At 46.1% G+C, this 71,228-nt stretch overlaps 3 protein-coding genes and 3 long non-coding RNA genes across 8 annotated transcripts in view; 3 read left to right on the top strand and 3 right to left on the bottom strand.

Annotated features, from left to right (window-relative positions):
• LOC136530862 (L-type lectin-domain containing receptor kinase IX.2-like) overlaps nucleotides 1-5,149 on the top strand; it is a 9,471-nt gene extending 4,322 nt beyond the window's left edge. Inside the window, exon 2 of the mRNA XM_066523573.1 lies at nucleotides 4,007-5,149. Within this exon, the coding sequence (XP_066379670.1) occupies nucleotides 4,007-4,905 (899 nt within the window). The 3' untranslated portion in view covers nucleotides 4,906-5,149. The remainder of the gene's footprint in view (nucleotides 1-4,006) is intronic.
• A 3,505-nt stretch (nucleotides 5,150-8,654) lies between these two features.
• LOC136530859 (uncharacterized) lies at nucleotides 8,655-9,269 on the bottom strand. The gene is made up of 3 exons (XR_010777894.1): nucleotides 9,154-9,269; nucleotides 8,863-9,066; nucleotides 8,655-8,748 (listed from the first exon to the last, which is right to left on the bottom strand). It is a non-coding gene; the product is annotated as an uncharacterized lncRNA (long non-coding RNA).
• A 9,450-nt stretch (nucleotides 9,270-18,719) lies between these two features.
• Nucleotides 18,720-28,190, top strand: LOC136530861 (L-type lectin-domain containing receptor kinase IX.2-like). Its single transcript, XM_066523572.1, has 2 exons — nucleotides 18,720-20,052; nucleotides 27,048-28,190. Exons 1-2 carry the CDS (start codon nucleotides 19,089-19,091, stop codon nucleotides 27,944-27,946), a joined length of 1,863 nt encoding a protein of 620 aa, XP_066379669.1. The 5' UTR covers nucleotides 18,720-19,088; the 3' UTR covers nucleotides 27,947-28,190.
• Nucleotides 28,191-31,695: 3,505 nt separating this feature from the next.
• Nucleotides 31,696-32,310, bottom strand: LOC136530858 (uncharacterized). Its single transcript, XR_010777893.1, has 3 exons — nucleotides 32,195-32,310; nucleotides 31,904-32,107; nucleotides 31,696-31,789 (listed from the first exon to the last, which is right to left on the bottom strand). It is a non-coding gene; the product is annotated as an uncharacterized lncRNA (long non-coding RNA).
• A 136-nt stretch (nucleotides 32,311-32,446) lies between these two features.
• On the bottom strand, nucleotides 32,447-32,974 carry LOC136530860 (uncharacterized). The gene is made up of 3 exons (XR_010777895.1): nucleotides 32,922-32,974; nucleotides 32,659-32,832; nucleotides 32,447-32,584 (listed from the first exon to the last, which is right to left on the bottom strand). It is a non-coding gene; the product is annotated as an uncharacterized lncRNA (long non-coding RNA).
• A 4,855-nt stretch (nucleotides 32,975-37,829) lies between these two features.
• Nucleotides 37,830-42,755, top strand: LOC136530855 (uncharacterized). 3 transcript variants are annotated; one of them, XM_066523566.1, is made up of 6 exons: nucleotides 37,830-38,120; nucleotides 38,386-38,579; nucleotides 39,708-39,801; nucleotides 40,086-40,238; nucleotides 40,355-40,551; nucleotides 42,329-42,755. In XM_066523566.1, the coding sequence occupies exons 2-5, from the start codon at nucleotides 38,428-38,430 to the stop codon at nucleotides 40,541-40,543; spliced, it is 588 nt and encodes a 195-aa protein (XP_066379663.1). In that variant the 5' UTR covers nucleotides 37,830-38,120; nucleotides 38,386-38,427; the 3' UTR covers nucleotides 40,544-40,551; nucleotides 42,329-42,755. The 3 variants fall into 3 exon arrangements, with proteins under 3 accessions (XP_066379663.1, XP_066379662.1, XP_066379664.1); XM_066523565.1 differs by having other exon boundaries at nucleotides 38,374-38,579; XM_066523567.1 differs by having other exon boundaries at nucleotides 38,374-38,579; nucleotides 39,643-39,801.
• Nucleotides 42,756-71,228: the final 28,473 nt, after the last annotated feature.

The following is a 71,228-nucleotide window of genomic DNA, read 5'->3' as shown; positions in this document are numbered from 1 at the left end:
AAAGGAGGAGTGCCGATGAGACTCAGGACTTTGGGAGAGTGTCAACTGGGGAGAGAACTAGGTTTTGTGATGGGAACAGAATGCCCAATCTTCAGTCATGTGGATCCTCGACCATAATCTGGCATTCAAGTTGTTAGACAATAGCTGGTTCTTCATCCTCCTAATGATTTTTATGGAAATACACGTATAGCAATGATGGGGTGAGCTTCCATGAGGCATCGTTCAACACATCAACTTCAACTTCACTCCACCAGCTAGAGAACCTACTAGCCAAGAGCTGCCTAGTGTTTGTCGTCCACCAGTCACTCGATGATTATATAGGGTATCCCATTCCCATGTTGTCTGGCAACACATCATCGTCATCCAGTAGCACTGCAGCCAAGAACTATGTCTCTACTTAGATAACCACCAAGATATTTGACCCCTAATACGATCTAGATGGCTAGATCAGAGTGATTAGTATAACAAGAGATCCTAAAAACCACTACTTGCTCTAGCTCTAACAACACCCAAGCAAGCCCCTAAACACATTCTAGTAGATTTGACTTCTATACTAAAGCACAACACGACAAGCTACTAATAACACTAGCTACACTAGAGAGCTACGAAAGCAAGCAACTAAAACTTGTTAATACTACAACTATGACTAAGCTACTCTAGCTAGCAAGGAAAACAACTACCACACACAAGAAAGTATAGGAATGTAAAGTGCAAGTGTGTCGTGAGAAATCCAACGAGGGCAAGTGATTTGACACAAGAGTTATCACCAAGGTTTAGTTGCTTGCCAGCAACCTATGTCCTCATTGTGGTGAGTCCCCATATGATGATTCATGTACTAACTAGGGTGATAAGCTAGACCCACAACTTGGGTGCCGCAATTATCAATCAAATGGTCCACTCCAATTAGCCACGAGCATTCCACTAGAGTATCCCTTTGCACCCTGCGAGGAGAGTTCAAAACCTCCCACAATGTCACCGGTCGAAGGTGAAGAAAAATCACCAACTCTTCCTCAACAACCATAGTGCTCCTAGCCGTATATGTGGCGCAAACCACCAAGAGTAACAATAAATTTGTAGCCCATTCGATGAACTAGTGCCACTAGATGCAAAACTCCAAAGCAAATGCACTAGATCTCTCCCAGTCTCAATTTGGATGAAGCAGAAGTCAAAATATGAGTGGGAGGTGTTCTTGGATGCCCACAAGTGTGTTGGTTTTCTTAGAATGCCAAGAGAGCTCACCAAGAGCCGGCCAACACATCTATTTATAAACCCCCCAAGAACTAGCCACTAGGCTGGCTGGCTGGGCACACTGCATAGCCATCATATTGGTCAGATGCCCACTAGAACCCACCATCAGACTATATGCTATAGCAAAATAGAATGGTAGCTTAAAATCCAATGTCCATTGTTGACACCCATCGAACCAATCCAATGGTGTCGCATGTCATCTGTCATAAAACTAGTTGTTGGCTCTCCCAATCGCTATGGTACCTTATAGTCTAATGTCGTGCCCTAGCCTGACCATTAGATTATATTGTCGCAATTTGATGCTTACACAAAGAGTTCCATAAATCTATTTTGTCCATTGGATTGTGCCGATGCCCAACATCAGATTAATCCAATGAACTTTAGCGGTGCGCCGTCTCTGTAATGGCCAACTTTTAATGTAATGATGCCTAGAGTTTACCATCAGATCAATCTGATCCCAAACCCTAGACAGTTAAACTCCACTGCATGGCTATAGTATGATGGTCCTCCAAGGGACCCATCGGATCAATCCAATGGTCCACTAGAGGCACCAAATATCTTATTTTCCGCCCCTTTTTCAAATGTGCCAACTCCAATATGTGTTCAACATATGTGGAAGTGAGTTAGCATTTTCACAAACATTTTTCAAAGGTGGTTTTCACTTGCTTCTCACCATGTTACTAGGTCTAATGTATATGCAATGTATTTTCACACCTATGGCACTTAGATAACCGATTTGACTTTACAGATGGCTTAATAGTACGACCATCTTCCTAAACCCGATCATGCACTCTACGTCTTGACTAGAAAAACAAAATCCCTATTTATAACTTGCCTTCACATCTTAGACTTTGTTTTTCTCTTTATTCTTTTCCATGTGAGAGCTTGCTCCAATTGGACCTGTCACCCTTCATCCATCTCCAAGCCTTGCTCTCTGTCTTGATGTGGACCTAACCTAGATTAATCACACACTTAGCAAAAGGTTTGTCCACTAGTTGTCTCAATTACCAAAACCAAATATAGGGATCTCACTCCCGTAATGCTAGCTTGGTACAGATTGACATAGAGTCACTGCGCAATTCTTCTTCCTCCACCATGCGGAGCAGATACAACATGTGGATTGTTTGTGTCCACATGAAGCACATCATGTTAGTCTTCGTCGATGCTACCCAAGGAACACTGAGGACGGCCACAACTAAAGGGGTCCTAAAACTCAACACAACAACAATCATGCCATAGTTTGTGTCCTTGTGCTTCTATTCCACCATGGGGAAACTCCTAAAGCTTGATGCATGGAGCTTGATGGCCGAAAGGATCTACTATTCCTACTCATACCTCTTGAGCTCAAACTTGCAGGCGAAGGGAACGACGACTGTACCATCATATTGTCCTTGGTCCTTGGATCCATAGCTGTTGTTGTCATCACTACGACCATTGTATGTGTCTACTTCAACTCCAAGCTAGTACAAGAGGTGCAAGAAGTAGGACAAGCTCACCAAAACCATGCAGGACCTCCTTGGGGTGGCAACCCTGGCTGACTACGCTGACATCAGAAAACCACCAAAAACTTCCATGACATGCCATGAAGCTCGTGAAGTGCGGATTTAGGGCTATGCATCGATGCATGCTCCTTGCTGCTTACGTGAGAATGGGGCGAGGGATGGAGTTGGCCATCAAGAAGTTCAAGCACATTGTGGAGGACCGACTCTATGACGACTTCCTAGTTTAGGTCAGCATCCTCAACCGTCTATGCCACAAGAACGTAGTCACACTTGTCAGTGAGTACCAAGTCACTTGTCGGTGAGTACCAAATCACACCTAGGAATGAGAAGATGTGGAGAAAGGTGCCTAGGGGCATGAGCAGTGTCTAGGCATATGTACGTGAGGGCTTGGCACATGCATGGTGCATGCTTGTTTTCATTCATGGGACGAGACGAGATGGGTGACGTGAGCTGCGCGATGTAAAGACACAAAGAAGAGGACAAGTGAAGAAGAAATGGGTAGTTGATAGATAAAGGCTAAGCTACTTATTGTGCCGAGAGAGAGTTTAGTCTAGAGTTGACCGAGGGAGAAGGAGGGTGGTTGGTGAAGACACGGAGAAAATGGAAAAAAGTGTGGTCTATATTGTGGTTTGGTTAGTTTTTTGCCTAGTTGCTTTAGGATTTAAAAAAGGTCTTTTTTTCTTTTTTATTGTAACCAATTTTAAAAGGGTTTGATAATTTAATACAAGTTTGTATTGCGGCAAGTTCATAACAAACACAATAGAATACTTTTGCACAAGATTAATTTTTTAATTCAATTTTGACCCTATCTATACTTAATTTGATGTATCTTTATGTTAATTTGCTTTAGTTTGTACTTGATCCGTGAAATATAAGGAATTTGAATTTATCCCAAGTCAAACTTTGCTAAGTGTCCAAGTTTATAAACAAAATATTAACACGTGCTACACCAAAAATTAAATTTCAAAAATATATTTCATAAGCGATGCTAATTTGATGATGTAAATAATAGTGATGAGAATTTAAAATTTAAAGAAAAAAGAAATTTTAGTGATTTTTACTTCAGGCAATGCAAAACACGGGATGTCACACTAAATTAGCTGGTCTTGTAGCTATAGATGATGCATATCTTGTATGTAGGAATGAAGTCATTGGTCTAGTCCAGATAAGCTTACACCTTGTATATTCAACGAGATTTGTGTTTTGTACAATGAATATCAATGCGATCTCAGATTATGTTGTGTGCAAATTTTCAGGCTGGTCCTACAACAAAGGTGAGCCACTACTGATCTATGAGTACATGACCAATGGTAGCTTAGATCAGCATCTCTTCCGAAGGGGCAGCACCAGGCAGCAGCAAGAAGACAACACAAGTCTTTGGCAATGGCACACCCGGTACAGCATCGCCAGGGACATAGCTACGGGCCTGCACTACGTTCATCATGAGCACGAGCCCATGGTGCTGCACCGCGACATAAAGGCCAGCAACATCATGCTCGACTCGGCCTTCCGTGCTCGGCTCGGTGACTTTGGCATTGCCTGCACGGTGGCTGTCAACAGGAGTTCCGTCACCGGCGTCGCCGGCACGTTCGGCTACATAGGGCCAGACTACGCCATGAGGTACAAGGCCACGCGCCAGACTGACATCTACGCATTTGGGGTGCTCATTCTGGAGATCGTCACCGGCAAGAAGAACGGGGATGTCGTGCCTGACGACGACCACATCACGGACTGGGTGTGGCGCCTTCACCGGGAAGGGAAGCTGCTTGAGGCTGCGCACGGTGTGCTCACCGCGGAAGAGGGCCGTCAGCTGGACCTGGACGACGACGTTGTGGACGAGGCGAAACGTCTGCTGGTGCTTGGGTTGGCGTGCACGAACCCCAACCCATCCGATCGCCCGAGCATGGTGGAGGTGGTGCAGGTGCTCACCAAGTCGGCGCCGGCACCGGATGTGCCCCTTCAGAGGCCACCATTCGTGTGGCCGCCCATGGATTGGCGCTCACGAAACTCTGTGTATAGCACGGCGGTGAGCCGCTGGGACGGGAGCTCTGCTACTGCTAGCACGGTCGAGCTGGCGCAGATCATCGGCCAGGAATCTGGAATGGAGGAGACACCAAGTAGCATGTCGCTGCCGCGTGTTTCAGCAAGGTTTTAAATCTCCGGCTATAGCCTTCGCTATCTCCGGCTATAGCTGTTTGACAATGATTTAGCTAAGTTTTTCTATGTACAAGTTAACCCTTAGCTGCCGCTATAGCCCGATATAGCCGGCTATAGCCTTTTTTTGAACATAGAAAGCTAAATGGCTTAGCCGGCTATTTAAAACCTTGGTTTCAGCAAATTAGATTAGGTGCTCATTATATATGTATCAGTGTCACATGTGCAAATGGTTCATGTTTTCAACTCCGTCGATAAACAGAGTTTGTGATGCTTGCATCACATTGTTTTGCAGCTGTACATTTGTCAACGTTCCTCTTTCAGTAATTAGTAGGTAATAAAATAAAGTTGTACTGTTGTTGAAATTGAAACAGAATCAGTGAGAGTCAAGGCCATACTTGCACATGCATTGATGCACAGTCGTTCCAGCTCCCAAATGAAATCTAAGACCTCAGAACATACATACTAGAAGAACACAAGCAAATTCTAACATCTCTGCTATCTGGCATCTGCTTATCTAAATAAAACTTCACTAGCCTAGTGTAATCAGCTAGGCGATCAAAACTTGCTTTGCTAACCGAAGAATCAAGCGGCCGCAGCCCATTAGTGCGTGCGGTGCAGCTATATATGCAACGCCAACCAAGAACGCTGTTGGCAAGAAGCATGCTGGGTTGCGGCGCGGCGACGGCGAAGCCCGGTCCTGCGTACATGGCCCGCGGCTTCCATAATATCTCCTCCTCCGTGTCGATGTCGTTGCTGACAGTACTGCTGCTCTCGCCGTCGTCGAGCAGCTCGGCCTGCGGCGGGAGGCGCTTCTTGTGCACGTCCCAGCGATCGGCGGACGACCCACTACAGATCGGCCACTTGCTGCTGCTTGCGAGGGAAGACGTGGCTGATGAAGACGACGACGACGAATCTGGGCTCACCGCCTTCTTGTGCGCGTCCCACCTCTCCACGGAGTCGGCCCGGCCGGGCTTGGGCGCCGGCGAGCTCGCGCTCTTGCGCGGGGATCCATGGCCGGCGCTACTCCTGACGCTGTCGGCGGAACGAGGGCCTGATGATGATGAGGCTGGGGACGCTAGGCAGGCCGGCTTGGCCTTGTGCGCGTCCCACCTCTCGTCAGAGTCGGCGCGGCTGGGCTTGGCGGGCGCCGGCTTTGGGAGGATGGCAGCGACGCACGGCGTCGGGAGCAGCGGCAGCATCTTCCACTTGGGCGGGGTCGGGAGCAGCGCCGGGAGACCTGCCTGTGCCACCTTGAGGTGCACGCGGGCAACAGGGATCGCCATGGATCGAAGACGGAGACGAGCACCCCACACTCCAGAAGGCAGAAGCGCCGCCGCCGCCCAGGTGAGGCGTGGAGATGGAACAGAGAGGCGACGATCAGTGCCGGCCCTAGGGGAGGGCACGAGGTGCGACGGCCGAGGTCCCATGCCGGGGAAGGACCAAGTGTAGGTATACAAACCCCCAGACCCAATAGTTCATTAGGCATCATCAGCAAACTAATGAAAGACAGAAGATAGGCAGAGAATTGGCCAGGCCGCCCAAGAAGACAACGTTGGTCTTTCTTTGCAAGGCAGAGAGGAGGCGAGGAACCACGCCGCACACTCTGATCACGATTCATGAGTTCGCGACGCGCCGACGCGCGGAGAGCTGGACCGCCAGAGAACGGCGCACGACGGCGCCGACCGGGCAAGGCTCCATGACGACGACATCTTGGTTCCTGCCTCCTTGCGAATTGCATTCGCCGATCAGTTGTTTCAATTCATGTCCACGCCCTAGGTATTTTTTTCTTGTTTATTTTTAATCCAAATTAATTATTTGTATAGTATTCTAGATTTCTAGTATTTTGTACTCGTATAGTTATGGTTTCCTTCTAATTTAGGTGTTAGATTAAAAATATATTATGATATTATTTTCGCTTTGCAAGTAAAATTAGTGCCTATATATTATAAGATTTTAGAGGAGCTACGTTGATCAGTTCGCCAGAGCCTCAAGATCATAGGACCGGCACTGGCGACGATCGATGAGATGATTTCCGGTGGAGCAGCAGAAACCAGAAATATATAGGCACCAGGGCCTTGTTTAGATTGCAAGAGTTTGAAAAATTTGGCACTGTAGCACTTTCGTTTGTATTTGACAATTATTGTCCAATCATGGACTAACTAGGCTCAAAAGATTCGTCTCGTAATTTACGATCAAACTGTGTAATTAGTTATTTTTTTATCTATATTTACTGCTGCATGCATGTGTCTCTAGATTCGATGTGATGGAGAGAGGGTGAAAAAACTTGGAACTTTCAAGCAATCTGGAACCAGGACGCCTGGCGCGTCAGTCCAATCCTCAAGTTTTCGTCAGGGGTGAATCGGTGTCGGAGAATCCGGAATTCATTTGGGACGAGACACGTGGGGGCCACGCCATTTTCTCCCAATCGGATTCAGAGCTTTCTCCATTGACGCTCTGACGGCTCTGTCCCAGTGCACCGTAGCAAACCCACTTGCTTTTGCGGTGGAGAAGGCGGCCACCGGCGACGACGACGACGGCCGCGCGCTCGCGCCTGCTTTTCCTTTGCTGTCGCGTGAACACTTTTCACTACTGGATTCAGGTTCTTTGTCGAGTGCCTGAGGCTATATTGCACTTGGCAAAGGCTTTGCCGAGTGCGGCACTCGGCAAAGCACACATGGCAAAAAATTGATCGGCAAAGTACTCTTTGCCGAGTGTATTTTATCGGGCACTCGGCAAAGAAAAGCGACCGTCACGGCGCCGGTTCCGTTGACGGTCACTTTGCCGAGTGTTAACCGTGCAGGCACTCGGCAAAGATTTTTTTTATTTTTTTTAAAATTTCTTTGCCGAGTGCCAACCCGTGAGGCGCTCGGCAAATTTTTTTTTTAAAAAATTTCTTTGCCGAGTGCCAAACCGTGAGGCACTCGGCAAAGGGCTTTTATTTTTTTTTGAAAATTTTCTTTGCCGAGTGCCAACCCTCCAGGCGCTCGGCAAAGTTTTTTTATTTTTTTAAAAAAAAATTCTTTGCCGAGCGCCAACCCGGCAGGCACTCGACAAAGAGCTTTTATTTTTTTTTGAAAATTTTCTTTGCTGAGTGCCAACCCACCAGGCACTCGGCAAAGAGCTTTTATTTTTTTTTTGAAAATTTTCTTTGCCGAGCGCCACCCCTCTAGGCACTCGGCAAAGAGCTTTTATTTTTTTTTGAAAATTTTCTTTGCCGAGTGCCACCCCTCTAGGCGCTCGGCAAATATTTTTTATTTTTTTTTAAAAAAACTCTTTGCCGAGTGCCAACACGGCAGACACTCGGCAAAGTTTAAATTTTTTTTTTAAATTTCTTTGCCGAGTGTTATAGTCACAGCACTCGGCAAAGCTGGAAAATCTAGTTTCTGGTCGCCCATTTTGCCAGCTTTGCCGAGTGTTGTGACCATTACGCTCGGCAAAGGCGTCCTTTGCCGAGTGCAACACTCGGCAAAGTGACCCAAAACGGCAAATATTTTTTTTTTGCATTACATCATGACAAATACATTCATACAAACATATATCACATATATATATCTCATCCATCGCATATATATCTCATCCATCACATATATATCTCATCCATCCACCCATATCACATCCATCACAATATATAATAATAAGTGCTCAAGTCCATCCAAATAAGTTTACAAGTCCATCAAAGTCCACAAGTGCATCACAAGTATCACAAGTCCATCACCAAGTGAACAACAAATGTAAAAAATACAACATGCACTCATCTCAGCCACTGCGACTGTGGTGAAGGCCCAGATGCATCATTCGTAGGTGCATGAGGTGGATTATTTGAACCACCGTCAGATGGAGACTGCACAAAGGAGAAAACATTGCATGTGAGACAAAATTATTTTGATAGCTAATCTAGGACGATAGAGGCCATACAAGCAAAGCACAAGCGAAAGTAAAAAACTTTGATACTCACAGGAGTAGCTGCAGCTGCAGGACGCGGAGGCGGAGGTGGAACCAACAGCCCAGGTGGTAGAGACAAGCCCATACGTTGCCCAAGCCCTTGTAGGAAATCCGTAATGTCCATCAGCCTCTGCGCCTGGGCCTGCCGCTCGGCCCGCTCGGCCTCCAACTGGGCCCCCAGCTCCTGACGTTCCTTCATTTCTTGTTCCAGCCGGGCCTACAATATTTCACTCCAATGTTTCAGTAATGCAAAGCTAATTAAGGTGTGTAAAGATCAATGTATGACGAGTAAAATAGGAATAACCTCGAGTGCATCGACCCGGTGCTGTGCAGCAGTCGGCCGTGTGCGAATGGCCAGGCTCTCGCTCGTGCTCCGTGCTCGGATCTGGGAGAGAGAGGGAGTAGAGGTCGTGTCGATGACGCCGTCGCCAAGCCAGAACCGCCCATGATTCTTGCCTTGCCCCGCCCTCATGATGGCCTCTCCATCGAAGTCCTGGGTGCTCGGATCGTGGTCTGCCCCATGGAGCGACCTCGCCACCTCAGTGTACTCACTGATGCGGGAGTGGACGCTCGGGTTCATGTATGCCTCGGGCGGGTCCTCCAGGTTGAAGGAGACATCGGACGTCGTCTTACCCTTGTGGGCCATACACCATGCCTGGAAGTCCGAGCAAGCCTGGCCACTATGTGACGCCGACTGCGAGAAAGACAGCACGATCATTAGAAATCAGACAGAACTGAGCGTGACAATAGATAAATCAATTCGCGTACCCATGCTTGTTTGTATCCGGCGAGGTTGCGGCTGCCTTGATGGTGTGCTAGACCTTGCATCAGTAAAAGACGGTCCCGGGCATCCCTGTGCATCTTGAGGTACTCCTCCGTGAACCACCTGTCCACCATCATCGCCCAACACTCGGGATACGCTTGGCACCACCAGGGAATCACCTACACGTCATCAAGTATTGGACATATAAGAAGATCAAATTAAACCAACTTAATCTCAAATTGAATCAATATTGATGTTCTTCATTTACCTCAAGGTACTGCTCCCGGGTCAGCTGCATCTCTCTTGCATCTTTCTTGGTTTTCCTCTCTCCAAGCTTCGACCCGTAGTAGGTTACGATGGCCTGGATGCGCGCCTCGTGATGCATGTCGGTGACGAGTTTTTTACAGGCTTTGGTAGTCGCCTGCTCCGCCCTGGCCTCAAATCCCTCCTCGCATATGTAATAAGTCTGCATACAAAAGCGTTGTATCGATTCATTATTTCAAGAAAAGTCCAATGAATGCGACGTATTGAGCAATGTTGTGCAAGGGAGACTTACCAAAAACTCTGCCTTCACCCGCGCCACCTTGTTGGGGTACTCCGCATCGGAGGCGACGACGTAGTGGTCAAACGAGTAGGCCGGCTCCGTCTTCGATGCGTACGTGACAATGTCGGGGAAGTGCTGCCTGCACAGAAGACCCAGGATGCCGTTGACTAGCCGTGCGCTACCACCCGACACAACCACCCAGTTCCTGCACTAGTAATTAAGAAAAATTATTAGTTTTTTTCATCATATCATATGAAGTAGTGGTGATAACATATACAGTTACTTACTTTTGTCCTTCGGGGCGAATCACTAGGCGTTGGTGAGGAAGCGGAACCTGTGGGAGGCTCGCGGGACCTCGCAAGTAGACACTCGAAGATGAGTTGGAGGAAGCGGATTTTCTAACCTTAGCATAACCTATGCAAAAAAGATAAACTATCTAAATGTGCAACAACGGTTTTGCTAGTGTGTTGCTATCTCTACCACAAAAGGAGTTATGCAAACAATGTAAATGCGGAAGCTAAAGAGTAAGGTAGAGATATGCAAACTCCCGTCGACGGCTTCGGTATTTTTACCGAGGTATCGAGAAGCGCGCAAGCTTCCGCCTAGTCCTCGTTGGAGCCCCTCACAAGGAATCCCTCACAAGGGCCAAGCTCTCGGTCAGGTAACTCCGTGGATAGCCTCGTGCCTTCCCCACGCGCAAGTGGTCTCCGACGTGCCTTCCGACAAGCCTCTCCCGGATGCTTTCCACCGTCTTCACTGTCAAGCTTCCAGCTGAACCACCGCGGGCCTTGTTCCCTTCGGTACATGATGGTGGCCACACCACAAACGCGGTTGGTGTGATCTCGCAAGACTATAAGCCCCTCCGATGTACAACAATGGTGTGCGTAAGCACCAAGTGGTAAGAGGTATGCAAACCTCACTAAACACTAGGCCTAAACCTAGAGCAAGCGTATAAGCGGTGGTCTAATCAACCTAAGCACTTCGCAAAGCACCTACGCTAATCACCTAATGAATCACTAAGCACTATGCAAGTAGAGATCACTAAAATGGTGTATCAATACCCTTGGTATGTTTCCTCAGCTCCACTTTAGCCAAATAGACGGTTGGGGGTCTATTTATAAGCCCTACGGAGAAAGTAACCATTGGGGGCGAAATCCACCTTTCTGCTACTGACCGGACGCTGATCACGTCCTAACTGGACGCGTCCGGTCGTCCCGACCATTGAGCGCGCGCGATGATCGGACTCTGGGCTGAGTCCGGTCATCATCGATCGGACACGTCCGGTCGTGCTGGCGCCACTCTGGAACCTCTATGGAAACGATCGGACGCTGCACTTCGTGCGTCCGGTCGTCCAGTCTGCTGTGTCCGGTCACGCTTAAAATACTGCCGTGACGATGAACAGTTGCACCGGTGCGTCTGGTCACTGCTGCTCAGCGTCCGGTCACTGCTACCGACACCTGGTGTTGCCAAGCAACTGATTGGACGTGTCCGGTCCTTATTAGGGCTCCGTCCGGTCACCTCTGCCGAGCTCGTTTCTTCGCGATCTTGCGTTCGGCTTGGTTTCCATCTTCGTGCTTGGACTTTGCTTGATATCTTGGGTCTTCTCTTGTGCTTCTAGGGTCTTTCTTATGGTGTTGATCGTGGGATCATCATGTCACCTTCGTCCAAGTCACGTCTTGTACCCTATTGAACTACAAAACAGTTACTTGCAAATTCATTAGTCCAATTTAGTTGTGTTGGTCATCTAACACCAAAATTCAAAGTAAATGGGCCTAGGGTCCATTTTCCTTACAATCTCTCCTTTTTTGGTGATTGATGACAACATGACCAAAACTATTTATTTGCTAGGATGCAATGCAAAGGGCAAGGTTATATGTTGCTAAAAGATACCACATGTAAACATCTTTGGAAACTTATCTTGCCTTTGCAAATGTCTCCATGTGGCATTATGGATTTAAGCCTCCCCCTAACTCCATAATCCACTATCCTCCCTTTCTCGGACCATTACCACTTGTAAATTATTATGATCGGGCTTGCTTTTGGTCCTACAAATTCTCCCCCTTTGGAATCAAACACCGAAAAGGAAGACATTAGTAGCACAAGGGAGGGTCAAACTTTGTAATCCTTTGTATGTGGAGTAGAATAGGTCACAAAATTTGACTATCACATTACATAGACTAAGCTCCCCCTAAATATATGCATACATATGATTATAGAATATAGTTTATGCATAATTGGCAAATTAATGCCCAATGAAGTTTAATCTATATAATGCATGGAGAAAGCATATAAATACCAAAGTAAAATCAACATGATAATATCGGTTTAGAAATACCACATGTGGAAACCAATTTGATTTATACCACTTGCAATAGATGGTAGATATTTGAAGTATGATGTTTAACTCCACAGACTCCATTTTCCTTGCAATGAGACTACTACACACATGATAAGCTTGAAAAGGTGTTAGTCTCAAAGCATCCAATTTGTAGAGTAACATCCCCCTAAATTTGTGCACACAAGTATAGAATACTTGTAGGAGACATGCACATTGATTTTAGAATAAAAAATACCACTTGAAAGATGACATCACATGAATGTGAGAATCATTTTCGAAGGTGATATTCGGGAGAAATTATCTACAATTTAGACTTTGGCACAAATTACATGAACAATTGTAAATGCCGTGCTCCTAAACAATTTAAATCATGTAGGTTTGCTCCAAGGTTTAAGAATGAAACCGAGCAAGCCTACCATAAGATATACCTAGTGTATGCAAGACAAAATATTTAAGCATGCAAATGCAAACCTAGGCATGGAAAGAAACTAGATGCTAATTGAGATTGCAAGAAATTAAATCTAATTACCTAACATGGGGAGGGGAATTTGGGTCCATAGTATTCACTAATCCACTTAGCAATTTCCTTGTACATAATGATGCACCCCATGAAATGCACCCATACTTTGCCAAGTCTCCAAATTCCCCGAAGTCCATCGGATTTCTCACTTCCCTTTTAGGATCCAAACCTTTTTGGTGCTCTTCATGTTGGAAATTATCTCCTTTGGCACCCAAATGTGTTTGGCCCCATTGTTGGCTTGCTTGTTCACCTTGATGGCCACCACCTTATCATTTTTCTTCTTCTTTAACAAGTATGGTGTGGAGGCCTTCTTGTCCACCTTGTTGGTGTAGGTGTTAGAGAACTTGCTTGTTTGCCTTTTCTCTTTCTTCTTTGTTCCTCCCCCATTCTTCACCTTGCACTCATATGATTTGTGGCCTTCCTTGTGGCATATGTAGCAAACCACGGTTTGTCCTTCATCAAGCTTCTTCACTCCCTTGACGGTGTTATCTTGATAAAGTTGGGCTCGCTCCGTCTTGCCTTTCACTTGAATTAATTCCTTGGTGAGGCGAGCCACTTCTTGCTTGAGTTGCTTATTCTCCTTTGCGACCTCTTGTGTGCATGTTTCTACAACAACTTTCTCAACACAAACTTAGTTGCACAAGGGTGAGTCTAAACATAAATCATTACAAGAAGTAGAGGCATCCTTTTTAGGCATGACAAAAATAGAACCTTCCTTTTGAGTTGCCTCGGCGGGGGTAGTACCGACGGCTTCAAGATTAGCAACTTTATTGGTTAGCTCATCATAATGTTTGCACATAGTTTCCATTTTAGCAAGCAAACTTCTATAAGCATCTTGTGAGCTAGCTAACTTTTTCTTTAATTTTTCATTTTTCTTTATAAGTTGCTCATCATTGATTGTGCAATTATTTGTGTTTGCACTAGTCTCAAGTTGCTCAATTTTAGTAGATAGCTCCATATTGAGATTGGCAAAAGTTTCATATTGTTCAAGCAAAGTAGCATAAGCTTGTTGTGAGCTATCTAGTTTTTCTTTTAATTTTTCAAGCTTCTTTTGTTGACTAGTGCAAACTTTAGCAAAGTTAAGATTTTCTTGCATAATTTCATCATAAGAAGGTAGCTCATCATCACTATTATTGTCACTATCACTAGGGATAGGCTTTTTGTTACCTCGTGCCATAAGGCACACACGTGAGGTGCTTGATGATGAGTGCTTGTGCCCTCGCCTCTTGTGATGGTCTTTTTCTTCACTTGAAGAATCATCCCATGACCTTATTGATGTGAGGGCTTTGTCCTTGCACGCCTTCTTCTTTGTCTTGGGTGTGGGATTGTTTGGACAAACTTCCACAAAGTGCCCAAACTCATCTCATCCATAGCATCGTTTCTTTCTTTGCTCATTTCTTTGATTGGTGAAGATGAAATCTTGAATTTGGATGGGCACACCCTTGACATTGAGCCTTTGGATCATCTTCTCCACCTTGTTGATAAGTTTGATTGATTCTTTATTAAGGTCGGAGGTGGAAGAGGAAGATTGATCATCATCACTTGAATCATCATCATCATCATCTTCTTCATCTTCACTTGAGGAGCTTGAGCTTGAGCTTGTCTCAACTCGCTTGCCCTTCATCTTCTTTTTTTCACTACATGCGAGAGCTTTGCCTTCGCTTGATGAAGAGGCTTCTTCTTGACCCATCTTGCGTGACATTTCAAATGCCACTATCTTGCCAATGACTATGGCCGGGGTCATGGTGCTCAAGTCCTCCATGTTATGAAGGACGGTGATGATGCTTGCATATTTATTTTGTGGTAGCATGGAGATGATCTTCCTCACGATGTCCGCATCATCTAGCTTAGTTAATCCTATTGAATGGAGCTCATTAATAATTAGATTCAAACAAGAATACATATCACGAACAAGCTCATCATCATTCATTTTAAAGGAATCATAATTTTGTTTAGCTAGACAATGTTTTTGCTCACGGACATTAGTTGTGCCGTCATGGAGCTCTTGGAGTTTTAACCAAATTTCATGTGCCGTATTTAAAGTGAACACTTGGTTAAACACATCCATGCTAAAAGATTCAAACAAGCAATTTTTAGCTATAGCATTGAAATGAATTTCTTTTTCTTCACTCTTTATGGGTTTATCGGGATTCTTAATGGGTTTCATCCCGTCACGAGTGACTCTCCACACACCCAAATCTACCGCATCAAGGTGATAAGCCATTCTAGCTTTATAGTAGGGGAAGTTAGTGCCATCAAAGAACGGAGGCCTAGAGGTATCAATCACAACCACTCTAAATAGCGTCGGCTCAACGACGGTGAAACCAAAGGTCCAAATTGAGCCAACCTGGCTCTGATTTCATTTGAAAGGGGACCATGACGCCTAAGAGGGGGGTGAATTAGGAAACTTAAAACTCTAACTCTAAACTATGGCCTCTTTTTCTAACCTTAGCAAAACCTATGTAAAAAGACAAACAATCTAAATGTGCAACTACGATTTTGCTAGTGTGTTGCTATCTCTACCACAAAAGGAGTTATGCAAACAATATAAATGCAGAAGCTAAAGAGTAAGGTAGAGATATGCAAACTCCCATCGACGGCTTCGGTATTTTTACCGAGGTATCGAGAAGCGCGCAAGCTTCCCCCTAGTTCTCATTGGAGCCCCTCGCAAGGAATCTCTCGCAAGGGCTAAGCTCCCGGTCGAGTAACTCCGTGGATAGCCTCGGGTCTTCCCCACGCGCAAGTGGGTCTCCGGCATGCCTTCCGGCAAGCCTCTCCCGGATGCTTCCCGCCGTCTTCACTATCAAGCTTCTGGCCAAACCGCCACGGGCCTTGTTCCCTTCGGTATACGGTGGCGGCCACACCACAAACGCGGTTGGTGTGATCTCGCAAGACTACAAGCCCCTCCGATATACAACAATGGTGCGCGCAAGAATCAAGTGGTAAGAGGTATGCAAACCTCACTAAACACTAGGCCTAAACCTAGAGCAAGCGCATAAGCGTTGGTCTAATCAGCCTAAGCACTTCGCAAAGCACCTACGCTAATCACCTAATGAATCACTAAGCACTGTGCAAGTGGAAATCACTAAAATGGTGTATCAACACTCTTGGTATGTTTCCTCAGCTCTACTTTATCCAAATGGCCGGTTGGGGGGGGTCTATTTATAAGCCCCACAGAGAAAGTAGCCGTTGGACTTTGCTTGATATCTTGGGTCTTCTCTTATGATTCTAGGGTCTTGCTTATGGTGTTGATCGTAGGATCATCATGTCACCTTCATCCAAGTCACGTCTTGCACCCTATTAAACTACAAAATAATTACTTGTAAATTCATTAGTCCAATTTAGTTGTGTTGGTCATTAAACACCAAAATCCAAAGTAAATGGGCCTAAGGTCCATTTTCCTTACACATATGAAGCTCCTTAAAACATGCTCTCATAAATCACATGCAAGGCCCATCGGAGGAGCTAAAGTTGGGACAAGCTACTATTTTCAGCTTCATCCCACACCAATTCCTTATAAGAGCATGTTTTAGGAAACTTCACATGTGAAGATGTTTGAAAAAAATACACGTTTGGCACAAAAACAGCTCGCGAAGTTGTTGGAGAAGTTGTCCTTAATATTGATGTGGTGTCGACGTTTCGTAATAGGGGTATCCTCATATATATCACTAGTAAATTTATAGTCGTGTGTATAGCCTTGGATGGCTAGCACTCAGAGACTAAGGATTTATACGGGTTCAGGCAATGTGCCCTATGTTTAGTTTGATGGTGTTCAATCGTTTTCCATGTGAGCTTAATGTTTGTAGTAGGGGCTACAATCGGGAAAACTAGAGGGGGCATTCTAAAATAAAGACAGAGTTTAGTTGGGAGACTGCCTTCTCTATCCTTTGTGCGAAGAAGAAGCCCTCATTGCCATTATATCACTGAGGGAGAAGGGTTACAAGGTGAAAGAGAGAACTTCCATGTGGCACGAATCATGGGGAGTGGTGGCACGTTCCTTTATGGGAGGCTTTCCTCCCATATGTTGTATAGGACAACATGTGTCGTGGGTGTCTCCCACAACCATGTTGATGTGAGGAGAATATTGTGACCCCATGCGTGGGGTGGGTGGAATATTGCTCTACAGAGCTGGTTCAATAGCACTATAGTGTTACTATAGCCCAAACTGAAGAAAACTAGGTAGCGCCCCATCGTTGAAACGGGTCGGTTTTCTCTGACTTGGTTATGGATGGGAGGTGTTGGAGAGATGAGGAGGTGTTTTAGTATAGGTTTCCGTAGTAATGGACCCTTATGCCCCTGAAACATGCCGTAGTTGGGCTGGCACTATGGGCCAAAGAACAGGTCCAAGCATGGAGCTAGCCTGGCGGTGCCTTAGGGGCCACATGCCTCCTGTAAGGTTCAACTCTATAAGTATTAGGCCTCTGACAACAAATACTGAGAATCAAAAACCAAACCAAACATACTAAAACCAAAGTTTTTAGTTCCCTATTCAGTTCCTAATTACTAGGAAATGAATTTATATCGGTAAATTTGGTTCTCTTTACCTCGGTAAATCAAATTTCCCGAGCATATCTATGAAATCAGGTCAAAATTCTGTCAAAATTGGCTTTTGAACCTCCCTTTACATGCCTCTATAATCTGTTCGGTGTTTTTTAGAAATTAAAATACCGAAACCAAACCAAAAATAATGAAATCGAATTTTCTCTGTACTGATTTTTAGAACAAACCGATTGGTACCTATTTTCTGAGGAACCGAATTTTTGTGGGAAGCTAAGAACCGAACCGATCAGTTCAGTAATACCGAATGCCTAACCCAGTCAACTACATGGCCTTTGGGTGTTGTTCCCAACTATGGTGAGCAGTGGACGTTTGCCAGCTACTCACGGCAATGGGAAGGAGACTGAGAATTCTTATTTTAGTCAAGAATATGACAGATTAGTTCACTTGTGGCGTGTGAGCGAGGCAAGTTATAATGCCCGTGAACTTTACTAGTAGTATTAATTAACTGCATGGCACTTGAAATAGCTCGCTCGCGTGTGTCTCGAATCTCAAGTTCGGTACGGTCCGATCCTCACGTCGTCGCCGTTACCTTGAATTTTCTCTGTTGAACGGGTCATAATCTGGATTCTTTATGGCACGCGCATGTAGTAGTGGGCGGCTACTCAATTGTAATGGGGTATGGGCGTATGGCCCATGAAAGTATTGTTCAAGCTAGACATTGGAGTGGCTAAGGGGGTGATTGGTTGCTCTGCTCCCGCCGTCTGGAGCCCTATCCGGCACCAAGTGGTGCACTGTGGTCATGTTTGGTTCCCCTCCTCGCACGTTTTGCCTGCTTCGTTCCATTCATCTGCCCCCCTTCATCCCGCACGCCTCCGTCTTCTCAATTTCATCTTCCCTCGCGAACCGGGATGGCTTCATACACACATGGTGCAGGGGCCCATGTGTCAGACACTCAAAAGTTTGATGCATGCGTACAACCAAACACGATCTCGTTTCGTAGTGTACCAACAACAAAGACAACAAAACACAGCAAAGTGCATAGTCTTATCATGGCTAGAAAGAGCCTGGACAACCACTCCATCCCGGCTCGCTGGCCCTTGAGCAACCAATCACCCCCTAAATGACCGGAGGGAGGGAGTATTATAAAGCAAGCTAATCAGTGCAATGAGCAACGCAAGTAGTCTTGTTGCATTGCAATGGCCTTCCAGACCGATACGCTTGCGCTACGACCAAGCTGCGTCCCGTGTTCTTCCAGTACGATCTTACTCCTCCTCATATGCTCCCTTGTACTGATCTGTTCCTCTGGCACTGGCTCCGATGACCAGAAATATTTGGAACCCTACACCCTGAGCTCTCCATTCAATCAAACACATGGCTCTCTGTTCCTCGCCAATCCAAATACTACCATACGCAAGGTGTCAGGAGGCAGCAGCGGTGGTGGCCTGGGGGTCGGAGGTAACAACCATACATTCAACTTGTCCGACAACGGCTGGTTCTTCATCCCTCCGACGATTAATTTATGGAAATACACATATAGCGATGACGGGGAGAGCTTCCATGAGGCGTCGTTCAAGATGACCTTCAACTTCACTATGAGCATCTACCATCCGGAGAACCTACAGGCCAAGAGCAGCCTGGTGTTCGCCGTCCACCCTTCACTCCATGATTATTTAGGGTATCCCATTCGCATGTCGTCCAGCCACACATCGTCTTCATCCAGCAGCACTGTGGCCGGCAGCCATGTCTCTGCTCAGATCACCACCGTTTACGGGACAATACCTGATGATCCCCGTAACGCTAGCTTGGTACAGATTGACATGGAGTCGCCGGTCAATTCTTCTTCTTCTTCCTCCGTGGGGAGCAGGTACAGCGTGTGGATCGATTACGACCACGTCGAGCACGTCATGTCAGTCTCCATCGATGCTACCCAAGGAACACCGAGCACGGCCACAGCCAACGGGGTCCTCAAACTCAGCAGCATCATGCCACAGTTTGCATCCTTGGGCTTCTATTCCTCCATGGGGCAGCTCCTGCAGCTTGACGCATGGAGCTTGACGGCCGACAGGCTCCCCTATTCCAACTCGTATCCCTTGAGCTCAAACTCGCAGGCGAAGACCAAGGGGATGAACAACGGCAGCACCATCATATTGTCCTCGGTCCTTGGATCCACGGTTGTCGTTGCCATCATTGCTGCCGTCGTATACGTCTACTTGAACTCCAAATACAGGAAGTGGAGGAAGGAGCAGGACAAGCTCGCCAAAACCATGCAGCGCCTCCCTGGGGTGCCAACCCAGGTCGACTACGCCGACGTCAGAAAGGCCACCAAGAACTTCCACGCCACCATGAAGCTCGGCAAGGGCGGATTTGGGGCCGTGTACCGATGCACGCTTCCAGCTGCTTCCTTGAGAACGGGGCGAGGGATGGAGGTCGCCGTCAAGAAGTTCACGCGGGATGTTGAGGACCGACGCTACGACGACTTCCTGGCGGAGGTCAGCATCATCAACCGTCTACGCCACAAGAACATAGTCCCACTCGTCGGTGAGTAACTAGTCACACTGCGGGTCCGTTTGGTCGGGCTTTTGGCGGGCCAAAAGCCCAACCAAAGGGGCTGTTTTTCCAGGCGGCTTTTTCAGAAGCAGCTGCTTTTCCGTAGTACATTTTTGAAAGCTGGTTTGACCCTGCTTTTGGCTTTTGGCTTTCTGCTTTTCGAAAATGGTGGAATAAAAAGCTCTTCCATAGTTATTTCAAGAGAGATAAAAACACAAGCTATATTTTATACTTGTTTAACCAAACAGTTTTCAGCTTTTCTATAGCTCACAGCCCACGACAGCTTTCCCACAGCTCACAACCCACCGCAGTTTTTTCCCACGGCCACAGCTCAACCAAACACACCCTGCATACCGTCTTCCACTACAGCTTGACTTTAGTCTTCCACTCTGTCGTCAGACAAATCCATTGAACATGCATGATTCCGCTTGCCATGGTCTATGGTCGTTTAGACGTCTGGATACGCATCTACAGGCATTTTGGTCACGTCTAATGGTGCCGTTTACACTTTTTTTAGAACAGTGCCGTTTACACTTTTTTGTACCATTGTTTACCATTGGATTAATTATGCAATGCTCCTCCATTAATCAGAGATTGGTACTTATACATAGTTTAGCCACGGTATAAGGCAACAAAAAGAAATAATTTTGAGAAAAAGTCTAATTATCCCCCTCAACTATTAGTGGTTATCTACTTTACCCCCTCGTTTAAAAAACTAGTTACTTTACCCTATAAACTATTGAAAACCATCCAAATAATCCCATGAGATGGTTTTGAAGCTAGTTTCATTAACGTGGCATGTTAAAAGTCTACAAAAAACCCCTAACATATGAGGGGCTGATTACATAACCCTCTCAACTATAAACCATGATATTATAGCCCTTAAAGTATCTAATAATGTTCAAATAACCCCCTGATGGTCTTGTCCATGAAACTATACATATATTTCAAAAGCTTGGACACCGGATAGTTTGGGGGTTATGTAGAATTTTTCCATTGATTTTGCAAAAAGCTATTCTAGGTGTCAGTGTTTCGTATGGCTGACTAGTAAATTTGTATTCACATGTTTTGTTCAGAATGGCCTAGCACTCGATCGACTGAGGATTTATACTGGTTTGGGCAAAGACTCTATGTCCAATCGGGTGATGGTGATTGTGTTCATTAGCCCAAGCGCCCAATTTTGTAGTAGGGGATACAAATGGGGTGATTGTTGGGAGGTTCTAACATTACCGGGAGTCGAATAGGAGGTTGTTGAAGAAATCACCATAGAGCAAAAGCTTCAAAGACGAAGGAAGGGAGTCCCTACAACCCCTTATACAGCGAGCAGGGTTACATAGAGGGAAAAAATATAGGGGGTGTCTTTGAGAGAGCCCGTTGAAAGTGCGGCAAGGCGTTCATGTCCTCTACTGTTGGCATCCTTCCATAGTCATGGAGAATGTCATGGGGGCATCCAATTGTGGGTGGCCATGCCAACACCGGAGTTGGTAGGATAAAGGTTCTCATAGTAATCGATGAGGCATGTCTATCTTCCTATTTTGCACAAGTTCACCATAGGGTTGTATGTGTCGTGCCCTGCCAGTTGTGACTCGAAACATCCATGGTATGGGGGTGTGGGTGCCTGCATCATGAGGATTATGCCCTTCATCATTTTTGGCTTGTGGGAGAAGAAGGAAATCATACCCAATTCGTTTGTGCCCTTAGGGTAGAGCCTTGCATGGGCCGCACATGGCATGGGCATTCTTGCGAGCCAAGTAGGCCCTCTAACTTTGGGGCCAGAGATCAAGATGCTTTTGTTTCCTTTCCTTGGCTGACTATTAGGTCAGGTAACCTTGCACCTACTCGGGAACTTCCTAAGTGGGTGGCGGGGCCCAGATTCCTAAGTAGGGATACAGTGCACCTGCTCCGTGGCTCTTGTTTCCACCCTTCATCCAAGCGTTGTTCCAGTTAGGGAGCCCGAACTAGGCGGTGAGCCCTAAGGCCTTGGCTTTGGAATCGCCAGTGCTTTTCTCGATGGATTATAGCCTCTGAGACTGCTCTTTTTGCCTAAGTGCTATCTAGTAGAGGCTATCTTCTCGATTGGTGGGGTACCCTAGGTACAAGTATTCATTGGTATCCCTCTAGATTTTACATAATTCAAGGATTCACATAGAGGTTTTACGACAGTCAGAGTGCTCCAAGTCCCTTTTGTCATTGGTCCTATCAACACAGCAGGCACATGAGCATGGCCACGGGTGGTTGCCCCCGATGTTGCAAGCGATTTAGAGAATAGGTTGGAGGCTAACTGGGTATTCTTCTCGCCTACTTTGCATGGTATGTAAGTCGATGAGGCCTCTGACGGAGTCCATAGGTCACACATGTCTTCACGATGCTTTTGTGTGCATCATGAGCTGGGAAAAGCTTGAGGTGGTCATTGAGTTACCCCTAGGTTCACCCCTAAGCCTTCTCGGGATTCTTTAATGAGACCACATAGAGTATGACTCAATCTGTTGGGTGGGCGCTGGCCATTGAATATGCTATCCTTTACCTCTATCAAACTCAACGGACCATTAGATTTGGAGAAATAAATTCACCACCTTGCTTTCAACATACTATAGGGAATTGTTTCCTTTTGGTGGTTTCCTTAGATCCCGTTGATAGGATCAAGGATGCTGACTAAAGGGATGTGGATAGTCATTTCAACTAGATCTGCACACTCCTTTGCTAGATCCACTAGGGAGCTAGTCAAGAACGAGGTCAAGGTGGAGGTCCATCACACAATGTAACACATCTGCCTCCATGTCTTCCTTGTGTGTGACCAACTCGGCGATGTCCCATAGGTGCTTGGGCGCCAAATCAACACACTCATTTGTTGGATCCACAAAGGTGGCGGTGCTTCATGAGAAGGGTTGGAGTCAGCCTCATGGCCAACGCGGAGGAACTTAGTGCGGATCCATGTAGGAGCGAGAACCGCATAGGGAAGAGAAAAGACCGAGAGGGAGGAAAAGGAGGAGTGCCGATGAGACTCAGGACTTTGGGAGAGTGTCAACTGGGGAGAGAACTAGGTTTTGTGATGGGAACAGAATGCCCAATCTTCAGTCATGTGGATCCTCGACCATAATCTGGCATTCAAGTTGTTAGACAATAGCTGGTTCTTCATCCTCCTAATGATTTTTATGGAAATACACGTATAGCAATGATGGGGTGAGCTTCCATGAGGCATCGTTCAACACATCAACTTCAACTTCACTCCACCAGCTAGAGAACCTACTAGCCAAGAGCTGCCTAGTGTTTGTCGTCCACCAGTCACTCGATGATTATATAGGGTATCCCATTCCCATGTTGTCTGGCAACACATCATCGTCATCCAGTAGCACTGCAGCCAAGAACTATGTCTCTACTTAGATAACCACCAAGATATTTGACCCCTAATACGATCTAGATGGCTAGATCAGAGTGATTAGTATAACAAGAGATCCTAAAAACCACTACTTGCTCTAGCTCTAACAACACCCAAGCAAGCCCCTAAACACATTCTAGTAGATTTGACTTCTATACTAAAGCACAACACGACAAGCTACTAATAACACTAGCTACACTAGAGAGCTACGAAAGCAAGCAACTAAAACTTGTTAATACTACAACTATGACTAAGCTACTCTAGCTAGCAAGGAAAACAACTACCACACACAAGAAAGTATAGGAATGTAAAGTGCAAGTGTGTCGTGAGAAATCCAACGAGGGCAAGTGATTTGACACAAGAGTTATCACCAAGGTTTAGTTGCTTGCCAGCAACCTATGTCCTCATTGTGGTGAGTCCCCATATGATGATTCATGTACTAACTAGGGTGATAAGCTAGACCCACAACTTGGGTGCCGCAATTATCAATCAAATGGTCCACTCCAATTAGCCACGAGCATTCCACTAGAGTATCCCTTTGCACCCTGCGAGGAGAGTTCAAAACCTCCCACAATGTCACCGGTCGAAGGTGAAGAAAAATCACCAACTCTTCCTCAACAACCATAGTGCTCCTAGCCGTATATGTGGCGCAAACCACCAAGAGTAACAATAAATTTGTAGCCCATTCGATGAACTAGTGCCACTAGATGCAAAACTCCAAAGCAAATGCACTAGATCTCTCCCAGTCTCAATTTGGATGAAGCAGAAGTCAAAATATGAGTGGGAGGTGTTCTTGGATGCCCACAAGTGTGTTGGTTTTCTTAGAATGCCAAGAGAGCTCACCAAGAGCCGGCCAACACATCTATTTATAAACCCCCCAAGAACTAGCCACTAGGCTGGCTGGCTGGGCACACTGCATAGCCATCATATTGGTCAGATGCCCACTAGAACCCACCATCAGACTATATGCTATAGCAAAATAGAATGGTAGCTTAAAATCCAATGTCCATTGTTGACACCCATCGAACCAATCCAATGGTGTCGCATGTCATCTGTCATAAAACTAGTTGTTGGCTCTCCCAATCGCTATGGTACCTTATAGTCTAATGTCGTGCCCTAGCCTGACCATTAGATTATATTGTCGCAATTTGATGCTTACACAAAGAGTTCCATAAATCTATTTTGTCCATTGGATTGTGCCGATGCCCAACATCAGATTAATCCAATGAACTTTAGCGGTGCGCCGTCTCTGTAATGGCCAACTTTTAATGTAATGATGCCTAGAGTTTACCATCAGATCAATCTGATCCCAAACCCTAGACAGTTAAACTCCACTGCATGGCTATAGTATGATGGTCCTCCAAGGGACCCATCGGATCAATCCAATGGTCCACTAGAGGCACCAAATATCTTATTTTCCGCCCCTTTTTCAAATGTGCCAACTCCAATATGTGTTCAACATATGTGGAAGTGAGTTAGCATTTTCACAAACATTTTTCAAAGGTGGTTTTCACTTGCTTCTCACCATGTTACTAGGTCTAATGTATATGCAATGTATTTTCACACCTATGGCACTTAGATAACCGATTTGACTTTACAGATGGCTTAATAGTACGACCATCTTCCTAAACCCGATCATGCACTCTACGTCTTGACTAGAAAAACAAAATCCCTATTTATAACTTGCCTTCACATCTTAGACTTTGTTTTTCTCTTTATTCTTTTCCATGTGAGAGCTTGCTCCAATTGGACCTGTCACCCTTCATCCATCTCCAAGCCTTGCTCTCTGTCTTGATGTGGACCTAACCTAGATTAATCACACACTTAGCAAAAGGTTTGTCCACTAGTTGTCTCAATTACCAAAACCAAATATAGGGATCTCACTCCCGTAATGCTAGCTTGGTACAGATTGACATAGAGTCACTGCGCAATTCTTCTTCCTCCACCATGCGGAGCAGATACAACATGTGGATTGTTTGTGTCCACATGAAGCACATCATGTTAGTCTTCGTCGATGCTACCCAAGGAACACTGAGGACGGCCACAACTAAAGGGGTCCTAAAACTCAACACAACAACAATCATGCCATAGTTTGTGTCCTTGTGCTTCTATTCCACCATGGGGAAACTCCTAAAGCTTGATGCATGGAGCTTGATGGCCGAAAGGATCTACTATTCCTACTCATACCTCTTGAGCTCAAACTTGCAGGCGAAGGGAACGACGACTGTACCATCATATTGTCCTTGGTCCTTGGATCCATAGCTGTTGTTGTCATCACTACGACCATTGTATGTGTCTACTTCAACTCCAAGCTAGTACAAGAGGTGCAAGAAGTAGGACAAGCTCACCAAAACCATGCAGGACCTCCTTGGGGTGGCAACCCTGGCTGACTACGCTGACATCAGAAAACCACCAAAAACTTCCATGACATGCCATGAAGCTCGTGAAGTGCGGATTTAGGGCTATGCATCGATGCATGCTCCTTGCTGCTTACGTGAGAATGGGGCGAGGGATGGAGTTGGCCATCAAGAAGTTCAAGCACATTGTGGAGGACCGACTCTATGACGACTTCCTAGTTTAGGTCAGCATCCTCAACCGTCTATGCCACAAGAACGTAGTCACACTTGTCAGTGAGTACCAAGTCACTTGTCGGTGAGTACCAAATCACACCTAGGAATGAGAAGATGTGGAGAAAGGTGCCTAGGGGCATGAGCAGTGTCTAGGCATATGTACGTGAGGGCTTGGCACATGCATGGTGCATGCTTGTTTTCATTCATGGGACGAGACGAGATGGGTGACGTGAGCTGCGCGATGTAAAGACACAAAGAAGAGGACAAGTGAAGAAGAAATGGGTAGTTGATAGATAAAGGCTAAGCTACTTATTGTGCCGAGAGAGAGTTTAGTCTAGAGTTGACCGAGGGAGAAGGAGGGTGGTTGGTGAAGACACGGAGAAAATGGAAAAAAGTGTGGTCTATATTGTGGTTTGGTTAGTTTTTTGCCTAGTTGCTTTAGGATTTAAAAAAGGTCTTTTTTTCTTTTTTATTGTAACCAATTTTAAAAGGGTTTGATAATTTAATACAAGTTTGTATTGCGGCAAGTTCATAACAAACACAATAGAATACTTTTGCACAAGATTAATTTTTTAATTCAATTTTGACCCTATCTATACTTAATTTGATGTATCTTTATGTTAATTTGCTTTAGTTTGTACTTGATCCGTGAAATATAAGGAATTTGAATTTATCCCAAGTCAAACTTTGCTAAGTGTCCAAGTTTATAAACAAAATATTAACACGTGCTACACCAAAAATTAAATTTCAAAAATATATTTCATAAGCGATGCTAATTTGATGATGTAAATAATAGTGATGAGAATTTAAAATTTAAAGAAAAAAGAAATTTTAGTGATTTTTACTTCAGGCAATGCAAAACACGGGATGTCACACTAAATTAGCTGGTCTTGTAGCTATAGATGATGCATATCTTGTATGTAGGAATGAAGTCATTGGTCTAGTCCAGATAAGCTTACACCTTGTATATTCAACGAGATTTGTGTTTTGTACAATGAATATCAATGCGATCTCAGATTATGTTGTGTGCAAATTTTCAGGCTGGTCCTACAACAAAGGTGAGCCACTACTGATCTATGAGTACATGACCAATGGTAGCTTAGATCAGCATCTCTTCCGAAGGGGCAGCACCAGGCAGCAGCAAGAAGACAACACAAGTCTTTGGCAATGGCACACCCGGTACAGCATCGCCAGGGACATAGCTACGGGCCTGCACTACGTTCATCATGAGCACGAGCCCATGGTGCTGCACCGCGACATAAAGGCCAGCAACATCATGCTCGACTCGGCCTTCCGTGCTCGGCTCGGTGACTTTGGCATTGCCTGCACGGTGGCTGTCAACAGGAGTTCCGTCACCGGCGTCGCCGGCACGTTCGGCTACATAGGGCCAGACTACGCCATGAGGTACAAGGCCACGCGCCAGACTGACATCTACGCATTTGGGGTGCTCATTCTGGAGATCGTCACCGGCAAGAAGAACGGGGATGTCGTGCCTGACGACGACCACATCACGGACTGGGTGTGGCGCCTTCACCGGGAAGGGAAGCTGCTTGAGGCTGCGCACGGTGTGCTCACCGCGGAAGAGGGCCGTCAGCTGGACCTGGACGACGACGTTGTGGACGAGGCGAAACGTCTGCTGGTGCTTGGGTTGGCGTGCACGAACCCCAACCCATCCGATCGCCCGAGCATGGTGGAGGTGGTGCAGGTGCTCACCAAGTCGGCGCCGGCACCGGATGTGCCCCTTCAGAGGCCACCATTCGTGTGGCCGCCCATGGATTGGCGCTCACGAAACTCTGTGTATAGCACGGCGGTGAGCCGCTGGGACGGGAGCTCTGCTACTGCTAGCACGGTCGAGCTGGCGCAGATCATCGGCCAGGAATCTGGAATGGAGGAGACACCAAGTAGCATGTCGCTGCCGCGTGTTTCAGCAAGGTTTTAAATCTCCGGCTATAGCCTTCGCTATCTCCGGCTATAGCTGTTTGACAATGATTTAGCTAAGTTTTTCTATGTACAAGTTAACCCTTAGCTGCCGCTATAGCCCGATATAGCCGGCTATAGCCTTTTTTTGAACATAGAAAGCTAAATGGCTTAGCCGGCTATTTAAAACCTTGGTTTCAGCAAATTAGATTAGGTGCTCATTATATATGTATCAGTGTCACATGTGCAAATGGTTCATGTTTTCAACTCCGTCGATAAACAGAGTTTGTGATGCTTGCATCACATTGTTTTGCAGCTGTACATTTGTCAACGTTCCTCTTTCAGTAATTAGTAGGTAATAAAATAAAGTTGTACTGTTGTTGAAATTGAAACAGAATCAGTGAGAGTCAAGGCCATACTTGCACATGCATTGATGCACAGTCGTTCCAGCTCCCAAATGAAATCTAAGACCTCAGAACATACATACTAGAAGAACACAAGCAAATTCTAACATCTCTGCTATCTGGCATCTGCTTATCTAAATAAAACTTCACTAGCCTAGTGTAATCAGCTAGGCGATCAAAACTTGCTTTGCTAACCGAAGAATCAAGCGGCCGCAGCCCATTAGTGCGTGCGGTGCAGCTATATATGCAACGCCAACCAAGAACGCTGTTGGCAAGAAGCATGCTGGGTTGCGGCGCGGCGACGGCGAAGCCCGGTCCTGCGTACATGGCCCGCGGCTTCCATAATATCTCCTCCTCCGTGTCGATGTCGTTGCTGACAGTACTGCTGCTCTCGCCGTCGTCGAGCAGCTCGGCCTGCGGCGGGAGGCGCTTCTTGTGCACGTCCCAGCGATCGGCGGACGACCCACTACAGATCGGCCACTTGCTGCTGCTTGCGAGGGAAGACGTGGCTGATGAAGACGACGACGACGAATCTGGGCTCACCGCCTTCTTGTGCGCGTCCCACCTCTCCACGGAGTCGGCCCGGCCGGGCTTGGGCGCCGGCGAGCTCGCGCTCTTGCGCGGGGATCCATGGCCGGCGCTACTCCTGACGCTGTCGGCGGAACGAGGGCCTGATGATGATGAGGCTGGGGACGCTAGGCAGGCCGGCTTGGCCTTGTGCGCGTCCCACCTCTCGTCAGAGTCGGCGCGGCTGGGCTTGGCGGGCGCCGGCTTTGGGAGGATGGCAGCGACGCACGGCGTCGGGAGCAGCGGCAGCATCTTCCACTTGGGCGGGGTCGGGAGCAGCGCCGGGAGACCTGCCTGTGCCACCTTGAGGTGCACGCGGGCAACAGGGATCGCCATGGATCGAAGACGGAGACGAGCACCCCACACTCCAGAAGGCAGAAGCGCCGCCGCCGCCCAGGTGAGGCGTGGAGATGGAACAGAGAGGCGACGATCAGTGCCGGCCCTAGGGGAGGGCACGAGGTGCGACGGCCGAGGTCCCATGCCGGGGAAGGACCAAGTGTAGGTATACAAACCCCCAGACCCAATAGTTCATTAGGCATCATCAGCAAACTAATGAAAGACAGAAGATAGGCAGAGAATTGGCCAGGCCGCCCAAGAAGACAACGTTGGTCTTTCTTTGCAAGGCAGAGAGGAGGCGAGGAACCACGCCGCACACTCTGATCACGATTCATGAGTTCGCGACGCGCCGACGCGCGGAGAGCTGGACCGCCAGAGAACGGCGCACGACGGCGCCGACCGGGCAAGGCTCCATGACGACGACATCTTGGTTCCTGCCTCCTTGCGAATTGCATTCGCCGATCAGTTGTTTCAATTCATGTCCACGCCCTAGGTATTTTTTTCTTGTTTATTTTTAATCCAAATTAATTATTTGTATAGTATTCTAGATTTCTAGTATTTTGTACTCGTATAGTTATGGTTTCCTTCTAATTTAGGTGTTAGATTAAAAATATATTATGATATTATTTTCGCTTTGCAAGTAAAATTAGTGCCTATATATTATAAGATTTTAGAGGAGCTACGTTGATCAGTTCGCCAGAGCCTCAAGATCATAGGACCGGCACTGGCGACGATCGATGAGATGATTTCCGGTGGAGCAGCAGAAACCAGAAATATATAGGCACCAGGGCCTTGTTTAGATTGCAAGAGTTTGAAAAATTTGGCACTGTAGCACTTTCGTTTGTATTTGACAATTATTGTCCAATCATGGACTAACTAGGCTCAAAAGATTCGTCTCGTAATTTACGATCAAACTGTGTAATTAGTTATTTTTTTATCTATATTTACTGCTGCATGCATGTGTCTCTAGATTCGATGTGATGGAGAGAGGGTGAAAAAACTTGGAACTTTCAAGCAATCTGGAACCAGGACGCCTGGCGCGTCAGTCCAATCCTCAAGTTTTCGTCAGGGGTGAATCGGTGTCGGAGAATCCGGAATTCATTTGGGACGAGACACGTGGGGGCCACGCCATTTTCTCCCAATCGGATTCAGAGCTTTCTCCATTGACGCTCTGACGGCTCTGTCCCAGTGCACCGTAGCAAACCCACTTGCTTTTGCGGTGGAGAAGGCGGCCACCGGCGACGACGACGACGGCCGCGCGCTCGCGCCTGCTTTTCCTTTGCTGTCGCGTGAACACTTTTCACTACTGGATTCAGGTTCTTTGTCGAGTGCCTGAGGCTATATTGCACTTGGCAAAGGCTTTGCCGAGTGCGGCACTCGGCAAAGCACACATGGCAAAAAATTGATCGGCAAAGTACTCTTTGCCGAGTGTATTTTATCGGGCACTCGGCAAAGAAAAGCGACCGTCACGGCGCCGGTTCCGTTGACGGTCACTTTGCCGAGTGTTAACCGTGCAGGCACTCGGCAAAGATTTTTTTTATTTTTTTTAAAATTTCTTTGCCGAGTGCCAACCCGTGAGGCGCTCGGCAAATTTTTTTTTTAAAAAATTTCTTTGCCGAGTGCCAAACCGTGAGGCACTCGGCAAAGGGCTTTTATTTTTTTTTGAAAATTTTCTTTGCCGAGTGCCAACCCTCCAGGCGCTCGGCAAAGTTTTTTTATTTTTTTAAAAAAAAATTCTTTGCCGAGCGCCAACCCGGCAGGCACTCGACAAAGAGCTTTTATTTTTTTTTGAAAATTTTCTTTGCTGAGTGCCAACCCACCAGGCACTCGGCAAAGAGCTTTTATTTTTTTTTTGAAAATTTTCTTTGCCGAGCGCCACCCCTCTAGGCACTCGGCAAAGAGCTTTTATTTTTTTTTGAAAATTTTCTTTGCCGAGTGCCACCCCTCTAGGCGCTCGGCAAATATTTTTTATTTTTTTTTAAAAAAACTCTTTGCCGAGTGCCAACACGGCAGACACTCGGCAAAGTTTAAATTTTTTTTTTAAATTTCTTTGCCGAGTGTTATAGTCACAGCACTCGGCAAAGCTGGAAAATCTAGTTTCTGGTCGCCCATTTTGCCAGCTTTGCCGAGTGTTGTGACCATTACGCTCGGCAAAGGCGTCCTTTGCCGAGTGCAACACTCGGCAAAGTGACCCAAAACGGCAAATATTTTTTTTTTGCATTACATCATGACAAATACATTCATACAAACATATATCACATATATATATCTCATCCATCGCATATATATCTCATCCATCACATATATATCTCATCCATCCACCCATATCACATCCATCACAATATATAATAATAAGTGCTCAAGTCCATCCAAATAAGTTTACAAGTCCATCAAAGTCCACAAGTGCATCACAAGTATCACAAGTCCATCACCAAGTGAACAACAAATGTAAAAAATACAACATGCACTCATCTCAGCCACTGCGACTGTGGTGAAGGCCCAGATGCATCATTCGTAGGTGCATGAGGTGGATTATTTGAACCACCGTCAGATGGAGACTGCACAAAGGAGAAAACATTGCATGTGAGACAAAATTATTTTGATAGCTAATCTAGGACGATAGAGGCCATACAAGCAAAGCACAAGCGAAAGTAAAAAACTTTGATACTCACAGGAGTAGCTGCAGCTGCAGGACGCGGAGGCGGAGGTGGAACCAACAGCCCAGGTGGTAGAGACAAGCCCATACGTTGCCCAAGCCCTTGTAGGAAATCCGTAATGTCCATCAGCCTCTGCGCCTGGGCCTGCCGCTCGGCCCGCTCGGCCTCCAACTGGGCCCCCAGCTCCTGACGTTCCTTCATTTCTTGTTCCAGCCGGGCCTACAATATTTCACTCCAATGTTTCAGTAATGCAAAGCTAATTAAGGTGTGTAAAGATCAATGTATGACGAGTAAAATAGGAATAACCTCGAGTGCATCGACCCGGTGCTGTGCAGCAGTCGGCCGTGTGCGAATGGCCAGGCTCTCGCTCGTGCTCCGTGCTCGGATCTGGGAGAGAGAGGGAGTAGAGGTCGTGTCGATGACGCCGTCGCCAAGCCAGAACCGCCCATGATTCTTGCCTTGCCCCGCCCTCATGATGGCCTCTCCATCGAAGTCCTGGGTGCTCGGATCGTGGTCTGCCCCATGGAGCGACCTCGCCACCTCAGTGTACTCACTGATGCGGGAGTGGACGCTCGGGTTCATGTATGCCTCGGGCGGGTCCTCCAGGTTGAAGGAGACATCGGACGTCGTCTTACCCTTGTGGGCCATACACCATGCCTGGAAGTCCGAGCAAGCCTGGCCACTATGTGACGCCGACTGCGAGAAAGACAGCACGATCATTAGAAATCAGACAGAACTGAGCGTGACAATAGATAAATCAATTCGCGTACCCATGCTTGTTTGTATCCGGCGAGGTTGCGGCTGCCTTGATGGTGTGCTAGACCTTGCATCAGTAAAAGACGGTCCCGGGCATCCCTGTGCATCTTGAGGTACTCCTCCGTGAACCACCTGTCCACCATCATCGCCCAACACTCGGGATACGCTTGGCACCACCAGGGAATCACCTACACGTCATCAAGTATTGGACATATAAGAAGATCAAATTAAACCAACTTAATCTCAAATTGAATCAATATTGATGTTCTTCATTTACCTCAAGGTACTGCTCCCGGGTCAGCTGCATCTCTCTTGCATCTTTCTTGGTTTTCCTCTCTCCAAGCTTCGACCCGTAGTAGGTTACGATGGCCTGGATGCGCGCCTCGTGATGCATGTCGGTGACGAGTTTTTTACAGGCTTTGGTAGTCGCCTGCTCCGCCCTGGCCTCAAATCCCTCCTCGCATATGTAATAAGTCTGCATACAAAAGCGTTGTATCGATTCATTATTTCAAGAAAAGTCCAATGAATGCGACGTATTGAGCAATGTTGTGCAAGGGAGACTTACCAAAAACTCTGCCTTCACCCGCGCCACCTTGTTGGGGTACTCCGCATCGGAGGCGACGACGTAGTGGTCAAACGAGTAGGCCGGCTCCGTCTTCGATGCGTACGTGACAATGTCGGGGAAGTGCTGCCTGCACAGAAGACCCAGGATGCCGTTGACTAGCCGTGCGCTACCACCCGACACAACCACCCAGTTCCTGCACTAGTAATTAAGAAAAATTATTAGTTTTTTTCATCATATCATATGAAGTAGTGGTGATAACATATACAGTTACTTACTTTTGTCCTTCGGGGCGAATCACTAGGCGTTGGTGAGGAAGCGGAACCTGTGGGAGGCTCGCGGGACCTCGCAAGTAGACACTCGAAGATGAGTTGGAGGAAGCGGAACCTGAGCCTGCCGCCTCCCCCCCTCCTCCTCCTCCTCCACCTCCTCCTCCTCCTCCTCCTCCTCCGTCTGCCGAACCAACTCCTCGTCTGACTCGTCCACGGGTGCCACCTCCTCCTGCAGCTGGCGGTCCTCCTCACGTGGCGTGGGAGGAGATGGCCCCCTCCTGCGGCTAGCGGTCCTCCTCCTCCTGTTCGATCCCTCTGCCACCCCCTCCGCCCCCTCCTACGACCGGCGTGGTCTTTGGTAAATCGAGTTCACAGACCTATGACGGTCGCCCGCCATCTTTGTTCAATCACCTGCAATAAAAAAGAAAAACAAGACGTAATTAGAAATAGGTGCAAAAATAAACAAAACATAATTACAAAAAACATAGTATTACATGTATTAGAAATATATGCAAAAATGAACAAAACATAATTACAAAAAATATAATATTACATGTATTAGAAATAATCTTCATGATTGAAATTAGCTGGATCATAGGTCTCATCATCACTATCAACATTGTCCAACTCATCAACACTATCCGAAGGAGGAATGTTATCTTCATTGTCATTGCCGAAATGTAATCGCTCAAGCATTTGTATGTCCTTCAGATTTCGCACCTCGTCTCCAGCGTCCTCGTCATCATCCCTTTCATTATCTACTTCCATTCCTATCTCTTCGGTTAAGTCTATGTCAAACCTCCCTTGTAGCCCCTCTTCTTAATAGAACTCTCCATCATATGTGTTTGGGTTGAAGTTGTAATCTTCATCGTTTGGGACAGGTAGTTTACCGTGTGGCGATACCTTATGCACAATAGACCAACCCTTAAGATGCTTGGCGTCTTTGCACGCGTATGACGTATAATAAATCTGGACGGCCTGTTGAGACACAATGTAGACATCTTTTCCTGGATAGACGGAATCCTGTCGAATCTCGACTAGCCCAAGCTTAGGGGTCCGTCTCGTTACACCAGGATGAAACCAGTGGCATTTGAATATGACAGGAGTAAGAGGTTTGGAACCATAAAATGATAGTTCGTAGATTTCTTCAATTCTTCCATAATAGTCGAGTCCATCAGTGCCGGGCGTAACAACTCCGTTGTTTGTGGTTTGTCGATTGGGCCGACTATGCTCGTAGCTTGCTGTGTGAAAACGATATCCATTCACGTCATAACCGGTAAATGACTTGACCCTAACGGCACATCCATTTGCAACCTGTCTTAACTCATCACTTATAGGCGCATCAGTTTGGGCTTTCTGTTTGAACCAACAAATGAAATCGGGGCTCCCTGGTCCCGCACCCCGTGAAAGAAGGGTACCATTTTCTTGCAGGGTAGGTTGCCTTGATCCATGCTAGGATTGACGAAGAAATTCCCTGTACCAACGAGAAACAAGGGGGTTGGACGACGAAACAAGGACATACAGCGAAATGAAACAAGTTCGTTTAGAACTTACCGAATGAACGGTTGCACCTCGACAAGGTTGGTCAACACATATAGCATGATACTGCGCCACTCTTCATTTTTCAATTGCTTAGTGGTCGATGCACTTGCGCTTCCAAGTTGCCCTTGGAAAAGGCTGAGGTTTGATTCATTTTCGCCAGCATTGTAATGAGGGGGTGGATTATGAACGTTAGGAAGTTTCTCAGTGTAGTATTTCTCTGTGAAGTTCGACACCTCCTCTAGAATGTATGCCTCTGCAATGGAAGCCTCAATTCTGGCTTTATTTCTACATTTTTTGTGAAGAGTCTTCAGACATCTCTCGATTGGATAGCACCAACGGTTCTGCACGGGCCCCCCATCCGTGCCTCATACGGGAGGTGCACAATCAAATGCTGCATCGACAAGAAGCAGGCGGGTGGAAAGATCTTCTCTAACTTACAGAGCAACACGGGTGCCGCTTTTTCCAAGTCATCAATGACGGTCCGAGAGAGCTCCTTGGCACAAAGCTGGCGGAAGAAGTAGCTCAACTCTGCCAGCACTTGCCAGACATGCTCCGGGACATAGCCTCGAACCATCGCCAGAAGAAGCCGCTCAATCCATATGTGGTAGTCATGACTCTTCATCCCGTTGACTCGCAGAGTGCCTAAGTTAACTCCCATCTTTAGATTCACTGCATACCCATCAGGGAACATTAGCTTCTTGATCCATTCAAGTACTTCCCTCCTTTGGTCCTTTTTCAAGACGAAATCAACCTTAGGCCTTCTCCAGGTCTTGCCACGACTAGGAGGTTGCATCTCTTGATTTGGTCTATCGCACAACGTTGCCAGGTCTACTCTAGCCTTTGGGTTGTCCTTAGACTTTTCAGTGTCCATGAGTGTTGCCCAAAGTGCCTCGGCGACATTCTTTTCAGTGTGCATTACATCAATGTTATGTGGTAGAAGAAGGTCATCGAAATAGGGGAGCCTCGTCATGCCCGAGATATGAGTCCACATATGCTGCTCACCATATCCCACAAAACAACCTTCTTCATTGGGCACGAGAGCACCTATCTGAGCATGAACCTCGGCACCATTCATCATCCGCGGTGCAGGGTTTGTCACTTTGACGCCTTTCGTAAAGTTCTTGATGTCTTGTCTGAATGGATGGTCAAGAGGTAGGAATTGACGATGTCTATCAAACGACGAATACTTGCCACCCTTCTGCAACCAAATAAACCTCACACCTTCCTTGCATATTGGACATGGGAACTTCCCGTGAACACACCAGGCGCAGAATATCCCATACGCCAGGAAGTCATGCAGGGAGTAGTGGTACCAAACGTGCATTTTGAAGGTTGTCTTTGTAGCTCGATCGTATGTCCATATCCCTTCGTCCCAAGCACGGACCAATTCATCAAACACGGGCTCCATGAACACACCCATATTACTCCCTGGGTGTTCAGGAATTATCAACGACAAGAATACGTTATGTCGTTGAAAGGAGACACCGGGGGGAGATTAAGGGAGATAACAAAGACGGGCCAACATGTGTATGGGGCAGCCATCATTCCAACAAGTTTCATGATTTTCGGACTCCGTTTGCTTTTTATAGAATTTATAAATACTTCACACGCAATTTCGCGGACATGTTTCGTGAACAAGATGTCCGAAATTTCGGGTCCGTTCCTAGATACGGCCTCTCACAACACTCACTAACATGACTATCAATTTTCGAATCATTAAACTCCATTATTCGTACCACGTGCAGTTCAAATTTCTAATTTCCGAAAAAATTCAAGTAAACGAAATAAAGTAACTAAATATAACAAAAAGCCACAAAAAATCTCCAAATTGTAACTAGGAGTTCCTGGTGCTTTAAAAAGGCTGCACAAAAAAATTGAAGGCCAAAAAACAAAAAAACAAAAAAACTTTACCGAGTGCCGGGGCATGGCACTCGGCAAAGGGTGTCTTTGCCGAGTGCCAGCCATCAGGCACTCGGCAAAGAATGTTTTAATTTTTTTTAAAAAATTTCCTCTTTGCCGAGTGCATCCACAGGAGCACTCGGCAAAGAAATAATAAAAAAAAATTAAATCTTTGCCGAGTGCCGTCCAGGAGCACTCGACAAAGTATTTTAAAAATAAAAAAAATTCTTTGCCGAGCACCAGATCTGAGACGCTCGGCAAAGAATTTTTTTTTAAAAAAAATTTACATCTTTGCCGAGTGCCAGATCTGGGGCACTCGGCAAAGAAATTAAAAACAAAAAAAACAAATCTTTGCCGAGTGCCTAACCGCAGACGCTCGGCAAAGAAGGCCGTGACAGGACGCCGTTTCACGGGCAGCCTATGCCGAGTGTAGATATTTTGCCGAGGGTCTGGCACTCGGCAAAGAAGTCCTTTGCCGAGTGCCCGTGTTTGCCGAGTTTCCGGCACTCGGCAAAGAAATCTTTGCCGAGTGCAATTCTTTGCCGAGTGCTGCACTCGGGAAAGAAGGTCTTTGCCGAGTGCCCGATTTTTGACAGCAAAGAATTTTGCACTCGGCAAAGTCTCTGTTTCCAGTAGTGTTTTTGTGCGACATTCCAACGTGGTCTCATAGTCCTGCCTGCTGCTTTCCCGTAGCCTTGCCTCGTCGGTATGCCTCCTTGCGATCCAGTCTCCCTCCGTCGTGCGACAATCACGGGCAAGATCTCATGCAAAAGAACCGAAGTTCATTGCCTTGCATGCGTGTGAGCCAATCGTGTGCATGCAAGATCAAGAAGGAAACTACTATTTTGATTGATTGATTGATCCGGTCAATCCTGCCATCAGCGCTCTCAGGAATCAAGCAAGGATTACATCACGCGACGATCATCTCGCACCGCCAGTTAAGCAACCGTCCTCCCTATGCACACCGCACGTCCTCACCCTCGTGCGCAGTGCCCTCGCACTTGCCCTTGCGCGCCGCCCTCACCTCCTCGCCACTCATCCTCGACGTTGCCTGTCGCACACGCCGTCGCGCCCGTCACCGTCGCCTTGTCCGCGCCGACCCGCTTCCTCGTCCTCAACGCCACCGGGCTTGACTTCCCCCTCGCCGCTATAGTGGAGAGGCAACATCAACGGATCGTGCACCGCCTATGTTTCAATCCAGGTGTTCCCTCCCTTTCTACTGTTCATGATCCGGTGAAACCGTACGGTTCATCTTCCTGGTCGGGTTCAAGGCAGAAGGCACACGGGTGGTTCAGAAGAAGTTTCGTTGTCGAATACAATAGATGGTCCTTGGGTCATTTGACCATCTTTGTTGCTGTTTCAGAAGAGCGTTAAAAATAGCTAATTTAAATTCTCTCCACCAGCAGTCACAGTATATTACTGTACTTGAAATTTTGTTGTATTTGCTTTTATAGTGTATTGATCAGCGGCGCACAGGCGGATTGATCATATGGAGGTCTTGAAGTGTAATGGTGGATTACCGAGGGAGCAATGCAAAGGCCTCTGAAATCTCAAACTCTGAATGGTGCCTCATGCCCAGTGAAGAGGGGAGATGGTTTGTTCTTCCTCCCAGATGCCTCCAGGCCTGTTTGCCTCATGTGCTGCTTGTGGAATTGTCCAGGTATTCTTTTTGTCCTATGCATCAGTTGCCACGGATCCCATTCTGACATTTTGATGGCACATCCTGTTATAGAATTAATTTGCTCAATATAAGTATACAATTTATAGATTGGAAAAAGCAATCCAGTGTCGGGGTGATATGTTGGCGTTGGGGTGATAACCGTGATATTCTAATAGAAAATGGTTTGTGACTATAAGTTTACATAATATGGCTTGCATCTACTACAACTTTTTTTGTTTGGAAAATAACATGAACGATAAAAATAAATTGAAGTCCTAACGTATAATATTTGCAGGCTATGGAAATAATTTGTTTCCCCTGAACTTCAGGAAAATAAAGTAGACCGATGGTAGAAAAAAATATTGCCTGATCTGGACTGAGATTCTATGTACTATCTGGTAGTTTAATGTGGACTATATCAGGCACAAAACATGTATCATCTTGACATTAGTTCTGAATGCCTAAATCAGATTTTTCTTAATTTGGCGCTGTAATACCCTAGAATTTATAAAAAAATAATATGCTGGCTGAGTAGAGTAAAGAGAAGAAGAAAAAATAACTTTTTGAACCATAAGTCGTATGGACGATCAGAGACCGTGGTTATGTAGATCTTGTCGAAACGAATCCGTTTGACTACCAACATGTTTTGTTTGGAGGTCAGATGAATTTGGGACAAGCTGTTAAATTTGGGACATGCAAAATAGATTTGTCACATCTTGATTTTGGATTGGCTACTAGACGTTTGGAGGTATTATTTGTCCCGTTGCAACGCACAGCCACTCAACTAACTTAGAGTCATCGTCGCTTGTAATAATAATATCTATGATTTAACTATTTCTATATATTGCTGATACTGAATTTTGACACAAACACTTAAGTGGATACCTTATTCTACAGTATATATCTGTGTGGAATAGATAAAGCCACACATATTTATACGATGAGTACAACATACTTTATTTTAAGGTTTTGAGAGAGATTTTTCATGACACGTAGTATTATCCATACGGTGGGCACTAATATTTACATATATACTCCAACCTGTGTACATGATGGTATGTAGATGCGGCGGAACTTTGAACATTGTGCTCATGATACATGTGTTGATTGCTATGGTAATAATGACAGGAGTGCCAAGTGTGTGCTTCTTAGAGGCTTGTGCAATGCTAAAAATTTGGAGCTGGCAGTTCAATTTTCAGTCTACATTCAGAATCGTGCAGCGGTATGTTTGAATATACTTGTACCTTATCTCCTAGCTGTTAAGGGTTATTGGCACTTGTATGCAGCATGTTTGTCTTCCATCACATTTTCATAAACCTAAAACTGAGACAAGATTCTTTTGTTTATTACCACCAATTGTCCTTCATAAGCTATCACATTCAAGGATGTTGTACTTTATCATATCGCTAGTTTATATGTGTTTGGGCATAATATTTCAATTTTATGTACTATCTCGATCTCCTAAGTTGAATTCACCTATCTAACTTTTTTTCTTACACTACCCAGGTCATTTTCAAGCGAGATATGAAATTGTGCCCCATATTTAGCAACTTAAAGACTTTGGTGGTCAATGGGTGGGCTGTGGCCTGTGAACTCGATGCACTAATTTGTTTCCTCCAGCATGCGCCGATCCTAGAGAAGATCACTCTTCAACTTAATGTATAAGCTCACTCTTCAATTTTTTATGACACATATGCATCTAATGTTGGTTGATATCTTTCTGAAGCAGTGTTGCATGACTGCTTGGTCTAAAATACTACTTTGATCTGCTACAGGGGCTTAACTATAATGTGGAAATGAGAGAAAGTTGTAGTTCAATTGAAAATTTTGCTCTGCCTGAGCACCTTAAATTAGTCGAAGTCAGATGCCAAAAGATTGCTGAAAATGTTCACAAATTTGTGGATATCTTGAATGCCTATGGCATAACTTCTGATATAATCAATATCGTGGAGATGGATGGCTGATCCAAAATGTAAGTTAGATATTGAAATTCAGAATGCTTATGTGTTACTAATTACTATATCTCCTACTTATCTTACAGAAAGCAGTGAAATGATTGTGTAAGTTGAAAATGAGAACGTTGAACTCCCTGCAAATGTTCGTGTTTCTTTGATGCAAAAACAAAAAATTTCTACTCTAAACATTTCTCTAAGCTTAAAAATGCATCATAGACTATACAGTGAAGTGGTAAATGTTCAATCTCACTCTCATGTTGCCTAGCTATGTAGTTTTTAGTTACTGTCTGCTGCGCTCAATCTTTTATATTTGCTCTTCTTGTTCCCATTAACTGCCCGGCTATTGCAATAAGTGGTGTCCTTATTTTAGTGTCCAGTTTAGCATGCACTCTTCTCCCTGCTTGCTGGAACGCTGATTGCATATATTGCTCACTTCTTCTGCTGCTTATCAGTTCCTTCTAGAATTGTGGACTTCTGGGTTCGATTTGTTTTGTGCCATGCTGCTTTTACTCACTAGATGCTTTACACTCTCCATGGTGTTTGTTCCGATTAACTATTTTAGTACTGCTTTGAGGTACTATTGTTTTGTTCATCTGATGGCGGCGATATTTGCCACTAAAAAAAATCTTCACCATTCACTAATTCTAGAGATCAGCATATCTTCAGTAGATGCATGGTTTCTTTAAACAGGTTTCCATTAAACAGTAAGTTTGAGACACTTCTGTTTTGGTAGATGTGAATCAGGGGAAATGTACAAATGGTGTGATATCCACACAGGGCTGCTTATGAAACATAAAATTTGTTCATGTTCTAGTTAATTAAAGGAAAGTTGCATGTTGGCCTAGGTGAAAGTGCCATATAGGAATGGTATCTAAATCAAGAGGCCTTCCAGTTAAGCCTAATTCAAGGGCCCTCCAATTAAGAAAAGGACAAGTCGGAACCAAAAAAAATTCCTCCAATGGAATAAATGAGAGGTGATGAGGGAAGTAAGAATGGAATCAAGGAAGTAAGAATTGAAATAGGGATGTACATGAATCAAACTTCTAAAATCCACACCCGCGGCGCTCCAATGACTACCAACTCCGGTTCTGGGTTGGGGAGGGATCTTTGGCTTCTGGGTCTAGAGGGATTCCTAGGGAGGCACACGGATTGACCGTGGTGGTGGAGTGTGTGTCGAACGGCGGGTGGTGGCTCTTGCGGTGATGGGCTGACGGCGCTGCCAAAGTCAGGCCGGAGGTGGTGGCAGCGAGGGCATTGATGATGAGGCTTCGCATGCTGTAGTTGCTCGTGGTCGCCAAAACCAATGGGTGGCGGCAGCCATGGGGCCGGGGGCACTAGGACAGGACTGCGAGCGGGGTGGGATGTCGATGCCAGCAAGACAAAGAAATAAGGTGCTGGTGCGGGAGTGGGGAGGATATTTTCTTTCTTTTTTTACAGTGGTGGGCTCTCGAGCTATCCTTAGCTGGAGAGTGGTTCTGCTGTAGTCGCTTCCTTTTGGAATTATAGCAAAGTTGTTCCTATCAATGATCCAAATTTCACTTTGCAAAAAGGCATTTATCCTGCAATCATTAATGGCCCGAAAACTTTATCTACCGGTATTCTGCGTGATGATTGTCTTTTCTTCAATTTAAATGCAAAAACAAAATTGATTGTGTAATCCTATGGCTAGTCCCTGCTCAGAGTCCACACGTTCGATGTGTCCAATGCAAATTCCTTTCTCAAAGAAATTGAATGTTTCTCTTTATATCCTATCAAACCTATCAGTATTTATTATTCCTTTTCGTGTTTGTACAGGCATCAGTTTGAAGAGGCTAAAGGGTGATCTTGCTGTTGATGGATCAACCAGTTGTTAACCTCCAGGGAATCGATGAGATGTGTCTTCTTTGTTGAACTGAAAAATGGCTGCCACAACGGAAAGGGAATAGACTTCCAACTGTATGACTTCAGTGTGACCAGCGCAGCTTGGACAGTGACAGTGTGGGGTTTTAATTTCTAGGATAATTGGATAAATATTTTGGGTTCCGTGGAAGGGATTTCCTGATATAAATCACTCTTTTGAGTGTCTTTTTTTCCCAGAAAAATGAGAGATCAGTTTTAAGAACTCAAAAAACATGGGAGGGAGAGAGGAGCTGTTTTGAAGATGAGTTTTAAGTAATATTATTTATAGATGCTCTACTATTGTTGCGCCATAGTAACTGAAGCGGAGCATGGGCTAAATTTGTATGACATGTGGATTTTACAATTGATGATTTCACAAAAGCCCATTTTGGCAATAATTGATGTAGATCACAAATCAATTTATCATCTAAAATTTTGTCCGATGTTTATTGGGTTAGGAGGAGGTGATGATTTTTTTCTCCCGTTGCATGATACGGTATATATTTTGCAAGCTAATAGCAAAGACGTGGCTGTAAACATGGGCTAGGTCCAATCCCAAACTATAGTTAATACCTTATATTTATATATGCTATTAACATCTATCACATTAAAGATGTAAGTTATAAAAATATATTTCATAATGTATCCAGATATTAATTTGATGTTATAACCATTATTCTTCTTTTCTAAAATTTTGATGAAAGTTAACATAGTTTGACTTATGATAAACTTGGATTCCTTATATTTACATGCTATTACTGAGACGTCAAATAAAACTGGCTGGTTAAAAAAAAAGCTAGTAATTAGTAAAAAACAATCAATGCTTGTGAAATTTACTGTTAGGCAGAAGAGGAACTCCACCCGTGGACATGTTGTGAATGGCCTTAGTTTTCATTCATATGTACACAGTAGCGGACCCAGAGCTTTTTCAAAGCCCAGGCGCGCGGTTTAGTAGGCTAATCAGCTAAGTAGGTCTAATCCTCTTTATACATAGATTGGACATTAATTAAATTCAGTGGAGTCAAACCCCGACGAGCCTGGAAAGTATATAACCATATCAGAGAATATATAACCACAGCAGTTCTCATCAAATTCCCGGGAAAATCAGCGCCCGGTAAGTATGCATATGATCCCACTGAAACCTTCGATCATTGCCCGGCAGTCTAGGAGGTTGGAGCACCGTTTACTCTTCTTTTTTTTTTTTTTGGTTCTTTGAGAGAGCACCGTTTACTGACAAATAAGGCTTGGCCATCCAAGTCGTTCATCTCCAACCATTGACGATCCGTCTCAATATCTGCCTCAAATACCTTCAGCTTCGTTGTTGCGTTGCTTCCGTTGTGACCCATGTATGATCAGAAGAACTCCGTTCCACCATGATCAGCTTGTCTTGTGACGCGACGCGACGAGGTTGTTATTATAAAAATAGGGTTGTGCTGTTCAAGTTTCATTGCTGGTGGCTGTGCTCTCGTCACATTGCTTGATGGCGTGGGCTGCAATGGCTACTTCATCCATCTCCGTTGACGACGATCTCATGAGCAAAAAGTTCCTGGTAGCTAGTAAGACCGTGGAGCTTTCCATGGTGTTGACGTCGAAAATCCACACAGAAGTTGTTAGAGCCCCTTTGGCAGTGCTCCCGCAGCTCTGCTCCACGTGAGAATCGATGGAGCGCTGCCAAACGCCCCTAGCGCGTGGTGCTTCAATTCACTTCGCTTCCCTCATCCCTCTGCCCGCGCCCGCCATCACCTCCGAGCCTACACTCGCCCTCCCCTCCAAGCTTGCCTTCGCTAAGATCCAGCCGCTATCGTCAAGATCGAGCCCGTTCTCGTCCTCCACCACTGCCAAGATGTCCTCTTCCCCTCATCGTGACCTCTGAGGCCGTGGTCGCTGTCACCTCCGAGCCCATGCCTAGTGTCGTCGTCGCCTCCGAGCCTTCCATCGCTAAGATCTAGCTTGTCATCCTCTTTCTCTACTGGATTGGGAGCTGAAGTTGTTGTGAGAACTCTACCAAACGATGCCGCTTCAAGCTAGGAGTGCAAGGGAGAAAGAGCAGCGGGGAGCTAGAGCTGGAGCGGGTGGAAGTGGGTTGGGAGTCCTACCAAAGGGGTCCTCAATGACTAGATTGCTTCACTTCCGAAGAAGCACACATGATTAGTTTTCAAGCAAACTAGCAAAAACAATTTTCGGCAAAGAACCAGCTATGTTACATGCAAGAAATGCAAATGATGGCACTGTTTGGTATAACTTATCTATAGAACGCTTCCCAGATATGTTGCACAGAGTAAAAATATGGTCAAAATAAGCTGGTCTCATCTAGCGTTTGCTTTTTAGTACAAATGTGAGCAGTAGTAATAAGTGTGACTAGAATAAGCTACAAAAAAACATGTTTGTTTTGGCTATTAGTTTTAGCTTATTTTGTCTACAAGCAGCTTATAAGTTGTATCAAACATGACCGATATGTACTCTAGTTCGATGTTCTTTACTTTCTTCATTCTACTTTTTCGCATCTAGGTTAATAGTAGCTATGATTTGCTATTTTGCCTGTAAACTAGCCGCACACTATTGAGGAAGAGAGAGATGAGGATCTTGACATAGAGATCGAATGAAGAGGGAGAAAGAGATTAGGGATTCACCTACGCCCGCCACGGAGTCGACGACTTGGTCGTGGCTACTAGATCCCACATCATCCTTGACGGATCTGGCTGTGGCCACTGGATCTCATGTCCTAAACCTTGGATCTGAATGTGGCAAGCATGGAGATGAAGTAGGCGATGCGGGGAGGAGTGGTAGAGAGGGAGGTAGCACCCTGCCATTGTGCACCGACGCCTTGTGCCCTAGCCGCGCAGCGCCACCTCACGCCTCGATAGCTCTCGAATTGCACTGCCGCGCCTGGCACACACCTCATCGTTGGAAGCAGAGAAAAGAGAGGGGTGGAGAGCGGCTGTGGTGAAGAGGAGTGAGGGAGGTGCACCCGTAGGAGGGAGAGAGAGAGAGAGAGAGAGAGGGGGGCTAACGGAGATATGGACTTTCGGGCTAGGGTTACCTCCCTTCTTTACATATCCGAGGAGCATGAATGGGTTGTTAGGCTAGACTTCGATTAACAAAGGCGGGCCTTTTAAGAGGCCCGCCTCTAAAAATGGCCTCCATTTTCAGAGGTGGACCCATTAAGACGCCCATCTTTGTTAATTGATTTACAAAGATGGTGCTTGACGTGGGTTCAATTCTACGGCAGTAATCGAGTTGTTTGACGTGGGTTTATGCATGAGTCTCTGATGGCTTAAGCACTCAAAACACAAGTGATTAATCCTGGTTCGAGCATCTGAGCCCTACTTCCAACAGACGTGTTTTTTGTGTTAGAATGCTCAATCAAGTTCTTTTAATAGAGAGAGAGAGGTGTAGGGGAGCGCTACACTACTTTTCTAGGGTTTTGGTTGCTCGGGCGAGGAGCCGACCGAAGACTGAATGTCTTGATTTGCTAGACTATGGTTTGATCAATTGGGAGTTGTTTTTTCCATTCCTTTTACAGGAGCCCATGCTCTTCCTTATATACAGGAGGGGGATGTGGGTACAAGTTACATGGTAGCGGAGGTTTCCCTAGAGTTTCGAGTCATAAGCTTCGATTACCCTGGCAGCGTTGTGTCCCATCCTTCGTCTTGTAGTGAGGGGGCCAACAACACCCTAACTGTCCCTGACATATGTTGCTACTGCCAGGTGCTAACCGTCAGGTGCTGTCTGTTACCGTAGTGCCATCCCGAGGTCGCCTTCTCATGGCTTCCTTCATAGTCCAGGATCCAACAAGCATGCAGAGGGAGGCTGCCATGTGGGCCTAGAGTCGTCCACACCGCTAGCACATAGAAGTCCTCGTTGTGATGTGTCACACCCTGGGTGTGACCCTGCGCTAGGAATGGCTGACATGGCCTCGCAGGAACGGAGAAACCAGGCCCCTGGAAGGGTCTAACGCCCAGCTGCTATGCCCTCCTATCAGCCTATGGACGCTTGATAGATTTCGGGGTATATTCTTGACGTTGGTCAGGGCTGGAGTCTCTCTGAATCTAAGGCCGAGTCGTGTGTGGCGGCGTTTGCTCGGCAGTCATCCTCAGGGTCGGCGAGCTACTTTAGCCTGGACAAGCCCCCGAGCTCCTAGGCATGGGCGATTCAAATCGGGGAATTAGTCTCTCGGCTTGTTCCCTAGGCATCATGGTCTTTTCCCAGAGTGGGCCCTCCGAGGCCCACAAAGCTATTCCCTAATGGCCCAGTGTGTACGTGCAAGCGTACACGACAGGTGTATCCCCTGGCTAATTAGGAAAATCTGTCAGGGGGTTAATCAAGCTATCATTACGCTAATTCGTGGGTTTAATCTCCCCATATACTTGACACTCAATAATCCTTTACTAGGTGTTTCCAAAAATGGTCTGTCCGCCTCCAACAATCACTGTGCATTTTGGGAGATAAGCACACTTGACTGCCTCTATAAATAAAATAGCTTGTCGCCTAATTGATTTTGTAGTAGCGAACCAAGAGCCCCAACTAGTACCCCTAGGCGCAAAAGCAGTAGACTGGTAAACAAAGCCAACCACAAACAAGGGAAAGTAGCTATCCTGGTTCGAAAAGATTTAGGGTATGTTTGGTTGAGCTATGAGCTGTGAAAAGCTTCTTTGAACTCTGAGGTATAGAAAAGCTGTTGTGAGCTATGTGCCATGAAAAAATGTAAGCTGTTTGGTTAAAATGAGTATAAAACTTACCTCCTCTCTCTATCTTCCTTGAAACAACTATAAAAAAACTCAATCCACACTGGGCAGATGCCCCCCCCCCCCCCCCCCCCCCCCGAGTATTTCAATTAAGAAGATGACTTTCTCACGCAGATCGAGAAAACTTCCGAACCCCTATCCCACCTATACACAGTGGCACTATAGCTCATGTGAGATTAGGCCGGACCTTAGACCTGTGCTTTGGCATGGGATAGATGAGGGGATTTTTTTTTACAAAAAGCCAAAAGCAGGGTCTAAGTTGCTTCCTAAACTGTATTACGGAAAGGCATATGCTTCTAAAAAATAACTTTAGGTTTCATCTCTCTGTTTGACTTTTGAAAGAAGAAGCACTTGGCACAAGCCCCACCAAACAAACCCTTAGTAGCCAAAACGTTTGGGGATACCACCACCAATGGGACAGGCAGGCACCGATCAATTTGATTTTTTTTTTGCACATTTTGACCATCCACTCACTCTCAAAGTGCTAGTTGAAATGGGAAACAGAAAAGTGGCAGCCAGATGTATTCAAGAATAAATAGTAGCTTGATGGGATGTTTCTTCCATAGCTAAGTAGTGCATGTCCTTGAGGTTCTGTGAGTTAAAGTATGTGGCTTTGTTGATCTCCCGTTGTTTGTTATCCCCGATGTTTTCCTACCTAGGTGAGTTATGGTAGCCATTGCCCGTTGGTGTGTCTTGTGTGTGCCGTTTAGGTGTAGGGTGGCTTTCATGAGTGAGTTGTGTTTAGTTTCTTGTTGGATGAGTACCTTGGCCAAGACCATGTGAGTAGTTTTGGTATGTCAGAGGTTTATAGTTGTTTTTTTAGCTTGGCCAAGCTAGCAGTGTGATGAATGGTAAGTTAGGTTTGTTCCTGTACCGAAGTGGTTAGTGGTAAATGCACTTATGCACCACTTAGTTGTAAGGTTTTTTAGGGCTGATTTTTTTCTTAAAAAACTAGACTAGAATTTTTTTTTTGTTCTCTAATAATATTTGTGGTAAAGCTTTTGTCGTCCTTTCAAAAATGAATTTATATCGGTAAATTTGGTTCTCTTTACCTCGGTAAATCAAATTTCCCGAGCATATCTATGAAATCAGGTCAAAATTCTGTCAAAATTGGCTTTTGAACCTCCCTTTACATGCCTCTATAATCTGTTTGGTGTTTTTTAAAAATTAAAATACCGAAACCAAACCAAAAATAATGAAATCGAATTTTCTCTGTACCGATTTTTAAAACAAACCGATTGGTACCTATTTTCTGAGGAACCGAATTTCTGTGGTAACCCAAGAACCGAACCGATCAGTTCAGTAATACCGAATGCCTAACCCAGTCAACTATATGGCCTTTGGGTGTTGTTCCCAACTATTGTGAGCAGTGGACGTTTGCCAGCTACTCACGGCAATGGGAAGGAGACTGAGAATTCTTATTTTAGTCAAGAATATGACAGATTAGTTCACTTGTGGCATGTGAGCGAGGCAAGTTATAATGCCCGTGAACTTTACTAGTAGTATTAATTAACTGCATGGCACTTGAAATAGCAGTGGTTCGCTCGCTCACGTGTGTCCACAGCTTCTCTCGAATCTCAAGTTCGGTACGGTCCGATCCTCACGTCGTCGCCGTTACCTTGAATTTTCTCTGTTGAACGGGTCATAATCTGGATTCTGGCACGCGCATGTAGTAGTGGGCGGCTACTCAATTGTAAAGGGGTATGGCCGTATGGGCGTATGGCCCATGAAAGTATTGTTCAAGCTAGACATTGGAGTGGCTAAATGACCGGAGGGAGGGAGTATTACAAAGCAAGCTAATCAGTGCAATGAGCAACGCAAGTAGTCTTGTTGCATTGCAATGGCCTTCCAGACCGATACGCTTCCGCTACGACCAAGCTGCGTCCCGTGTTCTTCCAGTACGATCTTACTCCTCCTCATATGCTCCCTTGTACTGATCTGTTCCTCTGGCACTGGCTCCGACATTTGATTGTATCGCACAACCCGAACAGGGTAACCCCTCAAGCAGCTTTGTCGAAGATCCTCATTCATCTTAACAAATGTTTGGTCAAACCATTGCTCCGTATTTGTTCGTTTGTTTGCACTTAGATCCCTCCCGCCACTGCATTAGTATAAATTGTTACTTTATGCACATTTTAATATAGTGAAACATATCCGTGACTAGACAGAAGAAAACAGTAGAGGAGTGATTTGTAGTCAAATTATCAAACCTTCCGGTATAAAGAAACCATTCATCGTGGTCTTCGTCATCTTCATAATAACCTCAGGATAGGGCAACTGACTGAGCACAAAATCTACTCTGGCCAACAATTCTAGCTATATGAGGCAAATGAGCACCCCATTGCCTACATTTAAGTCTATAATCCCATGTTTCTTCAACTCGCACACCAGCTTTCCTCCTGGGGGTATGTTTGGGAAGGATTGGTGCAAAATAATTCGGTGCAGTTGTCACAAAAATCTGGCCGCTCGAAGCATTTTCTTTTCCAGCTCGCTTGGCCCTTTCAGTTGTATATGCCCTATCGGGCTTATCAACATTCTGTATATAATGATGGGACTCTACTGAGCCAGTTGAATCTCTAAGCAGAAATAGGCAGTTAAGTTTACTTTTGTTCCTTTATGTGTATGCTCTTTCTATTAGACATGTATGTGTGTGTGTGTTGTACATATTGTCTTGTATCACAAGGTTTGTACAACACATATATGTGTCTAATACAACATGACACCCAGGGGTTTCTTTATGGGACTTGTCAAAGGAATGTAACGAGACAAAAGTTCAAAGAGAGCAAAGAATAGCAAATTATCTCAATATTAAAAATTTTATTTTTTTACACAAAATATTAATCAGTTCATAACACCAAGAAATGGCCGAACAATCAAATGTCTACACTAGCAAAATCAATAATATTCAAACAAATACAACATCGGTAGTTAAGTTTACTTTTGTTCCTTTATGTGTATGCTCTTTCTATTAGACATGTATGTGTGTGTGTTGTACATATTGTCTTGTATGACAAGGTGTGTACAACACATATATGTGTCTAATACAACATGACACCCAGGGGTTTCTTTATGGGACTTGTCAAAGGAATGTAATGAGACACAAGTTCAAAGATAGCAAAGAATAGCAAATTATCTCAATATTAAACAATTTATTTTTTTACACAAAATATTAATCAGTTCGTAACACCAAGAAATGGCCGAACAATCAAATGTCTACACTAGCAAAATCAATAATATTCAAACAAATACAGCATCGGTAGACCACAGTATCACCTACTTGATGAACATTATTGTAGTTTCAAGCATACACATATGCATGCTTAAAGAAAATAAACATACGTATCGCACAACCTGAACAGGGTAACCCCTCAAGCAGCTTTGTCGGAAAGCCTCATTCATCTTAACAAAAGTTTGGTCAAACCCTTGCTCCTTATTTGTTCGTTTGTTTCCACTTAGATCCCTCCTTTCACTGCATTAGTATAAATTGTTATTTTATAGATCCCTCCTTCCACTGCATTAGTATAAATTGTTATTTTATGCACATTTTAATATTGTGAAACATATCTGTGACTAGACTGAAGAAAACAGTAGAGGAGTGATTTTTATTCAAATTATAAAACCTTCCAATATAAAAGAAACCAATCCCCGTGGTCTTCATCATCTCCATAGACTTCGAATAAGGTGACGGACTGAGCACCAAATCTTCTCTGGCCAGCAATTCCAGCTATATGAGGCAAATGAGCTCCCCATTGTCTACATTCGACTCTATTGTCAAATGTTTCTCCAACTCGCACACTAGTTTTCCTCCTGGGGTCATGATGGGGAAGGATTGGTCCAAAATAATCTGGTGGAGTTGTCACAAAAATCTGGCCACTCGAAGCATTTGCTTTTCCAGCTCGCTTGGCCCTTCAAATGTATATGCCCTGTTGGGCTTATCAACATTCTGTATATAATGATATGAGTCTACTAAGCCAGTTGAAGGTCTAAACAGAAATAGGCAATTAAGTTTACTTTTGTTCCTTTATGTGTATGCTCTTTTTATTAGACATGGATGTGTGTGTTGTACATATTATCTTGTATCACAAGGTGTACAACTCACATATGTGTCTATTAGAGATTTCTTTATGGGACCTATCAAGAGAATGTAATGAGACACAAGTTCAAAGATAGCAAAGAAACCTAGAAGAAAAGATGCGAAGAAATGAACTCAAGTTTTGGCTGTTTTAAAGCACTTGAGAGCACATGAGTGCTCAAACAACATAAAAAGGGATAAAGAAAACATGACCTAGCCCATTTGCTGAGTAAAATGTAGACCTCTCCAACTCCTATTTGGATGTCTATTTCTTGTTGATGGAAAAGACACCTCATTCCTCCTAGGACGATTCTAATTGTAGATGTAATTTCAATAGCTCGCTGAAAGCAATGAAAAATAAACCAACATTTATCCATAATCTTACACTAAACCCCAACATTTGTGAAATCCTTACGCATGATTCAGACCAATCACCGACTCAACTGTCCGTAGGACTGATATCAACTGAACCCAAAACAAGGGAAAACATTGAAGCAAACCAGAAGCTATTACACAAAGTCCACATTTTCCTCACCTTCCTCTGCATGGCCCTCCGTCATTCAAGCTCCTTCATCTGGAGGACACGTAACTGCATCTTCTCGCCAGCATCCGGCGTCCTCCAAAGTATATCCTGCCTCGCCATCCCTTCCCAGCGACTAATATATATGGTTCCATAATTGTCGATCAATCATTTGCTCAAATTCCGCTGTGCCTCCGCCATGGTCCCTATCGGCATAGTGCCTCCTGTTCCTCCTTGCCACTAGCATGCTCGTCACGCTCCACTCCCTCCCCCACCGTGCCGCCATGCGGTTGCACTACTCCGATGCCTTCAGCGGCTCCTACGTAGGCCAGTCGCGCCGACACTTCACGCAAGGTGCCCAACTCCTCACCCACGCGCGCATGCAGCCCCAATGCCCCCTAGGTAGTACCTTTTGCTACACTCTTTCGATGAAACAACATGTGTTCTGAAATCATTTCAACATTTTTATCCAAATAGGCCTATGCACTTTACCTTTTGTTCATTTATGTGTATGTACCATTTGTTCATTTATTTGTAGTGTTCTTTCTATTAGACTTTTATTTATATGTGTGTTGTACACATTTTCTTGTAACACAAGATGTGTACAACACATATAACATTTTCTTTGTGCATTTTACAAACATTTGAATGTGTGTAAAATAATAATATACTAATGCAGTGGTGGGAGAGATCTCAGCGGAAACAAGCCAACAAACAAGTAGCAAGGCTTTGGTAAGAGATTTGAGAAGATGAATGTGGCTTTGCATCAAGAATGTTGATTAAATTGTGGACATAGCTCAATGCCATAGTGACCATAAGCTGAAAGAAGCTTGTATAGAGGTTATGGCATCACTATTTGAGAGAGATTTTACCCAAACATGCGCAAAGCTCAAAAGATCCGATTCTTTTTTTTGACAGCTGTATTTGGTGGGATAAACCAGATCTAGAAAAAATAGAAGGATGCACTTATCATCCTAAAGTGCGCCTGAGAAGGTAGCTTATTCTTATCATTTTGATTTCATAGCATGTGTACTAAACATTTGGATGTCTTTTTTTCTATTTGTGTAGGTGCCCTGGGATTCGTCTTTATCGTACAAGGAGTATAATTGTTGTAGTCTGTTGGTTAATAATGGACTTTATGTTATTTTTGGATGAACATTAATTGTGTTGTTCTTTGTAGGCATATTTTATCCATATAGGAAGCTATGTTCTACATTTTGTTCCTTTAAATGCATGTTCTTTCTATGGCATGTATATGTGTGTGTTGTGCATATTGTCTTGTAACACAAGACAATGTCTATAGGCCTGACACCAACTGAACCCAAAACAGAAAAAGGACAAAAACACTAAAGAAAACCCGAAGCTATTACGTGAAGTCCACATTTTCCTCACCCTCCTCTGCCTAACCCTTCATCGTTCACGCTCCTTCTTCATCTGGAGGACATGTGACTACATCTTCTCACTAGCATCTGGCGTCCTCCAGAGTATATCTGCCTCACCATCCCTTCCTAGCGGCTAATATATATGGTCATGTAGTCGTCACTCAGTCATTTGGTCAAATTCCACCGTGCCTCTGCCATGGTTGTTGGCGTAGTGCCTCCTCTTCCTCCTGACCACTGGCATGCTCATCATGCTCCACTCCCTTCCCCAACATGCCACCCTGCGGCTACGCTGCTCCGATGATGTCGGTGGCTCCTCCTTAGGCTAGTCACGCCGGCACTTCACGCAAGGCGCCCAGCTCCTCGCCCACGTGTACACCGCACCCAGCCATGTTGGCTCGCCCACGTGGCCATCGTCGAGGCCGAGTGCACCATGGCCCTCGATCCCCGCAATGCCCTCCATCGCTCATCCTCAAGGCCCACACCCTCGACCTCGAGGGCCATCGCCTCCCCGGACCGCACGCCCTTGATGCCGCCCTCACGTCGCCGCTCACCCGCTCAAGGGTTGAAAGCGGCAGGGGCAGCCTGTGCTGCCTAGGAAGCCGCAAGCAGAGGCCATGGTAGGTGCTGCCTCGATAGGCGCTCGCATAGGTGGTGCCCATGCAGCCCTGGTGAGGTTCATGTGGCCTAGGCCAAGGCAGCGAGCATGATTCCGAGCAGCCTGGCGAGGGTCGCCGCGTGACCTGTAGATGGGCAGCAAGCGGCACTGGCAGGGAAGATCTGGTGAGGCGGTGACAGGGAACCCTAGCCATGGGACCGAAAGAGTCCCAAGTCGCGGGATAGGGAGGCGAGAGGATAGGATGATGTTTCATTTTGGGGGGGAAAAAGACAACCAAGAATTTGAGCTATGGCCAATGGGGTGTGGGCGTGGGGTGTTGGAAGCAGAGGGAGGGCTTCAACGCAGGAGGAGGGATGATAAATAAGAGTCCTGACCATCAGATCACGTTGAAGCCTCTGGGGAAGGCCTAACAACCATTGATTTCAATGTGTTGTATTTTTGGGTGCATATTTTGGGGTGTACGGAGGGAAATCCATGACTATGGAGGACCGAAATTGTGGGTGGACCAAGTATAATTTCAATTCGGTCCTACTTTATAGTGTAGATAGTAGTTGAAGCTATTCGTATGGCCAAGATCTCAAAGAAAACTAATTTAGCTGACTCATAAATCCCATATCATTATGTGGAATGATGATAGGCTCGACAAGGTATATACAATTAAAAGTTTTATGCGAGTTGGAAAGGCAAATGCTTCAAATGGCCATATCTTCATGACAATTCCACAAGATCATTTTGGCCCAATCCTTGCGAAACATGATGCAACCTCAACCAAATACTACTCTTCTATTGTTATATCCTTTGGGATATTAGATATGTTTCACCTTTTTGAAATGCGTGTAAAATAATGATATACTAATGTAGCGGAAGGAACATCTTAGATGAAATAATGGAAGAAACAAGAAGCAAGGCTTTGATGAGATATTTGAGAAGAATAAGTGAGGCTTTGTGACTTGGTTGCTTGAAGGGTTACCATGTGCAAGTTGTGCGGCATGTTTCTTTTCTTTTGTAATATTTTTAGTTGGACAGTACCTTTTGCTACACTCTTTTGATGAAACAACATGTGTTCTGAAGTTGTTTCAAAAATTTTATCCAAATAGGCCTCTGTACTTTACCTTTTGTTCATTTATGTGTATGTACCTTTTGTTCATTTATTTGTAGTGTTCTTTCTATTAGATTGTTATATGTGTGTTGTACACATTTCCTTGTAACACAAGATCCGATTCTTCTTTTTTGACAGCTGCATTTGGCAGGATAAACTAGATCTAGAAAAAATAGAAGGATGCACTTATCATCCTAATATGATCCTGAGAAGGTAGCTTATTCTTATCATTTTGATTTCATAGCATGTGTCCTAAACATTTGGATGTCTTTTTTTTCTATTTAAGCAGGTGGCTCGGGATTCATTTGTATCGTACAAGGACTATAATTTCTAGATGAACATTAACTGTGTTGTTCTTTGTAGGCATATTTTTATCCATATAGGAAGCTGTGTTCTACATTTTGTTTATTTGTATGTTCTTTCTATGGCATGTATATGTGTGCGTTGTGCATATTGTCTTGTAACACAAGACTATGTACAACACATGCATGTGTCATATTCATTTTTGTGTATTTTACTTTGGATAACCATAGTATGCATGTACCTCTATTTATCATTATCCATTAAACATTTATTTCATACCATATTTTTAACTAATAAATAGTTTTTTATTGTGCATATACCATGTGGCCATAAGTTTTGCGAAAAGTGCTTCAATTTGTGAAAATGTCATGCACATATCACGTCGAAAATAGCACAACGGCCAACCATCAAGTCTATATTAGTGTTGATTGGGCTCACATGGACTGTGTTGTCCTTTCCTGGTATAAGAAAAATGGACCCTATGGTCCATTATGTTTGATTTTGGTGTTTGATGAACGATATGCCCATTTGGACTAACGACGTTTTGCTAGTATACGAGGTACAATTCAAATGGATGCAAAGTGGACTTGGACTTAGCCAAAGTGGTGATCCGAATGATCAAAACCTCAAGCAAGACATTAGAAGACTTGTTGAAGAACTACAAGTGATGCTACAAGTCCATGACACAAGATAGCATAAGCCTAGAAGAAAAGACAAGAATGTTTTAAAGCACTGGAGAGCACAAACATCCTAAAAAAGGGCTAAAGAAAAAAAGGTGCCACTTTTACTTCTGGTGTACTATAGAGTGCCACCATCGGAGTTTAGGAACAGTTGGTGCTGCTTGGAGCTCGGTGTCACAGCGAAGACACCGAAGCTCACTGGTGGTCGTTTCGTCTCCAGGTGTCACAGCTCGGTGTCACAGTGAAGACTCTGATGTCGTCTTCTCTAGGTGCGTGGCCAACAGTGCTAGAACCGTCTCTGACACTGCCTGTCGAAGCTTGGGGCTAGTCTTCAGAGCCTAGAGATGACATTGTGCCCTCTTCTAGGTCCATTCTTCCCATTGCATTCGCTGCACGTCAACGATAGAGAGGTTGCTACCTTGAGGGACTAAACAATGGGTCCCATGCCTTCGTCTCCTCAATGTGGAGGTGGTGTGCGTCCCCGTGTCATGTTGTGTCACGTGCCGAGCGTGGCCACGGACTGGGAGTGCCTAACAAGGACTCATAGGGGCAAGTGGATATTGCTCCGATAGATCTAGGAGCGATGCAGCTCTACCTCGATGTCAAGCCCCTGGTCCCTATTTGGGCTTGGCGAAGGATTACCTACGTCACCACGGGCAAAGGCTCACTCGGGATGATGGAGCATGCCGAGCATGAGGCATGTCCGCCGGCCCGGCTAGAGGCGTCCTTCTCGGGCGACGAGATTGCATATTGATTGGGCCGCTCTTGGGCCTACGAGCCTTTCTTGTTATCCAACGGGTGCGCTTCAGGGGTGCGCAAGAGCAACTGTTGGGTGTAGCCTTTGAGCCCTTCATAGGTTATGAGAATCAGTTAGGGGATTAATCATGTTGTGATGATGCTAAAAGTCGGGGGTTTAGGTAACCCTACTTTTAGGTACTCAACAAGAACCAACCTATTTATCATATTATTAGAGTTTCGAAACAAAGGTTGCAAAGCAAATAACTATTGGAAAAAATCTACATCACCCCCTAACGTATCCAAGTTAGTCTACATAACCTCCTGAACTATAAAACCAGGTATTGTACACACTGAACTATGTGAAAACCGGGCAAACACTAATAGAAAACATACCTTTCATCCACTTCGATTTTAGCCTTTAGTCTCGATATTTTTTGCGTTCGGGACTAAAGGACTTTTAGTCCCGATTCGTAATACCAACTGGGACTAAAAGTCATCTTTAGTCCCGGTTGGTGTCACCAACCCAGAGTAAAAGTTCATCAACTTTTAGTCCCGGTTGGTAACACCAACCGGGACTAAAGGGTGACCTTTTAGTCCCGGTTGGTGTCTTCAACCGGGACTAAAGGTCTTTTACCCGGGACTAAAGGTCTCCCACGAGTCTATTCAAAAGGAGAGCGCACATGACTCTATCACAAGTGGTGTGCAGTTGAGTTGGTAATATACCTACGCGCGAGGAGAGAGGTGTTGGGTTCGAATCTCATGTAGCGCAAGCGAGGCCTCGAGGATTTCCTTTATTTTTTTCTTCCGTGGGTGACCTTTAGTCCCGGCTCCCAGACCCGGGACTAAAGGTGTGGACCTTTAGTCCCGGGAATTTAGTCCCGGTTGGGAAAACCGGGACTAAAGGGCCTTCCCAACCGGGACTAAAACACGTATCTCTAGTAGTGAAATAACCACTAGGGTGGTATTGAGAGGTGGTTTGCTGATGTGGCAATCCATGATGGCTGGTTTGGATGATTTGGCATCCAGGGCCACCTGTCTTGCTCTTCTTAGCACAACTGGGGCGTCCACAGTGCACGCGGTAGACGGCTGGGAACAGCGGCGTGCGGCTCGGCTCGAAGAGGAGTGCGATAGGTGCAGCGTGCTACGAAGAGGCCATGGGTGTCAGCCGAAACTCTCTCCATCGAGGTTCCCGACTCCGGCGAACTCGCTCACGAACTCACCAGAACGCTCAAGAACACAGGAAACAAACTGGATTTTTGGTGCTGTAACGCTAAAAATAGAAAGCCAGGGAAAGGAAAGAAACGGACGAGCTAATCTCGACGTCCCACCATGCACGCCATGATCTGTTGCATGCGCCATCCCGCACGCAATGGGGACCTCGACTGGAGCAGAGGAAGGGCGGAGGATGGTGCTCGCAGCGGGCTGCCCGCGTGCATGCGAGCGCCTGGCGTGGCGGTGTCCAGGCCGTCGTCGATGGTGGGGTAGGCTGAAGGGCTAGTGCCCCCGGCGTGAACGGGCTCGCCGAGCGTGCGCGAGTGACAGAGGATATCAAGGTGGACGTGGCTATGGTTGCGGTGACGGCAGTGGCAGCGTGCGCAACCGAGAACGCGAAGACGAGTTTGAGCTCCCGGTGGCAAAGGCGAGAGATAGCAGACCGCGGGGACGACGCACGGGCGGCTCCTGGCATGGGTCCACGCCGAAAACAATGAGCCGATGAGCACCACGACCCCAAGGAGAAGCTAGCAAGAGAGAAACTAGCGCGAGAGATGAACCCGAGTGGCCCGGCCACGGCGAGATGGCCACGGCGGCGCTCGGCAGACGCCCGCGACAGGAACCAGCGTCGAGGACGATTTCGGCAGCGAGAGGCCTTGCGAGTGGATCGGGGAGATGCGCAAGGGCGAGGCGAAGCTGTGGTTGAGAGGAATCGGGCGGAGGCGAAAAGGAGATGGCGAATTTCGCAGGCGGGATCGAGGTGGCCGGCGGCGAGCAGAAAGCGGAAAAGGAGAGAGACAGCGGCCGGCGCGGCTTAAAACGACACGGGCGCTGTTTCTGGCTTTGCCAGCTCCTGCTTGGGGTCGCCATGCAAGCAGCTGCGTGTCCAACGCGCGAGAACGGCTGTTAAGGTCGGCCACCGACGGCGGAGCAGCTGCTGCCGGCGCGAAGCGGGGCTCCAATTCAGTGACTGAACCGGCCCTGTTCCCTAGAGGCCACGTCATCAAAGGCAGCCAGTGTGGACTGCCACATATGCAAAACCACCCGGGAGGTTACTTGTTCAGTTTTGCAAAGTTTAGTTTGTACAATACTTGTTTTACAGTTCAGGGGTTTACGTAGACCACCCTTCACACGTTAGGGGCAGACTTTTTCAAATAATAACTATTTAAAAGATGGAGAGCTGGCCTATCTATGTACCTAGTATTGATTGCTCATCTAGACAAAGTAAATACCAACTCAAATGTATCATGTCCAATACGACTCACAACATATCATTAGCGACCAACAGTTCCACGGTCCAACTTTTAGCAACCAACAACATGTTAGAGCTTTTAGCGACCGACAGTTCATCGCAAAAAGAACTTTTAGCAACTAATAGTCCATTGAGCTTAATTAAATAGGTAAAAAAGAATTAAACAAGATGTATTTAAAATTGGACCAAATATTCCGGACCAATACAATATTGAAACTATATTATATAGATTTTGAATGACATACACAAATGGGCACATTAATCATACTCTCATTCATTTATATAAAATGAGTACATATATAATCATGTCACTAGCTTGTTGACATCAAGCCAACATTCAAGCATATAGCTGAATACAAAAACTAGCAATTGTCATCAGGTTGTACAGCATGCAAACATTGTTTTCCTGTTGAGCAAAAGCCATCATCCAAAAGTGATCCAACATTGATCAAAAGATTGCACCATCAGGTTCGAGTCCAAAAACTAAAACTACCATGTTGTAGCTCAAAAGCATTCAAAGCTAGCATGTAGTTCACCATAAGATAATTCAATGGCGCGCGTCCTATCAACAAGTCGCTACCAACAACCCCATGAGAAGATCCTGCAACAAATTTGCTCCCAGCAACTTCAGCGTGGCTTCCTGCCAACAAGCTAGCACCGCCTAGCGTCTCTGAGATGATCCTGCAGCACCTTGAGAAGATCTCTGAGAAGATCCAGCAACACCCTGAGAAGATCTTGGTTGCTGACTGCAGACCTTCAGCTCACTACCGGACACAGCATCTTTGCCGAGGGCCTGGACCTTTGCCGAGGGCAAATAATCGGGCACTCGGCAAAGAGTCTTTGCCGAGGGGCCTGACCCTCAGCAAAGAACAGCCCTCGGCAAAGACTCTTTGCCGAGGGCCAGACCCTCGGCAAAGACAAGCACACGGCAACAATAACTATTTGCAAAGGGCCGGCCCTCGGCAACAGCGCCTGACACGATGTCCGTCCTCTACCGTCAATCTTTGCCGAGGGCATCACCGTTAGGCCCTCGGCAAAGACTTTTTAACCGTTTTTGCAATTTTTTTTTTAAAAATTCTTTGCCGAGCGCCCTGTGACCTGGCGCTCGGCAAAGACAGTCTTTGCCGAGTGTCAAGGTTGGCACTCGGCAAATTAATTTTTTTTGTTTTTTTCTCCCCATTTTTTCCTGGGCCTTGCTACAGTAATTGAAACTCCATTTCAAAATTTGGGGCAATTTTGAGTTTTTTTACTATATTTCCTTAATTATTTTTGTTTCGTTGAATTTTTTCGACTATTTCAAATTTGAACTGCATGTACATGAAATAATGGAATTTGGTCATTCAAAAAATGGTATTCATGATGTTTGGCGTATGTTGAGGCCGTATCGAGGAATTCACATGAAATTACGAGCATCTTGTTGTTGTAACATCGCGATGTACTTGCTGTAAAAGTGTATTTAAATTATATAAAATCCAAACGAAGTCCGAAAATCACGAAACTTGTCGAGGTGTCTTGTTATCGCATGTGGAGGCCGTGGTAAAAAATTGAGAAAGTTTGAAGCAAGTTGTGACGTCGGATGCCTAAAAGCCAAACATCTCAGACACCTCGACAAGTTTCGTGATTTTCGGACTTCGTTTGGATTTTATATAATTTAAATACACTTTTACAGCAAGTACATCGCGATGTTACAACAACAAGATGCTCGTAATTTCATGTGAATTCCTCGATACGGCCTCAACATACGCCAAACATCATGAATACCATTTTTTGAATGACCAAATTCCATTATTTCATGTACATGCAGTTCAAATTTGAAATAGTCGAAAAAATTCAACGAAACAAAAATAATTAAGGAAATATAGTAAAAAAACTCAAAATTGCCCAAATTTTGAAATGGAGTTTCAATTACTGTAGCAAGGCCCAGGAAAAAATGGGGAGAAAAAAACAAAAAAAAAATTAATTTGCCGAGTGCCAACCTTGACACTCGGCAAAGACTGTCTTTGCCGAGCGCCAGGTCACAGGGCGCTCGGCAAAGAATTTTTTTTAAAAAAAATTGCAAAATACTTTGCCGAGTGCCGCTGGGCCCGGCGCTCGGCAAAGCTTCTACCCTAAAGGCCCACAACGGGCCGGCCCAACCGACCCCCTCCTCTCTCCCACCCGCGCCCCCGCGTCCCTGCCGCGCCGCCGCCGCCCCTGGCCGCCCGCGCCGCCCCCGCCGTCGTCCCCCTCCGGCTGGCGAGCTCCTGCCGGGCCCGCCCCGGCGCCCCCATCCAGCCCCGGCGGCCCCGCGCCCGCTCCCCGAGCTCGCCGGCGCTCAGCCGGCGCTCTCGCCCGGCCCCGACGGCCCCCAGCGGCCCCGCGCCCACGCCCCGGCGTTCCCGCACCCCGACGTTCCCGCGCCCCGCGCCTGCGCCCCTACGGCCGGCCAGCAGAGGGAGAAGGAGAGGACCAAGAGGAAGAAAGAGAAGGGGGAGGAGGAAGAAAGAGAAGGGGGAGGAGGAAGAGGAAGAAAGAGAAAGGAGAGGAGGAAGAAGAGGAAGGTGCCGACCCGATCGCCTGTCGATCCTCGCTTCGTTCCGACCGCCCGTTGATCCTCGCGCTACTGCGGTCATCCCCGCCGTCATCATCGGCCCTCACTCTTGTCGTTCTTGCCGCCAAGGTAAGCCCTACCCTTGTAGGGTTAGTAGTAGTAGTAGTTAGTAGTTAGTTGTAGTGTTAGTAGTGTTAGTTGTAGGGTTAGTAGTAGTAGTAGTTAGTAAATAGTAGTAGTTAGTAAGTAGTAGCGGTTAGTAGTATTAGTTAGTAGTGTTAGTTGTAGGGTTAGTAGTAGTAGTAGTTAGTAAATAGTAGTAGTTAGTAAGTAGTAGTGGTTAGTAGTAGTAGTAGTTGTTAATAGTTAAGTAGTTCTTAGTATTAGTACCGTTAGTAGTTAAGTAGTTGTTAGTAGTAGTTTTAGTAGTAGTTGTAGGGTTAGTAGTAATTGTTGTTGTACTACTTCAATACTTTCATCTGAATGGAAAGAGAATTAAAATACATGGCTCCTCTTGATATATTGGTGGTTGTTGGCCTTCGTGCCCATGTTTGGTATATATGTGGTTGTTGGCCTTTGTGCCATGTTTTTTGCAGGTTTTGGGAACCTCCCCGTGCAGGGGAGGTGCTGCCGAAATTTTGAGTCGACACTAACCATTTTTGCCCTTTTTTGCAGGAGGACCTGTGGGAGGGACTCGACGACCCCGATCGTCTTCATCGGTGCTGCGGGTCTTCCTGCACCGCGTCGACTCGCCACTGCACCGACTCTCCACCGCCTCGCTACCCTGACCTCACCAGCACCCTAGGTATAACCCCTCTATCCGTATGTGGTCTTTGGTCGCGTAACCTAGTTAGGTGTCTCCCGTCCGAAAGAGATACGGTTGGAGGTATATAGATCTTTGTATATCTGCGACCGTATCTGTTTCGGATTGTCCACGTTTTTTGGACAGCCCGCGGATGCGTAGATGAGTTAGTTTCCATGGTCCGCTCCTGTCCGAGATGGTGTTTCGGAATCACCCCTGTTGTTCTCCGGATACACACTCTCCCTTGCAGGACGTGCATCGGGAGAACAGCGGGGAGGTGTGCCGAAATTCTGTCTCGGATAGGGAGCGGAGCATGGAAACTAACCTCATCTACGTATCCGCGGGTGGGATTAGGACCTATCCTCACCTATTAGAGAGTAGGAGCACCGCATAGATGCAATTGATGGTTACATTACTATGTGCTGTATATGTGGAAGGATGGAAGACCGTTAGTGGATGTACACGGGCCGGAGAAGCAGGAGTGACTTTTACATTGAGTGGGTGAATGGGACAGATGCTTTCTTGGAACATGCATGGAGCTCGGGTGTAGCTAAAGGACATTCTAAACTTTGGTGTCCCTGTAGCAAATGTGACAACAACAGAAGGGTAGACAAGGTGACCATGGGTAAACATCTTGTGTACAATGGTTATACGGCTGGCTACCACCGGTGGATCCACCATGGTGAAGCAGATCGTATAAGAGCGGAGGTGGTGAGACCACGCCTCGAGGCTTTTGATGATGATGCCGGAGTAGCAGACATGCTAGATGACACTCACCAAGCTCACTTCGCAGAAGGACATGAGAAGGAGGAGATGGAGGAAGCCGCTAAGGCCTTCTACGAAATGTTGGACTCGGCACAGAAACCCCTTCATGAGAGTACAACGGTTTCTCAGCTGGATGCCATTGGACGTGTTATGGGGTTGAAGGCCGAGTTAAATCTGAGTCGCGAAGGCTTTGATAAGATGTTGGCCGTGTTTGGCAGCATGCTACCGGAGAAGCACATTCTGTCGAAGAACTTGCACGAGTCACAGAAACTATTTCGTATGCTTAAGATGCCATATGACAAGATACATGTTTGTCTGAAGGGGTGCGTCTTATTTAGGAAAGATCACAAGGATGCAAAGTACTGTCTGAAGTGTAAATCCTCAAAGTACCTGGAGGTAGACTCTAGAGATGGCCAGAAGAGGCAGCTTACGATCCCCGCGAAAGTCCTACGGCACCTTCCGTTTGTGCCGAGGATCCAACGGCTTTTCATGACCGAGGAATCCGCGAAACAGATGACATGGCATAAAGAAGGTGTACGGTACAAGCCATGGACGATGGTGCATCCGTCCGATGCCGAAGCATGGACATACTTTAATGACAAACATCCTGACAAAGCTGCTGAGGCTCGTAATGTACGTGTCGCGCTGGCAACAGATGGGTTCAATCCTTATGGACAGTTGTCTGCCCCATACACATGTTGGCCCGTGTTTGTTATCCCCCTGAATCTCCCCCCCCCCCGACATCTCCTTTCAACGGCATAACGTCTTCTTGTCGTTGATAATTCCTGGACACCCGGGGAGTAATATGGGTGTGTACATGGAGCCTATGATTGATGAATTGATTGATGCTTGGGGGAAGGGGGTATGGACAGACGACCGAGCTACAAAATCATCCTTCAAGATGCATGTTTGGTACCACTACTCCCTGCATGACTTCCTGGCGTATGGGATATTCGCCGCCTGGTGTGTCCACGGGAAATTCCCGTGCCCAATATGCAAGGAAGCTGTGAGGTTCATTTGGTTGAAGAAGGGTGGCAAGTATTCGTCGTACGACAGGCATCGTCAATTCCTCCCTTCTAACCATCCATTCAGACAAGACATCAAGAACTTTACGAAAGGTGTTGCAGTGATAGACCCTAAACCGCGCATGAAGAGTGGTGCTGAGGTGCGTGCTCAGATAGATGCTCTCGTGCCCAATGGAGGAGGTGGTTTTGTGGGATATGGTGAGGAACATATGTGGACTCATAAGTCCGGCTTGACGAGGCTCCCCTATTTCGATGACCTTCTTCTGCCACATAACATTGATGTAATGCACACCGAAAAGAATATCGCCAGGGCACTTTGGGGAACTCTCATGAACACTGACAAGTCTAAGGACAACGTTAAGGCTAGAGTGGACCTAGCGATGTTGTGTGATAGACCGAAGCAAGAGATGCAGCCTCCTAGTGGCCGAAACAAACAATGGAAAAGACCTAAGGTCGATTTTGTCTTGGAACCCGATCAAAGGAGGGAAGTACTAAAATGGATCAAGACGTTAATGTTCCCAGATGGATATGCAGCGAATCTGAGCAGGGGAGTGAACTTAGGCACTTTACGAGTGAACGGGATGAAGAGTCATGACTACCACATATGGATTGAGCGGCTTCTTCTGGCGATGGTCCGAGGCTATGTCCCTGACCATGTCTAGCAAGTGCTGGCAGAGTTGAGCTTTTTCTTCCGTCAGCTTTGTGCCAAGGAGATATCTCAGACCATCGCTCAGGACTTGGAAAAAGCGGCACCTATGTTGCTCTGTAAGATGGAGAAGATCTTTCCACCCGGCTTCTTCTTGCCCATGCAGCATCTGATTGTGCACCTCTCGTCCGAGGCACGTTTGGGGGGGCCGTGCAAGCCTGGTGGTGCTATCCAATCGAGAGATGTCTAAAGACTCTTCGCAAGAAATGTACAAATAAAGCCAGAATTGAGGCTTCCATTGCAGAGGCAAGTCTAAGGGAGGAGGTGGCAAACTTCACAACACTATACTACAAGCCGAAACTTCCTAGCAATCATAATCCACTCCCTCGTTACAATGTTGACGAAAATGAATGGACCCACAGCCTGTTCCAAGGCCAACTCGGCAGCGCAAGTGGATCGACCAATAAGATATTGGGAAATGAAGAGTGGCGAAGTGTCATGCTATATGTGTTGACCAACCTTCCTGAGGTGCAGCCGTTCGTCGAGTAAGTTCTCAACGAACTTGTTTCAATACGCCCTGAATATTCTTCATGCAACCCCACTGATTCTCGTTCGGACAGGGAATTTGTTCGTGAGTCCTGGCATCAATCAAGGGATCCTACCTCGTAGGAACATGACACCCTTCTTTCTCGGGGTGCGGGTGTGGGGAGGCCTGATTTCATTTCTTGGTTCAAACAAAAGGTAATGTCCAATTTAGCTCCCACGTTCCATATTCCAAGTTTCTCGTTCGTTCGATTAATATAATGACCTATCATGCTTGAGCTTGCATGCCCAGACTGACTCATCCATGAGTGAGGAGTTGAGACAGGTTGCAGGCGGCTATGACGTTAGGGTGCAGTCATTTACCAGTTATGACATGAATGGATATCGCTTCCACACAACAAGATATGAGCAGACTCGGCCCAAACGAAAAACCACAAATAGCAGAGTTTGCACGCCCGGCACTGATGGCCTCGACTATCATGGTAGAGTTGAGGAAATATATGAACTCTCATTTCATGGTCACAAACATAAACCTGTCGTGTTCAAATGCCACTGGTTTAATCCTCGAGAAACGAGACGGACCCCTCATCTTGGGCTAGTCGAGATTCGAGAAGATTCCGTCTATCTAGGAAAAGATGTCTACATTATGGCTCAACAGGCCGTGCAGGTGTATTATACGCGATATGCCAACCAAGACAAAGTGGATCTTAAGGGTTGGGCTATTGTGCACCAGGTGTCTCCACACGGTAAACTACCTGCCCCAAACGATGACGATTACAACTTCAACGCAAACACATATGATGGACAGTTCTTTCAAGAAGATGGGCTACCAGGCACGTTTGAGATAGTCTTACCCGAAGCGATCGAAATGGAAGTAGACAATGAAACGGAGGATGACGAGGTTGATGGAGATGTGGTGCAAAATGCCAAGGACATAGAAATGCTTGACCGATTAAGGCTAGGCAATGACAACGAAGACAACATAGAACCTTTAGATAGTGTTGCCCATTTGGACAATTTTGACAGTGATGACGACACCTATGATCCTAATCATGAAGATTATTCCTAATACATGTAATACTATGTTTGTTTTAGTTTGTGTTTTCTTTATTTATTTTGAATCTATTTCTAATATATATACTAATAAGTCTTGTTCATTCTTTGTGATTGCAGGTGATGGCGAGCAGCCGTCCACGACGTGAGACGGCCTCCCTTTATGGGAGACCACGCCCTCCTATTTCAGACGAGGGGTCGGGGTTAGGGGTAGCGTCCACAGGAGGTCAGAGGAGGAGGACCAGGGTCAGCAGGAGGCAGCGGACTCCTTCCCCGCCACCTTCAGACGAGGTGATGGAGGAGGAGCACGTGACGGCCACGCCCGAGGACGAGGTCGAGGACGAGGACGTCCGACAGACCCAGGACGAGGCAGCCGAGGACGAGGCCGCCGAGGGCGATAGTTCCGCTACCCCGACTGTCTACCAGCGAGGTCCCGCGAGCCTCCCTCAGCCTCCGCTTCCTCACAACCGGGCACTGATTCGCCCTATGGCGAAGAGGTAAGTAACTATAGATGTTATCACAACTACTTCATATGGTAATGTTGGAAATCAAAAGAGAAACTGATAAATTTTCTTAATCACTTGTGCAGGGCCTGGTTGGTTTTGTCGGGTACTTCTGCACGCTCCCCCGCGAGCATCCTTGGTGTTTTGTGCAGGAAATGGTACCCCGGCCTTGTGAACGTGTCCGAGGACATGCGGGAGCCGGCCTACACGTGGGACAGGTACTAGTTGGCCCCTAACGACATGTACCGCAACAAGCAGGAGCGGGTACTGGCGGAGTTTTGGGTAAGTCTCTCTCGCACAACATTTTCATTAGGCAAGTCTTTTATTGAAATAATGAATGGATACATCGGTTTTGTATGCAGATGTATTTCAAGCCGGAAGAAGGACTTGAGGCCCGGGCGGATCAGGCGCCTGCCGCCGCCTGTAGGAAGTACGTCACCGACATGCACCACGAGGCGCGCGTGCAGGCCCACAGAGACTACTATGCCGTGGTGTTGAAGCAGTCCATCAGCAAGCCTGATGCAAGACAGGTGGAGCTGTCCCGGGCCTAGTACCTTGAGGTAGACGAAAAACATAAATAATGATTCGTTTTGAGATTAAGTCGGTTTAATTTTATCTTTTTCTATGTCAAATAATCGATGACTTGTAGGTGATTCCCTGGTGGTGCCGATCCCACTCCGTGTGCTGGGAGATGATCGTGGACAGGTGGTTGTCCAACGACTTTGCTGAGAACCATGCGAGGCAGCGGGACCAGCGTCTGCTGAGGCGAGGTGCTACTCACCATCAAGGCAGCCGCAGCCTCCCGGCCTACAAACAAGCATATGTAAGTGATTTCTTTTATCTTATTTGACGCTGAGTTCTGCCTTATTTCTCACCATCTTGCCGTCTTACTCGCAGGAGGCTGCACACCCGGGCGTGGAGGTCTCGGAGTTCTCTGCGTGGGCTATGTCCCACATGGGCAGGGCGTCTTCTTCTGTCTCCTTCGACCCGTCTGCCCCGCGCGAGGTGTACTCTGACCCGACCGTGCACACTAAGGTCCAAGAGTACACCTCAAAGGTGAGGGAGGTCCATGGGAAAGATTACGATGTGCGCACTGAGCCCATTGACGCAGAGACCATCATGAGGCTAGGAGGAGGCAAGAAGCATGGGCGGCTGTGGATTGCAGACGGCGCCATCGACTCCACCACTGTTCCCTCTCTCGACGTGCTCCGAGCACGGAGCATGAGCTCCAGCCAGCCCATACGCCCACAGCCTAGTCCGTCACTGCAGCGGGTCGACACTCTCGAGGTACGTCCTGTTTTACTCGTCGTACGTTCATCTTTGCACACCTAAGTTACATTTGCATTACTGAAACATTGAAGTTTGTATTGCAGGCCGAGCTGCAGGCCCAGAAGCTCGTGGTCGAGTCTTAGAGCGCGCAACTGCAGGCCCAGAGGGAAGCGTTCGCGCCCCAGGAGAGGAGGATGCAAGAAATGGAGACCTTCATGCGGAGTGTCCAGCAAGGGGGTGTACCTTTGCCGTTGGCATCACCTCCACCGCCTACTCCTACAGCCAATCCTGTAAGTATGAAAATTCACTCTTACTAGATGCTTCCTTGACATACAACCATGGTTGACATACAAACTTACTAGATGCTTGACATAGAAACTTACTAGATGCTTGACATAGAAACTTACTACATGCTTGCACTAGCTATGACATACACCAATGCTTCACATAGAAACTTACTAGATGAATCTCACACATGCAACCTCTTATTTTTTTGCAGCTTCCGTCGGCGGGTTCGAATAACCCCGCTAATACGTCACCGAATGAACCATCGTGTCATAGGCTACTTTTTTGATGAGTTGTGCTTCGTCATGTGCTTGGACTTGAGCTTCACTTGTGGTTGTGACTTGTGCTTTGACTTGATGGACTGTGTTTGTGAATTTATGACTTGTGGTTGTGATATTTGACTTGTGGTTGCGATATGTTGTTATTTGAGTTGTGGTTGTGATATAATGTGTGAAAATGGTTTCGTTGTGATATATATGTGATTATTGTGATGTTTGTGATATATATGTGACATGTGATATATATTTGAACTGTTTGTGTCAGTGGAATGCAAAAAACAAAAAAAAATTGTAGTTTCGGTTGATTTGCCGAGTGCAATGGTCATGACACTCGGCAAAGGTGGGAAACTTTGCCGAGTGCCAGGACATTGCACTCGGCAAAGATTTTTTTTAAAAAAAGCAAAAAATCTTTGCCGAGTGCCAAGCTGGGGAGGCACTCGGCAAAGAGTTTTAAAAAAAAATAAAAAATGTCTTTGCCGAGTGCCTTGCCGCCGTGGCACTCGGCAAAGAGTTTTTGAAAAAAAATAAAAAATGTCTTTGCCGAGTGCCCAAACTGTCGGCACTCGGCAAAGACGCCGTCACCAGAGCAGCGCCGTTGACGGCTGCTTTTCTTTGCCGAGCGCCGCCGTTGGCCCTCGGAAAATGGTTTGCCGAGTGCCCGACAAATGGCCCTCGGCAAAGAGCCTCTTTGCCGTTAAATTTTTTTCCGAGGGCTCTTTGCCGAGGGCAGCGTTCGGCAAAGCCTTTGCCGAGGGCTTTTAGGCCTTTGCCGAGTGCCCTGGGCCCTCGGCAAAGATGCTCTGTCCGGTAGTGGCTGTCGTTAGACATGTTGTGTAGTGTGACGCCATCCATTATATTCCTGCTCCTACTATCATTGTCATACAAGTATATACCGACTACACTAGCTACCAGCTCCTGTGTACTAGTATGTCTCCCTGTTGCAACACAGGAGGATCAAGAGTGCCCAATATTTTCGCAACAGATTCAATTCCACTAGTTGGTGTGTAGAATATGTGCAGTACCTGAAAAGAAATCTAAGCTAAGGCGTGACAAAAGCTCTACTAGTTGTTGCTACTGTATACATGCATATAACTACATATGCAACTACTACTGCTGCTTTGGTTTACATATATCGATATATATGATCAGCTTGAGAGGCCATGCTGATGTTTACCTCTAGGATAATCCCTTCAATGTTGCTGATGCACAAGCAGGATGATTCCTACAAGGTACAGTGTTGGTAACCTGCAATAGCATATAATTGTACATAAGCTTCACATGTAATTTTCTGGTATGAATGTTGGTTAAGGAGAAGGGCTAAAAATCAGTGCATAGTGCTGACTATAAATCATTTATCTGAACCTCAACTGATTCAAGTCAACTCAGTTTTCAATTTACATCTTAAATCATATATGCAGTGTCTACTTTTTTTTTTGCTCAACTGATTCAAGTCAACTCAGTTTTGCTCACTAACCATTCATCCTACTGGAGACGTTCTTGTATGCACGCAGTAGGGAAGAGGGAGAGAAAGGGTGAGGAAAATGAGCACCTGGCCGGAGTCGCACGTCAGATTGGGCAGATATGATCTGGGCGGGGAGTTCTTCACCGGTGGGCTCAGCTCCTCCAGCAGATCGAGATGTGGCGGGGACTAGTGGAGGCTGGAAACGAGGTGCCGGCGACGCGCACAGGTTGAAGACGGCCGTCAACCACCGCGCGAAACAGAGCTGGAGCAGGTCCTGGGGCGGGCGACCTGCACAGGGGAAACTCCCCGCATGGGCTGTCCTGGGGCGGCCGGCCGGCTGGGGCCAACCACCGGGGCGGGCGGTGTCCGGGGCCGGGCAGCCGGCGGGGGCGGTGGTGTGGAGGCGGGCGAGCGGGCGTCGACGGTGGGGGCTGTGGAGGTGGCGCGCGTGTGAATGGAGCGGGAGCAGAGGGAAAGAGAGCGACTGTGTATTGGGTCTTCCTACACTTGGTGCGGTGACTTAGGGTTTACAGGTCGCTTTTGGGCCAAAATTTTTGCGGGAACAGGCCGAAAACATCGCGCCAGTGGATAATTTATTTAGCGACGGACGATCTGACTCAGTTGCTGACATATAGTGACTGACCATTCAACGCAAAAGCAAAATATTTATAGCAATTGACCATCCATCTCAGTATTTAATATTAGCAACTGACGGTCCAAGAAAACCCTTTAGCGACTCACCGTTCAATGGTAATTGTAAACTTTTAGCAACAGAAGTTAGATGCTATTTAAGGGTTGTGGTGTAGTGCTGGCCTAGGAATGCAGTGAGCTAGCACACTTCGCCACTAGCCTTTTGGGATGTACAGCAAACCAGCCAGTATATACTGAAGCTGCCTAGCCTTTGAGAAACAATGGATTGCGACAATGAACATCAATTACAAGAAAGAAATTGTAATAACAAGTAGTTCCAAATATGTACATCAATAGTTACATAACTTCAATGTTTATTACAACAGTGACCCAGCCTTTATATTAC

Source organism: Miscanthus floridulus, unplaced genomic scaffold (assembly GCF_019320115.1).
Source record: "Miscanthus floridulus cultivar M001 unplaced genomic scaffold, ASM1932011v1 fs_222_1, whole genome shotgun sequence".
Classification (NCBI taxonomy): domain Eukaryota; kingdom Viridiplantae; phylum Streptophyta; class Magnoliopsida; order Poales; family Poaceae; genus Miscanthus; species Miscanthus floridulus.
This window is presented reverse-complemented; position numbering and strand designations above follow the sequence as displayed.

Excerpts from the sequence above, each read along its gene's own strand:
- LOC136530861 (XM_066523572.1), top strand. The coding sequence starts at position 19,089 with ATGACCTTCAACTTCACTATGAGCATCTACCATCCGGAGAACCTACAG. Across the intron at positions 20,053-27,047 it reads GAACATAGTCCCACTCGTCG|GCTGGTCCTACAACAAAGGT; the intron begins GTGAGTAACTAG and ends GCAAATTTTCAG.
- LOC136530855 (XM_066523566.1), top strand. The coding sequence starts at position 38,428 with ATGGTGGATTACCGAGGGAGCAATGCAAAGGCCTCTGAAATCTCAAAC. Across the intron at positions 38,580-39,707 it reads CTGCTTGTGGAATTGTCCAG|GAGTGCCAAGTGTGTGCTTC; the intron begins GTATTCTTTTTG and ends TAATAATGACAG. Across the intron at positions 39,802-40,085 it reads ACATTCAGAATCGTGCAGCG|GTCATTTTCAAGCGAGATAT; the intron begins GTATGTTTGAAT and ends TACACTACCCAG.